General features: G+C 35.8%; 1 protein-coding gene across 1 annotated transcript; it reads right to left on the bottom strand.

Annotated features, from left to right (window-relative positions):
- Positions 1-929: 929 nt before the first annotated feature.
- On the bottom strand, positions 930-30986 carry LOC132273538 (uncharacterized). Its single transcript, XM_059774498.1, has 3 exons — positions 30523-30986; positions 15123-15277; positions 930-1840 (listed from the first exon to the last, which is right to left on the bottom strand). Exons 1-3 carry the CDS (start codon positions 30749-30751, stop codon positions 1163-1165), a joined length of 1062 nt encoding a protein of 353 aa, XP_059630481.1. The 5' UTR covers positions 30752-30986; the 3' UTR covers positions 930-1162.
- Positions 30987-55778: the final 24792 nt, after the last annotated feature.

Here is a 55778-nt window from a genome sequence, read left to right as displayed (position 1 = left end):
TAAAGCTTTTCTGTGATAACAAAGTTGCAATTAGCATTGTTTACAATTCAATTTAGCATGATCGTACTAAACATGTTGAAGTGGATAGACACTTTATTAAGGAGAAGATAGGTGGATTAATTTGCACTCCGTTTGTAAAAACAAAAACATCAGCTTACAAATTTTTTAACAAAGGGAGTGTCAAAAACGACTTTCAATTTGACACTTAACAAGTTGGGCATTCAAGACACTCTGCCCCAGCTTGATGAGGAGTATTGGAAAATATATTTTTCCCCTTGATTTTACAAATTTGATTGATTTCTGATTATTATAAATTAGAACAAGTTTGTAGGACACTTTGATTACAGTAAAATAGGATAATTTGATTACTTTAAATTGGGAACAGATTTGTAGGAACATTTTTTATTCTTTTTCTTGTATAGTTTTCCCTTTCCTATATATACGTGTACAAGATATTAATGTATTAAGAAGAATATTTTACAGAGAGTAATACCCTATACATTTTACTTGGATATGTCACAAATGCTAAATAGTTACAACTTGTCCAAATATTTTAGATATATATAAATCAAGAGATGGCAATGAAGGACAATAATAATAATAATAATAGACTTATTTTTCCTCTCATGAAGAAGTGGCCGTTGATATCGGACTGTTAAGCACAGAGACGACATAGTTACAACTTGTCCAAATATTATAGATAAGATATAAATCACCGAGACTACAATGAAGAAAAATAATAATAATAATAATAAACTAATTTTTCCTCTCATGAAGAAGTCGCTGTTGAAATCGGACTGTTAAGCATAATATATCAACTGCTAAAGCACTCAGCTTTCTGCTGCAACTATATATATATTTTTTTGTTTCAGTTTCAGTTTTTCTGTCATAGATAGCTATCTCTGAAATAAATCACGAGACATGTTAAATGCGAAGAATGGACTGAGGGATATGTAATATTTTCTTCAAACGGAAATTGGTGTACAAGTACTTACAATAACTAAAATACCGACTTTCTACAAAAAGGAACAAGATCGACTGACTAAAAATTAGCGCCAGTATTCTGTACATTTGAATTAACATAAAACTGCGATGAGTTTTCTTGCATTGATTTCCAGCTCAATTTTTTTCGTTCTTTGGGCGTTTCTAAGCTCATAAATGACTACATATCTTGCTTTGGTTTCCGGCTCAACTCCGAATAGTGACCACCCATCAGCTGCAAAATCTCTTCCCACAAGCCCTCTGATGAAGAATCTGATGAACTTCCCAATATCAAATCTGCACTGCATGCAGCAACATACCAATAATCCGATTCAATCTCATCTCTCAACTGATCCAGCTGCCACCCCGCATATCCAACAAAGAATCTGAAATCGTGCGGCTTAAGCAGCCCTTTCTTCACCAGCCCAGCAGCTTCATCCAAACTATTCCGAGCACCAAAAGACAGGCCAGGAATCACCTCTTCAAACCCAGGAAGTTTTGAATGTTCCCCAGTCTTCAACAAGAACATACTTGCCTCAAGGGGCCCACCAAAATGCAAAGAACAGTCAGGGAAAGTGGTTGCCAGATGAAGATTAGTGGGTTTCATGTGTCTAATTTTTTTGTGAAGTGGACGGTTTATAACCACTCCAAATGGCCCCTCCTGTGGGTGTCTAGTTCCAGATCTCAGGAGGAGAACCACGGTTCTTTCAAAGGTGCGAACCCCATCAAGCTTTTCAGTGGCAACGAGGACACAGCCAGTCTCAGGCGATGAAATAGGGTGGGCCCATTTCAGACCAAGAGGTTTGGACTCCAAGGATGCCCCATCTTTGTTGCAAATATCAGAGTCTGTAGTTTCAACCTGGTAAAAATGTTCAAATTCAATTACACTGTTCACAAGGATGTGTTTCAAATATTACCCCAGCCAACATCAAGCACGATTGATGCCGCCTTACCAAGAGGAGACAATCAAATCGTCATCACAACAATATTTAAACAAAACAAAGGAACCATGAAAGAGAAAGGAGAATTGAGCAGCAAACTGTAGTTGCTGTAAAAATTATCTCTTCAACTAATCATCAAAACCCTAGCAATTACAACAAGGCTCTATATAGAGTTCCTTCTTAGGCATATAGATTAGCTAACTATCAAACATAAATTAAAACCAAAATAAGAAAGTTGCTGAAAATGAGAAGCAAGTCAAAACTTGCTAAAAAAATTATGGTTCTCCTTGCCCTTCCTCCAATTCTTTCCTTTTTCGGGTGTTCCCAATGTTTTAGGAAATCTTTTACTGGGTCCACAACTACATCAATGATAGTCTACAGGCTTCATTGGATTTTCTCGAATATGAGCCGGTTGAAATTTATCATGTGGTACCATATCTCATATCAAGGAAGAAGGTGTCTTTCTACTAGTTCACGGAACAAAAGGATATATTTGAGGTGGACAATCTGGAGAGCATCCACCAAAATCCTCCCCAAACCATCACATATGGCAAAACCCTACCAGTACACAAATTGAATTACATTTAACTAAATACATTTTAAGGTACACGCACTAGGTTTTAAAGTTGTGTTTAGTTTTAGTTTTGGTAGTTTTCGTTTGCCATAATAAGTCAGTAAGTCGATTTGAGGCTGATCATCTCATAATGAATCAAATTTAGGGTTAAAACATTCTGTTAGTATATACAATAACCACGATTTATGAAATGATTTATCATATTAGCAGAGATTTGATTATGCAATAAAATATGCCGTAGAAAATATGCTTTACAGCATGTGCTCATTTTATCTATAAATACTAGAACTATGAATGAGTAATTTATCTCATTCAAGCCTTTACGTATTATTAATCTCATTCAAGCCTTTACACAATTCTCTCCTTTTTCTTTTTATATTTCTACTATCAGAGCCAACACCTTTCCGCACCTTTCAGCAGCTTGCTACTTGTGCAACAGCCACCGCTGTTTGTGACACTGTGTGACGTTGCCTACACATGTTTTTTTGTGTTGCCGTTTTGTGATTGAAAACAGGGATTTTTAAGTTTTACAATTTCTTTTTTACTCTTCTAGGGTTGGGTAAATTGGGATAGTTGGTCTCCAACACCTAAAAGGGCTTGGGTAAAAAAATAAAATAAAATTAGCCTACAAAGAGGTTCCGGATACTAAGGAGGTTGTCTAGCTATATGTAAGCGGGCATCGCTCCTTAAAAAAAGTATGTATTTGGATTTTTCGGGAATGGTCTGAGGAGACATTGTTATTGTTTATGGTCTGAGGAGACCCTTTGATTTATTAACAAAATTTGAGGTGTTTTTGAAGTTTTTTAATTGTCGTGTGACAGATTATGACAAATTCAAGGTCCTCGGGACCTCGACTGTTAATTCTATTGGCTCAAGTTCTGTGCGTGGTGGTGCTATTTTTCCCACCAACTCATCAGAAAATCCAAGACTTCAAACCACCACAGTGAAGTTGGATGGTTCCAACTATTTGATTTGGGTACAGTCTGCCAAGATGTTCATTGGTGGCAAAGGCAAGATTGACTATATTACTGGTTCTGAGAAAGAGTCAGCTGAGTCAGAGAAGGCATATCCACAGTGGTTTGACTATGGTTATGTCTTGGCTAGTCAATTTGATGCAACCAAACATAGTTGTTGGCTATATGTTTATGAAGATTGCTAAGCAGATTTGGGATTCAGTTCAACGAACTTATTCTCAGAGGTAGAATAATGCATGGATTTTCCAGCTGGGGCGAGATATCACCAGTATTTCTCAGGATAACGTGACAGTTTCAAGTTACATCGCTAAGCTTCATGCTATTTGGGAAGAAATGTCATATTATGATTCCTTCCACTCTTTGAAGGATCCAGATGATGCAGTTTTATATGCAGGAATTGTGGAGAAGAATCGAGTGTTTCAATTTCTTGCCGGGTTGAACGACGAGGTTAAGTATGCTCGTGTTCATTTATTGGGCTTATCTTCATTCCCTACTCTTAAGGATGCATACTCCTATGTGTTGTCAGATGAGAGCTGTCGGACTCATCCATTAGGTGTTGCTTTTGTTGATCATTCTGCTACGGCAGTTTGGGTTCCCAACCTTTCAGGAACTGCACCATCCCAATCAGTTTAGAGCTCTACCACCGATCCTCCTCTAGGATGACAACGTGGACGGTGTGACCATTGCGGAAAAATTGGTCACATCAAATCTCGTTGTTATGCTCTACATGGACGCCCAGCGCAACAGAAACAACAGCCTCGATCCTCTGCACATTCTGTTACACAACCAGTCTCGTTGTCAACTCCTGACAACTCTGCCTCTACATCTTCTACCACAGTTACCTTAACTCAAGTTGATTTGGACAAGTTCAAACAATTCTTCAACCAAATGGAGACATCATCTCAGCCAAACTCCACTTATGCCCACTCAGGTACTATTGCGTCTGCACATAGCGTACCTACATCTTCGACACCATAGATCATTGATTCTAATGCTTCAGATAATATAACTGGTATGTCCTCATCCGTCCAATCTTATAGTATCTTCTCTGACCAACAGGCCAGTGACCTAGCGGTACCAGGCCCCTACTTCTCAAAGAGAGGTCAGGGGTTCGAGCCTTAGTGGAGGCACGTGTGTGCGAATACCAACTAAGAAAATATATATATATATAGTTTCTACTCTGGCCATTGCAAGGTACGCCTTGCGAATGGCTCTCCATCTTCCATTCCTGGGAAGGGTCATATATCAATTACTCCTTCATTAACTTTGTTAGATACTCTTCATGTTGCACAGTTGACTACAAATCTTATTTCTGTTAGTAGCGTTACCAAACAATTAAATTGTAGTGTAACGTTCTTTCCCTCTCATTGTATTTTTCAGGCTTCTAGTGTCGAAACAGACGATTAGCCTCAGTGGACGGTTATACCTGTTGGATGCTCGTTTGTCACCTCAAGCACATTCAGCTTCATTTTCTAATTTTATTTCATCTAATAAAGCCCAGCTTCTGCGTTGGCATATGCGTTTAGGACATATTTATGTCGTTTATTTAATACATTTATTTCCTTACTTATTTTGTAACGTGACAGTGTTAGATTTATCCTGTTAGACATGTCATATGGCTAACCATGTTCGTTCCAATTACCCTGCTAGTAGTAATAAATCTGTTTTAGCACCTTTTGATCTTGTTCATTCAAATGTGTGGGGTCTTTGCTCAGTTTCTTCTAGTCTTAGATTTTGATATTTCGTGTTGTTCATTGATGATCATAGTCATGTTACATGGGTTTATCTTATGAAAACAAAAAATGAGGTGTACACCATTTTTAAAAAAATTTTGATAATGGTTCAGACTCAATATGGTCGTACTATTAAAAAATTCAAATCTGACCAAGGTACGCAGTACACTTATGGGGAGGTACAGCAGTTATGTCCAGAATTTGGGATTGAGCATCAGATGGCTAATGTTAAAACTCCTCAACAAAATGGTCATTCTGAGAGAAAGAATCGCCACATAGTCTTCGGGTGTGTGTGCTTTGTGCAGTAGTTGGGGCAGACTCGTACAAAGCTTGACTCCAAGGCTTTCAAGTGTGTATTTTTGGGCTATTTTCACTCTCAAAAAAGTTATAGGTGTTACCATCCTCCCAATCGTCGACGGTTTATATCCATAGATGTTTCTTTCTTTGAGCATACACCATGATATAGTAGTTCAGTTGGTTCTCAAAGCGATTGGTTTCCATTGAATATAATGGATGATCACCTTCTTCCGTGTTCAACTCCTCTACCGTTACCTGTTTTGTTTTCTATGATTCCTCCTTGTGATACCCCTCCAGCAGGGGAATTGTTTCTTTTCCACAAGTTTATAGTCAGAGACAACAGGTACAAGCTTCTACTCCCACAATCGACTGTCCTGTTCCTTCGGCACCAGCTCTGCCTTCTCAAGCTATTGTTTTACTTGATGATCGCCCCATTGCTCTTCGAAAGGGTAAACGTTCTTGTACATACCCTATTTCTAATTTTGTCTCTGATTGTCCTCTCTTACCCTCCTATCGGAGTTTTCTCAGTTCCTCTTCCTTCTAGTGTTGCAGATGCACTAGCACAACCTCAATGGCGTGATGCTATGACAGAAGAACTACAAGCACTTGAGAAAAATCAGACTTGGTACATGGTTCCACTTCTTATTGGACGAAAGGCTGTGGCTTATCGTTGGGTGTTTACAGTTAAGCATAATCCAGATGGGTCAGTTGCTAATTGCAAGGCCCAGTTGGTTGCCAAGTGTTATGCTCAGACTTATGGCATAGATTATCAGGAGACTTTTGCCCCTGTTGCCAAGATGAATACCATCCATGTATTATTTTCCGTTGCTGCGATTCGATCTTGGCCTCTATTTCAGTTAGATGTCAAAAATGCCTTTCTCAATGGTGATTTGTAGGAGGTGTACATGGTTTCTCCTCTGGGCATTCGTTCTCCTGCTCATTTTGGTATGGTCTGTCATCTTCATCGTTCTCTGTATGGCCTCAACCAATCTCCTCGAGCTTGGTCGGATCGCTTTGGCACTGCCATGCTCAAGTTTGGTTTCTATCAAAGTGCAGCTGATCATACCTTGTTTTTACGTCATTCAGGCGGTAAGACAGTTGCTCTCATTGTATATGTCGATGATATTGTTCTTACCGGAGATGATACTACCGAAATTGCTGAGGTTAACAGCTATCTTGGCCGTCACTTTGAGATTAAGTATCTTGGTCCCCTACGGTACTTCTTGGGCATTGAGGTGGCTCACTCTAAGGCTGATACTCCGATTGAGTAGAATCATCGGTTGGCTGATTCTGACGGTGAGTTGTTGTCGAATGTTGGTCAGTATCAACGACATGTGGGGAAGCTCATCTATTTATCAATGACTCGACCTGACATTGTTTATGCCGTGAGTGGCGTGAGTCAATTCATGCACTCTCCTCGTAGCCCTCACCTTGATGCAACTATTCAGATCCTTCGCTACTTAAAAAGGTGTCCGGGCCATGGTATTTTGTTTGTCAATCATGGTCACTTACGTGTTGAGGCTTGGACAGATGTTGATTATGCTGGATCAGTTTCAAATAGGAGGTCAACTTCGGGTCATTGTACCACTGTTGGTGTTAACTTGGTTACTTGGCGCAGTAAGAAGCAGGATGTTATCTCTCGATCTAGTGCAGAGGTAGAGTATAGGGCTATGGCTCTTGGGGTATGTGAGTTGCTATGGCTGAAAACCTTGATGACAGACTTGTGCCTTCCAGTGTCGCTTCCATTCTCACTCTATTGCGACAAGAAAGCTGCCATTAGCATAGCAACAAATCCCGTTCAGCATGACAGGATTAAGACCATCTCCAATGCAAAATGCCATTTTTGCTTGCCAAATCTATATTTTGAGAGGAGCTACAGTGTCAAAATGCTATATTTTAACAATTCTGCTCCAATGGTGCATTTCATCCAAAATACTATTTTTTGACATAACTACCATTTCCAACTACCAATTTTCAACAATCATTTTTTTTTTTTTTGGTGAGTGTTTGTATTTTATTTAGCTTATTTGCCTTATTAAAAATAAATAAATAATAATAATCATCAATCCAACTGAGTCTTGAAATTTAGACAACTTTTGGATTGACATATATATCTATATATATATATAAACACAGACATATATATATACACATATATACCAACACTGACATATATATACACAAGCACAACACCAAACTACAAAATCTACAAGAATCAAAAATTTAAAACCCATATATTTCAGTTTGGCAGAAGCAATAGCAATAGCTATAGTTTGTGCTATATTTGGCACAAGATTTGGCAAAGCTATATTTTGGCAGCCCATTTAACAGCTCATTGGAGAGCCCATGTTAAACCCACCTGCTATATTTTGAAATTGGCAGCACATTGGAGTTGCTCTAAGTATATAGAGGTGGACCGTCATTTCATTCAAGAGAAAATCATCTCTGGTCAAATTTGCACTCCATTTGTCACAAAGCTCTCAGCAGCTTACAGACATTCTTATAAAGGGCATCAGCAAGATTGTGTTTCAGAATGCATTGTCCAAGTTGGGCGTTTCAGATATCCACGCACCAACTTGAGGGGGAGTGTTAACATATATGATAGCCACGATTTATGGAATAACTTACCATATTAGCAGAGATTTAATTATGCTAAAGAATATGCCATAGAATATGCTTTAGAATATGCTGTGATTTGATTTTGTTTCCTTTCTTGTAATATGAGCATCTGCTCTTTTTATCTATAAACACTAGAGCTATGAATGAGTGATTCATCGCAGTCAAACCTTTACATAATATTAATCTCATTCAAGCCTTTATACAATTCTGTCCTTTTTATATTTCTACTCATTCCGATTAAATTGTAAGCAGGGTATATGGTTTCACCCAACTAAAAGTCACACAAAGCATAGCTAAGAGCACGAAAATGATAAACCACTATACAATGAGTAATGTACTTTAATAAATGGGTTTGAGTTTTCTAGGGTCCACTTCACTCTAGCATTATATAATGAGTAGTGTACTTCCTTTAAGTTAGAAAATACAATATAATAATGCTTTTGAATATATAAATGTTGTACGGCATTTTTATTTTCAGACAAACATAAACAAAGAAATATATACATTTACTTTAATTTATTTGAGTATTGTTAACCACTATCTAGTCTAAAAGCTTAAAACTGTTTGAGATGGTGTAACTTTAATATTTAAATCCTTCGACACACCCCCTCACGTGTGGCCTTCTTTTGGTCGAACACGTGTTTCAATTTAATTATCTGAGTGACGGTGAGGTTTGAACACAAGACCTTGCTACATGATACCATGTTAACCACCATCTACTCTAAAAGTTTAAGTTGTTAGAGAAGGGTGTAACTTTAATATTTAAATCCTTCGACAATTATTAAAATTTTAGGCAGGAAATGATTACTTTATGATGAAAGCTAAAGCTAAATCTTAGAGAGAAGAAGAGGGAGAAGAATTGATTGTATCTCTTATTTCATATTCCAAAAGGATGATTACAATAGGTATATATAATATTCTCCGGAACACAAAATAAGGAAGGCGGTAGGTGTAGGTGGTAGGTGAGTGCTGAGCAAGAAATGTGTCTAGACCTATTGTGTGTCTAGATAAATACATCATGTGGAAAGGGTCACGATTTTCTAAGATTTTATACAGCTGTGTAATGTACAGCTATGTATTTTATTTATTGTACAACTAGGTAGAATCAGATCTGCCACCATAATTTTAGGAGTAGATTACTATTTTATTAGCTGTAAAAAATCTTTAAATAGGCTTTAATCTCTTAGCATTTGAATATGAAAAAAGTATTCTTCTTCTTGTGTTGTGTTCATGGTATCAGAGCCGGTTCCCCACTGGAACCGATTTTTGTTTTCTGCATCATCCTGAAGTTTTTTTTTTTTTTTTTTCCTTTTGTTCTCGGCACTTACTGCCCTTTTTCCAGACCATTGATCTGTTCGTGACACTTATTGTCCCTTTTTTGTTCAGATTATAATAACACTTACTGTTGATTGTCAATATATTCGTTAATCTTCTTTAATGCCTCTCTTCTCTGAAGTTTTTTTCAGGTCTCTTTTTGGGCGTATCTCTATGTTTCGATCTCCCTGTTTTTTTGACCCGAATCCTAGTTTGTGCCGCACTTGCCTCTGAAAGTGTTATCCCATTTATTGAAGGTCTGGTCTGGCACCCCTAAGTGAAGAAAATGGCTGATGAGAAAATTCCAGACACCACAAGTGGCTCCAATAAACCTGTAGCTGCTAGTCTCAGTCCTTTACAAATTCCCTCAACTGACAACACGTCTCTGCAAATGTCTATACAGAAACTGAATGGGAAAAATTACCTACGGTGGTCTCAGTCCATTATGTTGTTCATTAGAGGGAAAGGAAAACTCGGCTACTTAACTGGTGAAACAAAAGCTCCGGATATGGGGGATCCAGTGTACAATACATGGGATACGGAGAATTCCATGATAATGCCTCTACTCATCAATTCAATGGAGCCTGAAATTGGAAATAATCACATGTTTTTTCCTACAGCAAAAGATATTTGGGATGGAGTGAAGGAGACTTTTCTGATGTAGAAGATTCAGCCCAAATGTTTGAGATCCAGACCAAGATACATGATTTTAAACAAGGAGATCATGATGTTACCAAGTACTACAGCATGCTACGGAGCTTATGGCAGGAGTAGGATTTGTTCAACGAATTTAAATGGCATTGTTCCATGGACAGTACTCAATATCAAAAAGGCCTGGAGAGAGATCGAGTATTTAAGTTCCTTAGGGGTCTGAACAAGGACTTGGATGAAGTAAGAGGTCGTATACTTGGATGAAGTAACTTCTGCCATCAATTGGAGAAGCTTTTGCAGAAGTTAGGAGGGAAGAAAGGCGACAGTCAGTCATGTTAACCGCTGCTACCCCAACAAATCTGGATACCTCAGCTTTGGTTTCTAAAGGACAAAACAATTACTCCTTTAGTAATCAAAATAACATACGAAGGGGAGAAAGAGTGGTGTGATCACTGTAATCGCCCTCGTCACACAAGGGAAACTTGCTGGCAGCTACATGGTAAACCAGCCAACTGGAAAATATGCAACCACAGAACCAAGACAATCAGGGTATGCAGGCCAATGTTGTTAACTCAGGAAGTGCACAACCAGCAAAAAGTTCAGAATCTGTTCCCCAATTCAGCAAGGAACAAATGGATCACCTGTGTAGACTTTTGAGTCAGTCCTCTAATTCCAATTCTGGTACCTCCTCTTGTTCTGTCGCTCACCAAGGTAATCTTTTGACTGCTTTTAGTGCTCCAGCTGAAAAAAACAGCCCCTGGATCATTGATTCAGGTGCCTCCAATCATATGACCAGCTTGTCAACCTTGTTTACAACATATAATCCTTATCCTGGTAACTCAAAAATTAAAATTGCTGATGGATCTTTCTCAGCTATTGTAGGAACGGGATCAATCCCTCTTTCACAAAATATTTTTTTACAGTCTGTTCTCCCTGTTCCAAAACTATCTTGCAATTTAATATCCATTAGTAAACTGACGAAGGATTTAAATTGTGTTGCTAAATTCTTGTCAACTCTAATGTGAATTTCAGGACTTGCATTCGGGGAAGACGATTGGCAGTGCTAATGAGAATGGAGGTTTATACTATTTTGAGGATGAATATACCTCAAGTGGACAAGCTCAAACAACAAGTTGTGACACTTCCTCTTCTGCTGATGGTGAAATAATGTTGTGGTACCGTAGGTTAGGCCACCATAGTTTTCCTTATTTAAAGACTTGGTTTCCACTGTTATTCAAAAATAAACATCTTTCAATTTTTCAGTGTGAAGTTTGTCAATTTTCTAAACATCAACGCTCTGTATTTCCTTCACAACCATAGAAAGAGTCTTCACCTTTTTTTATGATACATAGTGACATTTGGGGTTCATCTCGCACTCTTATCATTACGGGTGCTCGTTGGTTTATAAAATTTATTGATGATCACTCGCGTGTATGTTGGGTTTTTCTGTTAAAGGAAAAATCTGAAGCCGGGAAAATATTTCAAAATTTTTACTCCATGGTGCTTACACAATTTCAAAGAAAAATTCAAATTCTCTACACCGACAATGGCAAAGAGTATTTTCATTCCATTCTTGGCAACTCTCTGTTACAAAATGGGATCATTCATCAGTCTTCTTGTTCTAACACTCCTCAGCAAAATGGCATTGCCGAAAGGAAAAATAGACACCTATTGGAAGTAGCTCGATCTATAATGTTTACTTCTGGAGTTCCTAAACAATATTGGGGAGAGGGTGTCCTTACTGCCTCTTACTTAATCAATCACTTACCAACCCGTGTTTTTCAGTTTCAAACACCACTTTCTGTCTTTACCCAATCCTTTCCCAATGTTCCACTCTTTACCTCGTCACCCCTAAAAAATTTTGGGTGCATTGCCTTTGTCCATAACCACAGTCCAAACAGAAGCAAACTCGATCCCCGAGCCTTAAAATGTATCTTCCTTGGTTACTCCCCAACTCAGAAAGGTTACAAGTGTTGTGATCCTACCTCTCGCAGATTCTATGTCACTATGGATGTCACCTTTTTTGAAAATCAGTCTTTCTTTCCGACAACTTCTCTTTAGGGGGAGAGAATCATATGCTCGAAGATAAGTTCTGGAAAGTTTCATTACCCATGTCACTACAGCCTTCAGCTTCACCTCTGTCTTCGCCCGCAGCTGAACCAACAGTGACCACAACACCAAAGGAGGTGTCACCGCATGTTGCTCCACCAACTGAGCTCCGTGTTTACTCAAGATGACAACCAAATTCTAAAATAGTACACGACCTTATCTCTCAGTATGGCCAGGAGTCTGAACCAAATGCACATTCATCGGGTATCATTTCTCCCATTCCTATGTCTGATTTGGAGTCAGATAACCTTAATCTACCCATTGCTCTTAGAAAATGAATTAGAACCTGTACACAACACCCCATTTCCAAGTTTGTTTTGTTCCATAGACTGTCCTCCTCTTTTAAAGCTTTTGCCACTAATCTGTCATGTCTAGAAATTCTCAGGTCCTATACAGGAGGCTGTAAATGTTCCTGAGTGGAGGAAAACTATTTTGGAGGAAATGCAGGCCTTGGAAAAGAATAAGACTTGGGAGATGGTTGATCTTCCAAGAGATAAGAAGCCAGTGGGATGCAAATGGGTGTTTACAGTCAAGTACAAAGCAAGGCTGGTTGCAAAGGGCTTTACCCAAACATATGGTATTAATTATCAGGAGACATTTGCACCAGTGGCAAAGATGAATACAATCAGAGTTCTGTTGTCTCCAGCTACCATTTTTTTTTTTTTTTTTTTGATAAGTAAACAAGGTAAATGGTAATTTAATTTTTGTACAAAAGGTAAGACTCCAGCTACCAATTTTGATTGGCCTCTTCACCAACTTGACATAAAAAATACTTTCCTAAATGGGGAGTTAGAAGAAGAGGTGTACATGGATTTACCTCCTGGCTTTGAGAAGAAACGTGGAAATAATAAGGTGTGCAAGCTGAAGAGATCTCTCTATGGATTGAAACAATCTCCACGGGCATGGTTTGAGAGGTTTACCAACTCTATTATGCAACAAGGATACCTCCAGAGTCAAGCTGATCATACACTCTTCTTCAGACACATGGAAGATGGTAAAAGACACATGGAAAATGGTAAAATCACTATTCTTATAGTGTATGTTGATGATATAATTATGACTGGTAATGACAGTGTTGAGATGGAGAAATTGAAGCGGATTTTGGCCGGTGAATTTGAGATAAATGATCTAGGCCCTTTGAGATACTTTCTTGGTATGGAAATTGCGGGGTCCAAGAAGGGAATATTTGTCTGACAAAGAAAATATACCCGACTTACTCAAGGAAACTGGTTTGCTTGGTAGTAAACCTGCTGAGACACCTATTGATCATAATCACAGACTCGGCAGTGACACCAAGGGATGCCCTGGAGATAAAGAGCAATATCAAAGATTAGTAGGGAAGCTGATTTATCTCTCTCATACTAAACCAGACATTGCATTTTCAGTTAGTGTAATCAGTCAATTTATGCACTCTCCAGTTGAGAGACATTTTGAAGCAGCTTACAGAGTTCTTAAGTACTTGAAGAGAACTCCTGGGAAAGGCTTATTCTTTGAGAAGAATAATCATATGCAGGTTGAGGGGTTCACTGATGCTGACTGGGCCGGTTCAGTTAGTGATAGAAGATTAACTTCTGGGTATTGTACATTTGTTGGAGGAAATCTAGTGACTTGGAGAAGTAAAAAGCAGTCTATGGTCAAGAAGTAGCACTGAGGCTGAATTCAGAGCAGTTGCACAAGGAGTTTGTGAACTGTTATGGTTGAAAAGGCTACTTAAAGAATTGAAGGTTCCTGTGTCTAGTCCTATGAAACTGTACTGTGATAATAAGGCAGCTAAAAACATCTCTCATAATCCTGTTCAGCACAACCGTACCAAGCATGTTGAGGTGGACCGCCATTTTATTAAGGAAAATCTTGAAAGGGGTGTGATTTGTATGCCTTTCGTTCCAACCGAACAACAACTTGCTGACATTCTCACGAAAGGATTACAAAAAACATCTTTTGAATCAATAACTAGCAAGCTGGGAATGACTGATATCTTCGAACCAGCTTGAGGTGGAGTGTGGAAAGAGTCAACGATTTTCTAAGATTTTATACAGCTGTGTAATGTACAGCTATGTATTTTATTTATTGTACAACTAGGTAGGATCAGATCTGTTACCATAATTTTAGGAGTAGATTACTATCTTATTAGCTGTAAATTATCTTTAAATAGGCTTGTAATCTCTTGGCATTTGAATATGAAAAAAGTATTCTTCTTCCTGTGTTGAGTTCACTTCATGTGTAAAATATGAAAGCTGTAATAAGGAGTAGTTGACTACGACTTGTATTCACAACACTTATAAAAATTCTAAAAAAAGAGGAAGCATCTTAACTAAATAAAGTGAAAGTAACAAGTGACTGTACAATTTATCTTTAAATATGCATAATAAGCCTATATATTTAATTTTTTTAACTGGTATAACTCTTTTTTTTTTTTTATAAGTTGAACTGGTATAACTCTGTTTATAACTCACAAGGAAGGCTCTTGTAATTATGATGTTTCCCAAGTAGATAACAGGTGCAAAGATGTTCAATAAGAAGTGGTTGACAACATGTCAAGTATTTGTTGTTACTTTCTCAATGTTGTAGTGTTGATCCTATTTGTGCACCTTTATAGCAACTTTTATTTGATATTAGGTGCACCCTAGTTCATCAATTCAAGCTTGGAGCAGGGGAGCAGCACCTATTATAGAAGGATCATGTGACTGAGAACTGAACCCAATACAGTGCCAGCTCTAGGGATGTCTTAGTGAGCATATGGCAGCCAGTAGAATAGACCATCACTAAATCAGTAAACATCCTAAATCCTCTCATTAAATCTGTGCACTAGATTGACTTTCCGCATACTATAGAACATGCAGAGCTTCATTGGATCTGATAAGTAACAAGTTCTAAAGTTTCATAATTGGGCATAGTTTAGAAGAAACAAGTAATTTTACAAAAACAATACCTGCTCTCGAGCAAAGAGAGCCGCTCTAAACTCTCTCCAGTCCAAGGTTTTACGATGGGACTTAGGGGAAGCAGTGTCACCGGATTTGTTGGTCTCAGAGGAAGGATCGTTTCCTTTTACACCATCTCCCTCCGGAATGGACCGACCATCATTACCTGCATTTGTAAAAGCAGCCATTACAGAATATATATTAACCGCTTTACATTATAAGTAATGAAGTGTCTAAAAATCTAAAAAGTAGTAGGAAATCTCCAAGCTTGCAGAGTATGAGTATCATGTAAAAGATAACATTCCAACTAATTATAATTACTAAAATGGCATTTTAATTCTTATAAATGCAAAAGTTTAATCATTTTCCCTAAAAGGAAAGCTTCTGATATATCTCTTTTGTTCAATATGAGTCGATTCCAGGCTTCATTCTATTAAGAAGTAAAGTAGGTAGTATAAGGTTGAAATTGAAGACCAGGTACGAAACATTGCAGATTTTCGAAGGTTTATACATATATAAATTCTATTGATGCTTGTGCACCTGACAGAAATATCTACACACACTCATAATAGTGAAGCCATGCACCTCAGAAACACACATACACTCAACAAGACTTGCTCCAAACCAACAAGGGAAGATAATATGAATAGATCTGTTGACAAAACATATTTATTGAGATGAAGCTGATATGGAGATGTAAGAAATAGAGAAAATGCTCACTCTCTCTCTCTCTCTCTGGGGTGTTGTCATTCTTGATTGGATAGGATAAATGGGAGAAAAGGATTTGGGGATAGAAATGAGCAAGGTGATGAAACTTTCTGATGAGAAACACAGAGGATTCCTCATCGTTGCCCCTCTTGTATGGGTGGTGAAATTTTTAAGTAGAGACTACATACATCCTGTCTGTAGCTAACACATAATTCTATAAAAAGAATTGAAAACCTAGTAAAATCTATGAAGCAGGTCAGTTAGCATAAACAAAAATTTAAATCATAGCATGCCATCAACATGTGCATAAATGTAAAATTGAATTCTTATTCTGTTAGATCATGTTTTAATTCATGGAAAAGATGTATTGAATGCGTAAGTCACTTTTTGTGAAGTTTTCAAGTTGTGAAAATTGACATTTGTAGGGGTCGCCCTCGAGGAGAGTAGGTGGGTAGGAGCCCATGGTTGAGAGGTTTGAGAAAAGGCTTGTGGTAGAAGAAGCAATACCTTTCTAAGGGTGTGAGGGTCACCCTAATGAAAAGCACCTTGTCGAGCCTTCCTACTCTACTTACTTCCTTCGCTGCTAAAGTAGTTAAGAGATTAGAGGCGCTTGAGCGTAATTTCCTGTGGGGTGGTATGGGGGAAGAGTTTAAATACCATCTCGTTTGCTAGGAGTTGGTGGTCTCGAGATTCGATGACTGACACCGTTCAACAAGGCCTTCTTGGGGAAGTAGCGGTGGACATTTGGTGTGGGAAGGCAGACACTTTGGAGGAGGGTCATTACTAGCATATTTGGGAGGAGAGGGTGGTTGGTGCTCTCTCGAGGTGAGGATTCCTGGAGGGGTCGGTGTTTGGAATTTCATCCAAAAGGGTAGGACAAATTATCCAAACAGATCAGATTCTGGGTTAGGGATGGTAGGGGCATTCGCTTTTGGGAGGATATCTGGTGTGGTGACCGCTCGCTGGCATGTTCCTTTCCCAGACTTTCTATGAATAGGCATGCCTTTGTGGGCGACTGTTATTGACTTGATAGCGGAGGACAACCTGGGATGTGTGCTTTTCGGGACATTTCCAAGACTGGGTGCTGGACGATGCCATTAGGTTCTTGGAGATTCTGCATATAGCCAGGAGGTAGATGGTGGAGTGGCTGACTGCCAAGTGTTGGTTTATCTTATCAGGGGAGGATGGATGTCCGCTCTTCTATGCTTTCTCGTTGCCTTTTGGTGCATTTTAGACAACCCCCTTACATTTAGGCTTGATATTAGCTTGTATATTTGCATATCTTTTATTACATATGTTCAGGCTTAATTATAGACTATGTTAGATTTAGGCTTGATAATTTTTTTCCTAAAGATTTAGGCTTGATATTAGCTTGTATATTTGCATATCTTATGTTACATATGTTTAGGCTTAATTATAGGCTTAGCTTGCATTTAGATTTCGATTTGTGCTTGCCTTTTATGTATAAAATATAAAAATATCCCTATTGGGATGAATACACTTGAGTTGAATTTTCCCAATTCTTGCAACTTTCACATGGTTTTAGAGGGTCTTACGATCCTATAGTCTTTTTCGTTGCTTCTTTTTTTTCTTTCTTTTTTTCCTCTTCTATTTCCTTTTTAGTAGAGGCTCTGCCTCCTCTTCCATGAGATCCCTCTGGTGTGTCTATTTGTATTGAGGTGCCCCTTGTTTAACCATTGTCCGGCTTCACTATTATCACACCATGTCTTCCTTTTCTAGTACTCTGGCTTACAAACTCTGCAACATCTACTCCAAAAACCTCTATGGTATATTGTTCCTTGTTCTCAGTCCTTAACATCACCAATTTGGTGACTTTTAAATTGACTAACTCAAACTATCTCCTTTAGTGCTCTCAAGTCAAGCCCTTTTTGGTTGGGCAGAATTTTTGGTGCTTAGTTGATGCCTCTGTGGCAACCTTGTGAATAGGTTTGTGTGAGCGTATGCAGGTGGGACCAATAGACTACCACAGTGGGTAAGCTACAGGTGCACAATCCCACATCGCCTGAGTGTGGATGGGGCAAGTGCTATATGTATGACACAACGTGTTTCGAAAGCCGTGATGGTTGTGAACCCACCAAAACTCCAGAGTTAAGCGTATTTAACCTAGAGTAATACCAGGATAGGTGACTCCCTGAGAAGTCTCTGGTCTGGGGGAGCCAAAAGCGGACAATATTGTGCCTGGATAGGGTGAGGGTTGTTACAAATGGTATTGGAGCCTAACCTAACTGGAAGTGTGGCCAATGGAGACGTTAGGCCCCAAATGGGGGGTGATCGTGGCCACCTTGAGGGCGGGTGTGTGTGAGCATGTGCAGGTGGCACCAGTAGACTACCACACTGGACAAGCTACAGGTACACAATCCCACATCGCCTGGGTGTGGATGGGGCAAGTGCTATATGTAGATTCAACACCCTTCTATGACAAAACGCATTTTAAAGCCGTGATGGCTGTGAACCCACCAGAACTCCAAAGTTAAGCGTGCTTAACCTAGAGTAGTACCAGGATGGGTAACCCCTGGGAAGTCTCTGGTCTGTAGGAGCCAAAAACAGACAATATTGTGTCTAGATAGGGTGAGGGTTGTTACAGGCTCTTATCATGCGCCCTCGGAATTCCTCACGACGACTATTGGCCAACCCAGTGTACCAAACCTAGATTACTTAACTAGGCTCGCACTGATCAGACAATCCTTAATCTTCTCAATGCCATCTTCTCTGAGCCCATTCTGGGATTGGTTGTTGGCCTCCACACTTCACAAGATGTTTGGAGCTATCTTGAACGACACTTCACGAGATGTTTGGAGCTATCTTGAACGACACTTCTCTCAGCAATCTGTTGCTCATGCCTCTACACTTCGATTCCGCTTCTTGTCTCTCACCAACGAGAACCACTCCATCTCTGACTATTTCTTCATATACCAAGTCCGCCAAGTCGTTGGCTGATTCCTTAACTTCTATTTGTCAGCCTATATCCAATGATTATTTAGCTACTTGTGTTCTTCGGGGTTTGGATATGGGTTATGAGATGATTATGACAGCTACACCGCATTTTCAGCCGTTGTCATCATTTCTAAAACTTCGAGCTCCACTACTGTCCTTTGAGGCTCAAACTTCTACTCCTACTCCACATCCTCAGGCTACACTTCTAGCTCAGTAGTCTTCTGTTCCTCTTGGGTTTTATTCTACATCTTCTGCTATCAGACAGGGCAATAATTCTGTTAATCGAGGGGGCAACCATAGGAATCGGAACCACAACCGCGGGGTTGCAACAACAACAATCGTGGCTCGGGTCAGGGTTGTACTCGCATTTCCAGTTCGTTTTTTCAGTTGTGCAATGGTACCGGACATGTTCCCCACCAGCGTCGTTGTTGGTGTGCTCATCCTACAACTGACTGACTCAATCCTGCCTGTCACCATTCCCTGTGCATAGTTATCAGCAACAAGTTTTACCTAAGTCCTTTTAACCACCATGTCTGAATTATCAGCCAGCTACAGTTCATGACCTGAATTGGTACCCGATTCAGTTTATCTTGCCAATGGATTTCACCTCCCTATTCACTCATACGGGTAACATGTCTCTGTTGGTTCTTCTTCCTTTCAGCTTAACAATGTCTACCATGTTCCTGCTATGCATAAGAACCTACTTTCTGTTGCCCAATTCACTCAGGATAATAATGTCCATCTTTCCTGTTATGCACAAAGATTTTACATTCAAGGCCTAACCTCTGGTGCTCTTTTGTTTCAAGGCCTATGTAGGGATGGTCTTTATCCTTTGTCATCTATCTCCCCAGTTACCCAAGTCTTTATCTGAAATTGATGTTGCAGAAACAATTTCAACTTAACAATGACCATTGACCATAGAGTCATCATTGATGACAACAATGTCAACCGCAAATACTACAAGAAAAATGTAACCTGTTTCAATATGTTGAATTTTTTTTTTTCTTTTTTTTTTTTTTTGATAAGTACATAATGTATTAAAGAGCGTTTAAAAGGGGAACGTATCCCTCAAAAGCTACAAAAGGCCAAAAAGGGCCTCTAAACCCTCGAAGAACCCAAAAGATCAACAATCTGCTCTATGGATTTACAATTTCTCCCTAGAACCCAACAAAAAAGGGTGCTAATAATGGAGAACTTCAAAGATGCAATAGGATTTTCCTTTCCTTCGAAAGATCTCCTATTTCTCTCAAGCCAAATGCACCACCAAACGCATAAAGGTGTAACCCTCCAAAAATCACGGACTTGAACCCCCACTGTACAACCTTTCTAAGCGCCTCAATCAAACATCTGGAAGACCAAATACGGAATCCAACAATCCCGCGCCACCGGGTAATGAAAAAGAAGGTCATCAACCGTTTCCTCATCATTCTTGCACATAAAGCAGCAGTTAACCACAATTTGTCCCCTTCTCCTTAGTTGAAATATTGATTGGTCTATTTAGCATCTACGAAGACCAAATTCTAATGTTGCCTCAGAAAATTTTCCAAACCAAGCTCTTGGTGACTGTTTCAAACCATACAAGGCTTTCTTTAGATGATAGACACTGTGTCGACACACCCCCTGAGTAACAAACCCAGGTGGTTTCTTCATATAGACTTCTTCAAATAAGTCAGCATGTGAAAAAGCATTTTTAACATCTAACTAAAACAACAACCAGTTACGATTAGCAGCAATAGAAATTAAAAAACGAACAAAAGAAATCTTGGCAACAACAGAGAAGTTCTCATCATAATCAACACCATAGGTCTCTGTATAACCTTTAGCACGCTTTTAAACGCTCAATGGAACCATCAAAAAGATATTCACAATATATACCCCACTTATAACCAACAGGTCTGGTAACAAGAGATAGTGGAACAAGATTCAGTGTTCCATTACGATGTAAGACATCCATTTCATCTTCCATTGCTTTCCGCCAGCCCGGATGAAATAAAGTATACTGCACATTCTTAGGAGCAAAAATAGCGGCAACTTGGAGGAGAAATTGAAAAAAGGCGGTGACAAAGATTTATAGGAAACATAATTAGCAAGGGGTTGATTAGAGACACAGGACCGAGTACCTTTATGAAGGGCAATAGGCAGAGACTCACATGCAGTAGATGGTGTCAGATCCAAAGACTCTAAAGAAGGCTATTGACAAGGCAAGGCAGCAGACGACTTCAATCTCCAATAATACCAGAGTGACTAGATAAAGATGGGTGAGGAAGTGGAACAGAGGGTGAGGAAGTGGAACAGAGGGTGAGGACGTCTCAGGTGTAATATCAAGAAGAGGACTTTTGTTTGAAAAATACAGAATAGCCTCACAAAAGGAGACATCAGCACTAGTGAAGTATTGCTAAATGGTAGGAGTGTAACAACGGTATCCCTTCTGAGAAGGATAACCAAGAAATACAAACTTAGTGGCACGAGGATCAAGTTTATCAAAACCAGGTCCGATATTGAGGACATAACAAACACCCAAAAACTCTAGGAGTAATGGGAAACAAGGAGAATTAGGAAACAAAACAAAGTAAGGGGATTTCCCGTTCAGCATAAAAGATGGCAAACGGTTATAGGTACTGGGTTCTTTCAAGATAATAAATAGGTAATAAATAAGGGATATACCATAATACAATATGAGGAATCCAGAAAGAGATTCTGGTAGGAGAAGTAGGCCAACCAAAGGAATATGTGGTGAAGGTAGGAATGTTTGTGAAGAATAACAATGGTGAGGTTGTTGAGATTTCATGATCACTTGAGTTCTACCTTCAATGCCCAGAGCTTGCCCGTATTTATAGCCTCAGATCATTTCGTCAAACCCAATGGTTCGAGTTTGTTTAGCTGAATCATTAATTGCGATGTTAGGGGTCTGTCTGGCATGTGTTTCACCATTCCTTGATTGTGCCCACACATGGGCGTGTTCTAACTTCTTATCCTCCATTCCAAAATCCTTCTGCGTAATCCAAATGCGTTCTATATTGACCTATGAGGGAGAACTTCTACTTATATCCCTCTCATGCCAATACTTAAGCTTTTCTTTGTCCTGAACAGTTGTCGAGGCTCCGTGACTCAAGGCAGGGCCATCATGGTTTAGTGACTCGAGGGAAGGCCATACGAGGCTTTGTGATTGAAGCCAAGATTGTTGAGGTTTCAACCGTTCCATGACTTGAGGCAAGGTTTCATGACTCGCGACAAGGCCGTATAGGTTTTGTTTGACTCGAGGCAAGGCCGTCGAGGTTTTGTTAACTTGAGGCAAGGCTCTCGTGGTTTTAATTCAAAGTTCAAATAGGCTTCGAGGTTTGTTTTTCGAAGTTTGACTTCTGGCTTTAAGGTTTGAGTAGTCCCGACTTTATTTTGTCTTTGGATTCTTACGCAAACCTAGCATTTGACTTTTGTTGGCGTGGGGTCTTGTATGTTATATACGTGTATACCACACACACATTTAGTCCCCTTGTGCGCATGTGTTTTATTGTGAGAAAAAAGGTGCGTGCATATAGGTAGCCATTCCGTTGAAGCGACTGTGCTTTAAAGGGTCATCCTTGCCTATTTTATGAAGAGTTGTATCTATGGGGAAATGTTGCTAACGTTTTTGTTGAAATATCTATATTATTATTATTTTTATTTTTATTAGCTGTTTCCAGCCTTTTATTAGGTGTTTTATGTAAGATCCTTATTATCATAGGATCACATAGATAAGATCCCCATAATCACGGGATCACGTAGATTTTGGTATATTTCATGTTTTTCTTTGATTTGGTTTCCTTCCTTTGTACCCTATTCTTGTATATAAATATAGCTCTTGGCTCTTGGTTTGAATAAGCCAAAACCCAAAACCTCTTCTTTTTGGTATCAAAGCAAAACAAAAACCTTCGCCTCCCCAACGCCACCTCTTTCTCTCTCCCTCTCTCCATTTTCCCTCACCTCCGGCGCACCTCCATCTCCTCCTAGCCCTCACGCCGGACACCTCGGGTAACCCTCTGTTTTTGACTCATTTTTTAGGAGAATTCACTTAGGTTTTTTTATGACCAAAGTTGGTGGTTTTTTGTTTTTTGTTTTTTTTTTTTCCTTTGTGGGCTGCCGGTGTTTGTCTGGCAACATATTTGGAGGAAAGTGCCGATTTTTCCGGCCTTGTTTTTTTCTCTTTCCTCCTGCTTTGACGTGTGGACCAGCCTTATTTTGGTATTATGACTAATTCTTGTAGCCAAAGGGATACTTTATCCTCGGTCCAACATACTTTATCTTTGGCACATCATACTCCGGCAGAACGGGTGACTAGTGTGCTCTTGAATGGGCGCAACTTCATATCTTGGTCCCGTTCTCTTTAACTTTATATTGGAGGGGAAAGGAAAACTAGTTGGCTTTTGGGTCTAGTCAAGGAACCGGAAAAGACGGATACTAAATATATTGCATGGGACATGGACAGGTGCACCATTTTGGGTTGGATCTTCAACTCAATAGACAAGCATATCTATAATATGTTCATGTTTCACACTTCCGTTTTTCGTTTGTGGCAAGCCCTTAACAAAATGTATGCCCATTCCTGCAATGACGCTCGTATCTTTGAACTCTATCAGGAGATTGCTCATGCATCTCAGGAGACACTCAAGCTGTCAGTATCAGAGTATTTTGGATACCTCCATTCTAGGTGGGAAGAATTAGCACAGTATGAACCTCTCTCCGATTTCTCTAAAGAAGCTGCAACTCTTTTTGTCAAGAGACTGGACCGTCAGCATACCAACCAGTTTTTGATGGGTTTATGATCTAAGTATGATACTCTTAGAACTCAGATCATAAACACCTCTCCTATGCCTGATTTATATGATGTCTTCGCTATTGTTGACCATGAGGAGCATAAACGTCAGATCTCTCAGCCAGTAGCTTTACCAGAGACTTTTACTAGAGACTCCAGTTGATCAGATGGCTCTTGCTGCTAATTCTAGACTTTCAGAAGGAAAGGTTATTTGTCAACATTGTGGATCCACAGGTCATGTAAAGGATCGTTGCTTTAAGCTTCATCCCGAGCTAAAGCAGAAATTTTCTCGCAATCGTCCTTCTGGCCGTGGCCGCATTGTCGCAGTAGCCGATACTATCAATGGGTATACAACTCCACAGATTATTGTCTCTCCTGCTTCAACTCCTCTCACACCATCTTTTCAGGACTTCAATCAGTTACAGTCCCAGATTAGTCAGCTTCGAGAGCGCTGGTTCCTCTATTCCCACAGCTACAATAGCTACACGTACTCCTTCTGCTTTTCATGTTACAGCGGGAAAACTTACTTGGGTTCTGGATTCCAGAGCCAATGATCACATGACTGGTGAGTTGTCATTATTTTCTACTCCATGTTAATCAGGTTGTTAGTCTAGCCGATGGGTCAACCACTATTATTCGTAGTAAAGGAGATGTTCATCTATCCCCTAATATTATTTTGCCATCTGTTCTTCATGTTCCTAACTTTGCATTTAATCTTCTATTTGTTAGTAAACTTGCCAAATCACTAAACTGTGTAGTAATTTTCTTTCCTCATTACTGTGCTTTACAGGACCTATGTTCGAAGAGGATTTTTGGCAGCGGATATGAGCACGATGGCCTCTACTACTTTAGGGATCCTCGACCGACACCTCCTCCACTTGCTTCAAGCCTTCAAGCCTTTGTTCTTCCAGTTTCTAGGTCTTATGATTTTTTGTTTTCAGACTTCAAATTTATGCCATGCTCGTCTTGGGCATGTAAACTTTCAGTATTTATGTCTGTTTTTCCCTTCATTAATAACAGCTTGTAAGGATAATAAGTTTCAATGTGAGACTTGTGAGCTTTCTAAACATACTAGAACCAGTTATATTTCTCATATGCATCGTGCACCTAGTATGTTTGATCTTATACATTCTGATGTGTGGGGTCCTTCTCTTGTTACTGCTTTTTCGGGGCATTGTTATTATGTCACATTCATTGATGATCATTCCCGCTGCACATGGGTATATTTACTTTAAAAGAAATCTAAAGTTTTTCCCTTATTCACTCAATTCCTTCAAATGATCAAAACTCAATATAAAACTGTTGTTAGGAATATTAGGTCTGTCAATGGTCGTGAATATGTTTCCAATGAGTTTCGGTCTCAACTTAACCAACAAACTTGATTAATATCTTCACTCCAGCTTGAGGGGGAGTGTTGAAATATATGTATTATTATTATTATTATTATTATTTTGTTAGCTGTTTTCAGCCTTTTATTAAGTGTTTTATGTAAGATCCCTATTATCATGAGACCAAGTAGATAAGATCCCCATAATCATGGGATCACGTAGATTTTGGCATATTTCATATTTTTCTTTGATTTGGTTTCCTTTCTTTATACCCTATTCTTGTATATAAATATAGCTCTTGGCTTTCAGTTTGAGTAAGCCAAAACCCAAAACCTCTTCTTTTGTTTTGGGTTTTTTTTTTTTTTTTTAATCAATTTCAAAACAAAAAAAAAAAAAAAAAAAAAAAAAAAAAAAAAAAAAAAAACTTTGAAAAGGCTCTAAATTCTTTTCATTTGCTCTATTTATAAAATTGTCACTTTTCTCTTGATTTCTCTTTCTTTCATTCTCTTCTTTTCTTGTCAGAGTTTTGTTTGTGCAATAGGGCAAGAAAAAGAACTTCGTAAAAGAGGAAAACCTCATCCAACAACAGAGCTCTTTTGGGTAAGTGGTTGTGGAGATTTCGCAAGGAACGTCATCGCCAGTGGAGAAGGATTGTTGCTTGCCGCTTTGGTGAGGAAAGTGGTGATTGGTCTTCCCTCCCAGTTTCTATAGCGGGAGGTGTTGGTTTGTGGAAGTTTATCCGGAATGGATGGGTTGTCTTCTCTTCACATATTAAATTCAAGGCGCGCGATGGTCGGTACATCCGTTTTTGGGAGGATTTATGGTGTGGAGATCAGCTGCTGTCTTGCTCCTTTCCCAAACTTTATCATATAGCTGTCTATAGACACGCCTATGTAGCTGATTGCTATCGGCTTGATAGCAGTGGGGTTACTTGGGACGTGCGTTTTAGACGTTCTTTTCAGGATTGGGAGCTGAAAGAGATCTATGCCTTTATGGATTTGTTGTATCAGCAGGAGGCAGTCGGACGAGGTACTGACGACATTTTGTGGGTTCCTTCTTCCAATGGAAGATTCAATGTTCGGTCCATGTTTCTATGCCTTTCTAACTTCGTTGGTCCTATCTTTCCATGGAATACTATTTGGCGCTCCAAGGCACCACCTAGAGTGGCTTTCTTTGTTTGGACCGCCGTTTGGGGTAACATTTTGACGCTAGACAATTTGCGGAAGAGAGGCAATCTAATTGTCAATTGGTGTTGTCTTTGCAAACGTGACGGCGAGTCTATGGATCACATCCTTATACACTGTCCGATGGCAAACGATTGCTGGAACCTTATCTTAGGCTTATTTGGCATGTATTGGGTCATGCCACAGTCCACCAAATGCCTGATTAATGCATGGAGAGGGTGCCAAGTCAAATGTCACGCTCGTGATTATTGGAGGATTGTTCCACACTGTGTATGGTAGTGTATATGGAAAGAAAGGAATAACAGAATTTTTGAAGGGAAGGAAGCGCCCTTGGCGACTCTGAAACTCCATATTCTACGTTCTATTTTTTGCCATGTAAAAGGAAGCTATTGCTCCTCTTCTGTAGATTTAATTGATCTTTTGGACTCCATGGGTCCTTAGGTCCTTCTTTTGATTCTGTTTCTGAACCCGTTCCCCTTTTGAACACTCTTTTAATTGATTATTACTTATCAAAGAAAAAAAAAACAGTTCCTCCTGGGTCCAAGTGGCGTCATGCACCATTTTTCGGTCCCATGATTTCTTTTGCGCTCATACGAACAACTATGGTGGAGACGTTATCGCACTAACAGGGGCTGATTTGATAGAACCTGAAGTGGATTTAGGAAACTCAAAGAGTTTTGGCATAATCTGTTTTTTGGTTTGCCATTTGATTTATACGGCAATACCTCCCCAATGCAGTCTCCAAAATGTGGTTTCCTAAAATCAAATAATAATAAAAAAAATATAGAAGGCATTGGATAAACATAGTAGGATCCAAGGTGGACTGATAGAGGTGGAAGCCCAAACAAACTAGAGAGAAAGAGAAGATGGCAGCATGTTACACCATTGAATCCATTGGTGAAGGTTTAGAGGATGTGGAGAGAGCATGGGTGTAAGAGAGTATAAGAGCTCTCAATGTTTAGGAGGTTCTTTCCTCCCTCTTTGCTCTATCTTTGTTGGCCTTGGATCATCTTCTTTTATAGGCGAAGTGAGAAAGTGGGTGATATCATACTTTGACCAAACATATGGGTTTATTGACATAATAATTAAAATAGATAAATTTCTCAAAAAAATATAAAACAATGTTAACTAAAACGGGAATAAGTTGTATGGAGTCAATATGGTATTTCTCTCTCTACAAGTCAAGTCGAGGATTGACTTGATGGACCCTAGACTTCAGCCACCAAACCAAGCACCTCCTCAGATCCAAGGTATTCCTGAGTCCTACTCTCAACTCAGGTCTTCAAGTCTTCCGTTTGATGATGTGGCATGTGCCACATAACTTGCCCGTTGACTATTTGACCAAGCTATGTGAATCATTGTTGATGATGTGCCACTTAAATACCTTTCTCACGAAGATATGTATCAAAAGGAACTGACACATATTCTTTGGCATTATCTAAACGCGAGACATGAATTGAACATCCAAATTAGGCTTAATTTCTTACGAAATATTTAAAAGATTGAAAATAACTCAAATCAATCTTTCATTAAAACAACCAAGTCATCCATGAAAGTCACAAAATAATGAAATCCGTTAAGAGAAGTATGTTTATTCGACCCCATACATCTGAAAGAATCAGCTGAAAAGGAATGGACACACGATTATCAATCCTAGATTTGCAGAACACGCAATAATGCTTACTAAGTTGACAAGCTTCACATGACACATAAGACGTACAACTAAGACTTGGGACTTGTCGTTGCAAAACTGGAAGTGGCGGGTGGCCAAGATGGCAATGCCACAGAAATGGAGAAAGAAAAGAATCACAAATCATGGGATGAGGTTCAAAATCAAAATAGTATAAGCCACCAGTTTCATGTCCCATACCAATCTTTTTCTTTGTCTTGAAATATCCTTGAAAACACAGTAAGTGGGATAAAATGTACCAGAACTCAAGTGTCTTAGTAAGCTTAGTAATAGACATCAACTTAAAGGGAAATTGAGGAACATATAAAACATATGATAAAGATAGGGAAGAACTAAGTTGTCATTCCAAAACCTAAAACCTTCGATGATGAACCATTGGCAAAAGTGACGCTCTGAGAAGGAGTGACAGAATGAAGGATAATAATTGAGAGCAACCAGGCATATGGCTTGATGCTCCAGAATCAATAATCCAGGCCCAGTGAGTGGCAGGCAATAAACATGAGGATGCAATACCTAATTGAGCAGAGATAGCCATAGAAGATGATGATGACACCCGTTGTTGCGATAAAATTTGAGCATATTTAGCATGTAGGATACTGATCACATCAGATTCAACAGATTGGACATCTGATTGGGCATGTGAATGTGAACATCCTCCTTATAAGAAACCTTATTTGCATAAGCAGACTGTTTTGCATGATTCCAACAGTGATTGACAGTATAAACAGCCCAACCACAGTAAGTACATCCCCATGGTTCTCTATCTTGATCTTGTCCTCCCCTGATCTGAGCACAAATTGGCACGTTCTTGTACACATCTCTAGATGTCATAATCAAACTAGATGAAGAGAACAGACCAGAAGGAAGAAATCTGAAATGAATGAAGAAAACAAAATAAACCAGAGAATGAGGATGGCAGGAAAAAGAGACTGGCCGGAATAACGTAAATGAACCGGAAAAGAAAAAGAAATGACCAGAAAAAAAAAAAAAATTAAAAAGAAAAAAAAAAAAAAAAGAAAAAGAAAAAAGAAGTAGAGGCAGAATATAATAGAAATCTGAACTAGTCAGACAAAATGAAACAGTCCAGAAAACAAAGAAGTGGTCAGAAACTGAACTGGTTGAAACTCAATGGCCGGAAACTGAACTGGCCGGGAAGAGAGAAGGAAAGAATAGAGAAGAAAAAACAATAATAATAAATAAGTTGTGTGAGGACCGGGTTTAATTTCCATTTTGCCCACATTTTTCGATTTACACGCATTGCATATCTTTATGTGTGGGGATGCGTGCCACAGGATTCAATTCCTTTTGGACATTTCTTCGAGTCACGGACTCTTAGAAATACATTTAGAGTCATCTTATTCATTTCAGGTTTGTGGGCTAGGGAGGTCCCCGTGCGAGCCCGGGTTGATTTTTGTGTTCGGGAATATTCCCGACATCATTTCTTATATTTTATCATATGTTTGGATACTTAGTTTTATTTATATAGCCTCTTGTTATACATTTATGCTTGTGCAGGGAAAAAGGGGACATTAATGTTCGTACTAGACCTATCCAACCTCCCTCTGAAACCTATGCTTTCTATAGCCAAATCAAATTCTTTCAAACATCTAAGTAACTGATAGATAAAGTAACTCTTGGAGAGGATCACATAACACCAAGCCCAACTAAAGAGGATCACATAACACCAAGCCCAAATAAAAGTTGATATAGACTGTAATAGCTCCTTTGAGAATCATGATTGGTAATGTGTAAGAGCAGGCTTTTGAATGCCTTTTTAATTCAATTATTAATTATCAAAAAATAAAAATAAAAATAAATAAAAAAAGAGCACGCTTGCTCCTCAAAATTACTGGTATTGCAAATCCTATTTATTACATGAATATGTGATCTCTCTCTCTCTCTCTCTCTCTCTCAACTCATTTGTTTCAAAAACTTTCTACTTCTGCATACCTTCTGTTTTTTATTGGCACACCTATTCCTTCTTTTCATTGTTCTTGCCTGAATCTCAACCAAACCAAACTCTTCTCTCCTGCATCTGTTGGGTAAACTTTCTAATTGGCAATCTAAACACCACATTTCAACCAAATTCTAATAAGCCCAAAATGCAAAAAAGGATTCAATCACTTGTGGACCCATTAGTTAATTTGACAATCCAGGAACTTTCTGCTAATTATTGTCACTAAGATCCAGTTCCTAGTCACCATCATGAGGTATTCCAGACCAGGGATATCATAAAGGGTACTTTTTTGGTTATATAACTTATATTAGTTTTACATCGAGCAGATCATCCATGCAATGAGTATTTGAGAAGTCAGAAATGTAATTGGTTTGTGCCCACAACACTATATTGCAAAAAGATTAAAACTTGTGAAACCAGTAAAGTATAGAACCTATAGATTGCAATTAAAAGTAGAAAGGTCATTATTATGCCCCGTCTGGCTGTTGAAAAACTAGTGGAAAACTAAATGAAAAGTGAAAATTTAATTTTCATACCAAAAAAAAAGTCAACTGAACAGTATTGCACAATATCTGACGAAGTGTATTGAACTCACTCAAGAACTAAAACATCTCAATATGTAATTGTTCCTTAAAGAAATAAAATTCTTCTCTCCTATCAGTTCTCTCAGCAACAAACAGGACCTCACATTGATAAAATCATCAACACTGATGCAGAACAACAGAATCCCAAAATTGAACAACATCCAAAAATTAAACTTGGAATCCAAAATCGTTGAAAATATGTATGTACGTACGTACCCGAAGAAGAAGAGGAATTAGAATTATTTTGATTCTTCTTTCCCATTGCTCTGACGACGAGCGATTGACGATATCCATATGGAACACTCCTCCACCTCAAAACCCTGATCTCAAAAGCAGCCATCTTTCTCAGATTCCATGAAATGGGTTTCTCAGGAGTCGAGCTACTTCTCGGCAAAAAGGGACTTCTACTGGTGGTGTTCTTCATATGTACGGCCCAGAGATCCATATCAATTCACAAATTGTGAGGATAATTTTTAGGATTTATTTGGTTCTCGCCAACGTTACGATCCCAACGATGAATATGGAAATATGAAGAAGGTAGGAGTAGACTTTTTCTTCCGGAAAATCTCTACTAATAAAAAAATTAAAATTAAAAATTAAAAATACAAAAGGAAGAAAGGCAAAGAGAGAGGAATATGCTTATTTTAAGCGAATGATGCATGCAGTTCTAGCACTGCAAGATGCGTGCAGGATACAAATCATCTGCTGTGTGATTTTCATAGTGGTTTTTTTTACAGTGAGCAATAAATGATTTTAGTTTGGTCACATTTTACTCTACTTAATTAGATTATAAGATTGTATTTGGCGATTATATCATTATTTATAATTAACATTTCACCACTATTTATAAGTAACATTACAAAAGTTTAAAAGTAATATCACATAGTCTAAAACGTAACATCACCATCATTTATAAATATCTTAACCCTCAAAAACAGTAATATTACTTTTAGATTTCTGTGATGTAACTTACAAATGACGGTAAAATGTAAAAATAATCTAAAAAGTAACATCATCACTATTTATAAATTTCAAAATCAAGGAATTGTATATTGTCATTAATTCTTTTTGTTAAAACAAGTAGTACTCCATTATTGAATTATTGTAGTTAATGCCTCTAAAAAAATTGTATTTTTTGAAAATGCAAGCACTATAAGTAATTTCATAAGTTGTTGAATATATGCTTAACTTGATTAATTTATTTATAGAAATGCTAAAAATTATTCTAAACCTGGTTGATTTCTTAATTTTATTTGAATTTTCTTAGTTGAGTGCTCAAAATAATGTCCAGTGTTAAAATTGCACAATTAGATCGATTTTTTCAATTGGGTGTCTAAAATTTAGGCAAAAACTTGAATTTGCTGAATTGGGTGTTACATATTTAGATGTATATATATTTTTACATTTCACTACTATTTATAAGTAATATCACAGAAGTCTAAAAGTAATATCACATAATCTAAAAAGTAATATTACCACGTTTTGACTTATGTGATGTTACTTATAAATGGTAGTGATGTTACTTTTTAGACTATGTGATATTACTTTTAGGCTTCTGTGATATTAATGGTGGTGATGTTACTTTTTAAATTTTGTGATATTACTTTTAAACTTCTGTTATGTTACTTATAAATGGTGGTGAAATATTACTTATAAATAGTGGTGCAATTGCCAAATACAGTCTTAGTGTCTATTAAGTGGAGTAAAAAATGACCAAACCAAGGCCACTTACCGCTCACTGTAAGAAATAGTATGGGAATCGCACAGCAGGTGATTTGCGCTCTTTCAAAATAGCCAAGTTTACTCCCGTTGCCGAATTTGACCGTAGACTAGAGCACGCAAGTTTTTTAGGTTTTTTGTTTTTTTTTTGGGCAAAATTGTAATATACTCCTGTGAGGTTTCACTAAATGAGCACAATACCTCATCTGATATAAAAAGGAGCAAATTAGTCTTTTCGACTATATTGTGATGCACATGATTCATATTTTTTTTATTAATCTCAAAAAATACTTTTGCATTCCTTTGAAAATGTTTTCTTTTTTTTCTTTCATTCTATTTCCTTTTTCCTTTCTTAATTAAATTAGCTAATCAAACTTAATTCATTCATTCAATCCCTAGACATGATGTTAATTCAATATTTCACATATTATACTTGTTAAATTTATTACAACTTTTAACTTATGCACAGCTCATTGCACATTTGGGTAATTAATTTATTCATTATTTTTTTTTAGGAAATTATAAATACAAAATAAAGTAAAGGACAAAGTCAATTACTATGAAAATTAGCAAAAATAGATGAAACAAAACTAAAATGAACTAATTAACCAAAAATAAGTAAAGAAAAGAAAAAGAAATAGAAAAACTGGAAAATCATTGCCACTTTCACCCTCTCTGTTAAGTTAATGTGCCCAGCGAGTAACAAAAATAAAGTGAAATTATACAATATGAGAAATAGGTTTTCATTTCATGATGATTTTTATTTCATGATAATTATCAATTTGAATATAATTCACTGGAAAATGTCATTTTACAAGAGAAAAACAAAATCTCATAAAAAATGATTATTTGCAGAGTACTTAATGACATATGTTTACAATATTCCCAACTAGATCTTTGATCTATCCTCATCTGTATGGTATAAAATTTGCAAAGGAATAGACCTTTTAGAGAAAGATGAGGCATAATATAAAACATAAGAAAAAGAAAAATAGGTACTCTTTTGAGAGTAGTGTCCAGCTTCATTTACAACCCAGATGAACAATTACACACTTAGTCAATTTATGACCATATAATGCATCAATTTATTTAGAGGGCTTTTAAGGTATTTTTTGTATTTTTACCTTTTCTAAAAAAGTTAATTATATGGGGTTGTTTGGTAAATGCACAATGATATTAGACGAAAAGTGGTCGAAAGTGAAATGCAGGGGGCAAGTTGCTTACTTTTGACACTGCAAGGACTGACTTGCTCACTTTCATACCACATAAGGGTATTATGCTCATTTGGTGAAACCTTACGGTTTTTTTTTTTGACGCTTTTGTCTTTTATTTTTCTTCTTTTATTGTGTTCAAGTAAATTGCATTACCCTAGCATTTTTTATCTAGTGTTTTCAATTCTCATCCACAAATATTTTTTTTAAAATAATTGTGGTTAGTTTTAGTAAAAATATACATATATGATCTATTTAGTTAATGAAGTAACTTCTATCCAAATGCACAAGTAGACTTTCCATTTTATCCTTCATTTTTCAATTATTACGAAAAATCAAATTTTCAACTTAAGCAATAGTAATTACTCACCCAAGATCCCCCAACCCATCGGTCTTCCTCGGGTTAATTGCACTAACACCCCCTTGAAATTTTGGTCAATATCATATAGATGCAAGTCAATGAAATTTGGAAAATAGTGCCCCCTAAAGTTTGGAAATCTTACAAAAACACCCACTCTTGACCATTGTATATATCGGAAGCACAAAAAAATAAAATTGACCTAAATGCTCTATGACTTATCAACAACCACATTTGAATCATTAAATTATAAATTTAATCACCTAAATAATTTTAATGGACTAATCTCTTTACACAGAATACCCATATTCTCTCTCTACTTACACACACACACACACACATATATACATATAAATTAATCCAAGCACCATCTCTCCTCCTCTATTAAATCCATTTACATTCAATCTCAAACCTAAATCAGTATGAGTGTGTGTGTGTGTGTGTGTGTGTATATATATTGTGAGGACCAATTTTCTTTTATTTTCCCAATTTTCTTTTTTCGACTTTTTCGGGTTTCGGGTCATGTGGGGCCGGGCTGGGTCAAGTGTTTGAGAAATTTTTTTCAACACTTTGAATTTATTATTTTGGGATATATTGAATATATATATTTCATTTAGGACACATTGGACGTCATATTTTATTTTGGGTCGATTGCGTTATTATTTTCTGAAATATTTTGATTTTGGGCCTTTTTGTGATTTTTGGAAATTAGCTAGGCTCACGGCAAATATTTATGTATGTATATATGTTGGAGGAGAGAGAAACATAAGATTTTCTCTCCCCCTTTTTCCTTTCCTTTTTCTGTTTTTTTTTTTTTTTTTTCCTTTTCTTTTTGGATCTTGGCTTCAAGAACCGGTTTCATCTCCTTCATGTTGGATTTTGCCAACACTGTAGAAGAGAGATACAATGGGGCCACTAAGGGCTCCAAAACCCTTATCTTTATTTTGAGTTCATAGCATTTTCAGGATTTTGGGGTGAGTTCGGATTTAGATTTTGAAGCGGCTGTAGGAGACTTTATTGTTCCACTCATCATCCTCTTCAGCCCTCCAAAGTTGTGGCTTAATTGGAGCATTTCGGTATTTTTGGGATTTTCATCTCAAATGAGGTAGGGGGTGTGTTGTAATGTGTGTTTTCTCAATGATAAAAACCACTCGTAATAGAATGAATCCTTGTAGGATAGGACTATGTTGAGGGTGTCGAATCTCAAGGACTGTGATGGATTGTCAAGTATAAAATTAATCCTAATTTAATTCAAGAGAAATATGATTTTGTTGTTTTCTATTTATAAATTGTAATAGAACTGAAAATAAACTAAATTAACAAAGGGTGAGATCAAAGTGAGAAGAACTTAGGGATTGACTTCACCGCTAGCCTCATAACATGGTCAATTGCTTCAGCTTATGGGGAAATTCAAACTTATGTATATTCGGGATCAAGTGGCTACAATCACACTTTAATTCAATTAAGAAGACATTTATGAATAAACACTAAACCATAACTCATCTTCGGTTGGCACGAATTGTCTACCTAACTATTCTAATCTAGGGTGCAATACAATTCATCTTCCCTAGATATGAATTATCAAAACATTCATCCATACATATTCAATTAAGCACCATTGCATAATCACTACTTAAACTGTTAAGAGAAGCCCTTAGCCACCAATCTCCCATAATAAAAATAGTTTGAATTTGATTAAAGCAAAATTAATTCTAAGACGAGATCAATTTCATCAAAAACCAATTATTTTCATTAAAACTCAATTGTTTAGTACAACTAAGTCAATTGCTCAAAACTATGCAATCAATATACATATAAAAATCTTTAAAGTTAAGAACAATCATATCATACTACTTGGACTAGGGTTACATCAATTCCCTAAGGAATGCTTTAGCTACTTATGGAGAGGAAGGATATCATCATTGTTGGTGTAAAAGCTATCTCCATGGACCGCCAATTGGAATATTCAATCTTCAAAACCTTAAAAGCCGTCACAAGGGAAGAGAACCAAGAGAGAGAAGAGAGTTGGGGGCGGGGGGGAGGAGAGAGATCGTCAATGTGTTTTCTTATCTTCTTTTATAATGGAGAACAAGTTATAATCCCATTTGGATGAGTTTTGCAGCTTTTGGGAACAATTGGGCCAAGAAAGAAATAAAGAAAAATGATTTTGCATAATTCCCGCAGCTTTTGGAAACTTTCAGGAGGTTTGTGCTCGAGCATAAAACTTTGTGCTCCAGCACAGTCTCAACACTTAGTTTTCTTTAAAAAAAAAAATTCTGAAGTTGTAATGCTATTTTGACACATTTAGAGTACGAATCTTGAAATTGCTATTAGAGATAAAAACATTGGGCTTCGAGTCTTCTTCCATAGCCCCCACTAAGTTTTCCCAATTTAGAGTTTTGAGTGAAAAGTTATGCACAAAATATTAAAGCAGGTCCAGAATTTCCCTCAGTGCTTAAGCTATGAGGGGTTGTGCTCAAGTTTTGGGAGCTGAATTTTTCGGAAGCGTCTTTTTCTTCAGCACTTAGTTTTTTTTCTTGAATTTTATGATTTGCGCTCGAGAACAAAAAGTTATGCTTGAGCTCTGGGAGCTGAATTTCATCAAATCTTCTCGATTGAGTCCTGAATCGATGTAAAAGGTCTGGAGCTTCTCCCAAAGCATCGGGAACATCGCCATAAGCTCTAAATACATGGAATTGTTCACATCTTTGGCTAAAGACCTACAAAATGTAAATAAACAAAAATAAACATAAGAACCAAGATAAAAGTAACACTAAGGCATTAACATATGCACATTTAAGGGCTCGAATATACAATATTCAGCGCTTATCATGTTGCGTATGTAAGATTATATTTATTTGACTTTTGTGGGGTTGAATGTGTTAAACATGCATATACGTGTGTGTGTATTTAGAATTTCATACATGGATTAAAAATACTAAAAAATAGGTTAATATAATGATTTGGGATATTAATTTATTTTCCTAATATATTATTTAATAGCATTGCTTAAAATTAATTTATAGTCAATATATTGAATTGATTTATTGTGATTACATATGCATGTTTTTATGAGTATTTCTTACATTGAGTAGAAATTCATAGGTGGTGTTTGGTTGTGGCTAAGTGATTGTTTTTTCAAACTTGGTTTCGAAAGCATTCTGTTATAATTACTTATGTTGCCTGGTAAGTCTTGTTTTTAAAAAATTACTTAAATGAGGAACTTGACATTATTATGATCGTATATTACCCTAATTGTTGTCATTGCATTATTGAGTATGTCATGATAACTTTGGACTTTAGGACATGATTTGTGTGTACAACATGAGCTTATGTGCGCTTGTGAAGTGTAATTTGATTATATATTGGTATATGCTTACCTTATGGAATTGGATGATGATTTTGGAATATTCTCGGAGATTGTTGTACCGTTTGATCTGTGATAACTAGGGCTTCGTACTAGCAGACGAGCTCAGGCTTTCCAACTTTATAATGGTCATTAGGTTTGTTCCCTGCGGTTTAGTTAACCAAAAATAAACATTATAGACGGTAGGTTATCGGCGATTTTATTCCGGAAAACCCACTTTTACCGATTTATGCAATGCGCATGATTAGGGGTGCGTGTGTATCGAGATATCCCTATCTCTTATTGATTTTGAATTTATTTTTAAATTAGCATCCATGTATAGTTGCAACTTGGCTTATTGTTGTTATTTTTAATTCTCGGTTTTGTTTCAAGTTAGCATCCATGTGTAGTTGTGACTTGAGTACTTATTTTATTTCATTTGTTATGTACATGCTTACTAGAAATGAAATGGATGTTGTATATTTGTTAAGGTTCACATATTAATTATGATGATGCCTTTAGGATTTTTCCCAGAATTAGACGTTACGGAGCGAGTCCCTTTGCATTGTTGACAGGGACTACTCTTGTGAGTCCAAAGGAACATATTTTGTGTATGTACCTAGCATATTTCCTACTGAGCATTGTAAACTCACCCCTCGTTGATTCCCCTTTCAAGTTGAAGCAAGACTATTGAGGATGATGCATCTTTTATTTGTTTTTGAGGGTGTAATTTGATGTAAATATATATTTGTTGCCATATTGTATGGTTTAATTTGAGCAATTAATGTAAAGAGACCACAAGGCCATTTTTATGTCAAAGTATATATTTTTCATCATCAATTTTACACTTGAATGTATTTCCATGCACATTCTTGTTCATGATCTCTATGCCATGATTTGTGTTTCCATGAGGGTTAGGGTGATCTTCACATTTAGTTCATTTTATTTTTAGCTACCAAGGAGGTGTCAATAACCTTTGGCACTTTTCTTTTTGGGTTGTTGCATTTTCTAGGGTTTTGAGCTTGAGCATTTTTCTCAATGTTCGAGCATTTTTTCTTAGGAGCTTGAGCACTGGCTCTATCAGCTTGAGCTCTCATTTTTCAAGAAATCCATCATTGTATCTTCATTTATGCTTGAGCATTTTTCTTAGAACTCGAGCATGTTTTGTAGAGCTCGAGCTTTCATCAAAATACTTCACATATTGTTTCTCTTTCTTCAAATGGTTATATCTCTTTCATTTTAAATCCAAAGTAGGTCATTCTTGATCCTAAATTAAAGGGTTTTGAGCTAGATTTCCAATGGTGCATACCCCATACACCATATTTTTCATGAAATGACCATTTTGCCCTTGGTTTTCGCATTATGACCGTTTGACATTAGCTTCCATATTGTAGCCCCGGTTCTCGGGTACGGTTCGGATCTACTTGGTTAATACACCGGATTATGGGATTTGGGGAGTTAAACATATATACATACCACTCATAAGTATCTATGTATACACACACCCACACACACACACACACAATTAACCCATGTTCCCCAAATGGGAGTTAAGAGTTTGTGTTCTGCTAAGAATATATTGTTGGTATCTTTCCTCCCGAAATGGAAGGTTGAGAGTTCAGGTTCCATTAAGAATATATTATTGGTAATGTAAGTGTTTGCTTTAAATCCCAAAAATAAAAATAAAAAATAAATAAATTATAACACTTGTGCTGGGTACGTAGCCCATAGCATAAGAAAATAATAATATAGTGGAAGCAATTTTGTAATTTAATAACAATAATTTTCTTGAGCCAAACAGGATCGTCTCAATTAGTTTTAACAAATCATTATTTATCATCAATTACCGAAGAAGGTTCGATCAACATATTTTTATGACAATTGAATAATTGCTTACCACTGATAATCGATTGATTGCTAGATTTGAAGTCCACAATCTCCTTAATCTCCAATGACCTGTGGTACTTTTCGGATATTCAATTCTATTTTTGGTTTAGAATCCTCAAGTGGTGAGAAGTGTGGGCTTCAGATCTCCCTCTAAATTGTGTGTAGAGAATTTAATATGTTAATAACATATCTCTCTTTTAATTGATTAATCTTCTTAATTGTATAAAGGATTTGATGTATTTCTTTTTCTAGAATATAATTATGAGCATATGGAATTATGCTACCACCTCCTTTTATATAAGGTAGAGTCCCAAAAAATTACAGCTCCTTTTCTAATACAAATTCACCTTTGGAATTACCATTTGCATTCCAGGTTGAACTAGGAGTGGGATTTGATAGGCTTATCCTTATTCAAGGCTTCAATAGAGTATTATAATAGCCTGTTAACTCCTTAGCCTAATAGAATAGCTTTTATTAATTATTTCTTATTTCACTAAAAGGAAATAACTGCACTTAAGGATACAATTGATTATTATTAATTATAATCTAGCCCCAATAGTTAGTTAATGCCATAAATCAACCCCTTCACAATAATTAGTTATTTGGATAAATATTACCATAAATTAAATGTACTAATTAATTCATATTTGGTCACCTGCATTTATCTGTTTCATTTCATATATTTAATAAATTAATATTAAAAAGATAATTGGCCAGATTTTTGTAATCAAATAAACCTAGCCAAAATAATTTTTCACATGGATTCCATTTTGATAAAATACGTTATGACTTGAATGTCAAAGTAAATACTTGATTAATTATTTACTTAAAAATAGTTGATTTGTCTGACCTGAATGTCACTCCAAGTATATGAAAGTAAATAATTAATATAACCCTAATCATTATAGTTCTTAGGAGTTAACTTACAGTAGTAAGTGATAAGGAAAACTACTCATGGTGGTGCAAGTAGTTTTCTACTTATCATCGACTTGTTCTGCCATGACAAGCATGACGATATACTAGTAGTAGTCTACTAGGTTTTCAACATAGTCAACTAGTAGTAGTCTACTTGGTTCTTAACCCAGCCAACTACTTCCTCCTGGATACATCTTTTTCCTCTAAACCCCTCTATAAATCATTCCAACCTTCATCATTTAGGGTCCTAATCATGCATACTAAGTCCCAATTGATCCCAATTAATTATTTAAAACTTTTAGGCATAATTACCACAAATAAAAAAATCATACATTAAATCACAAGTTCATACAAAACATATACACATATATTCTTCTTCTTTTTATTATTTTTATTTATTTTTATCCGTTTTAACATGCAAACAGATTCATTAATCTTGTTTAATCATCCTAAAGCCATCCTAGGCATGTACTGAACACTGGATAAAAGGAGAGGAGTAGAATATTGAACTTGCCTTATGGGTTTCAGATCAAAACCCAATCTCCTTCCTTCTCCGGCTTCCTTACTTAGCCACCATTGAAGGACCTTGAAACCCTAGCCTCCATTTCTTCTTTTCAATCCTTTATGTTTGAGCTTTTGGCCTTCCACCTTGAAGACAAAAGCTCCATCTCTACAACACCTTTGCCCAGTTTCCCTCTTTGCTTCCATTTGCTTTGGATTCTAGAGGAACAATCCTCTAGTGAGGTAGGGGTTGTCCTATGTTTATCCTCTTGTAGTATCTTACATTATTTGTTGATAATATACTGTTACCTAAGTATAGACTCTAGAGGGGGGTGAATAGAGTCTATGGCAAACAATAGCCGATTTTTTATTTTGCAAATTTTACTAAAAACCTTATAACAATTATGCAATAATTAATATATAGACATAAGCAATTAATAGCATATATGTAAAGGAGATAAGGTAAGAGAGATTTGCAAACATTCACACGGCGATTTTAGCGAGGTTCAGAAACTCCTACTCCACGGCTCGAGACCCCTCTTGAGACATCCTAGTCCACTAGTGCACCTCCTTATGAGTGGAGAACAAACCTTGGCTTGAAGCAACACCTTGCTTCTCCTTACTAAGTGACAACCTCTCTTAGTCTTCCTTTGGGCCAAACTAGCCTTTATAATATCCTTGTTAAGAGACAAACTCTCTTAGTCTTCCTTTGGGTCACACCAACCCTTACAAATTAAAACTAGCTTGCTTCTTCTTCCTTAGGCCACACCAGCCCTTATAAATGATTGAAAATCAGAATTTCAGTGCACAATAATCTCTCATAAATTTGAAATACAAAGTTTAGCTCACAACTAGAGTATATATGAATGTATTGAAGCTCAATACTCTATGAATGATATGGGATGTATGAATACAAGAACAAAAGCTCTTTGGATGCTAGATGATGTTCCTCTTGGGTAGCAATAGTAAATCCCGAAGTCTTTAGCTTTATTTATAGAGTTCTGATGCAACTATTCAAAAATATAGCTGTTGTGCATGGAGCTCGAGGAAAAATAGCCGTTCAAATTCAAATTGGACTTATATTGATCGGCTGAAATGAAATAAGGTCTGCCAAAGGCCTCATTTCGGTCGTCTGAAATGGCAAACCGATCTGCCGGTTGTGCCTCTCGAATTGTCATGGCTACTGCCTAGTAACCGGTCGTCCGGTTCAATTTACCTATATATTTCGGTCTGCTGAAATGAAACTGCTGCTTCAGAAGTTAATACAGTTTTTCTACAGGACATCTGCACATACCTTATGTGATACCCCTCGGATCCAAGACACGGGTTGATCAGGCCCATGCCCAAACCCGAGGGAATATCAAACAATTAATATTTTAAAACGAACACAGATACAAAAAGAAATTTAAATAATGAAACCAAAAGAAATATTAAAAATAAAATCCTCCAAATGATAATGAATAATAGAATCCAATTCTCCAAAACCTCCAAGAGTACAACTCGGGAATCCATCTAGTGGACCCCTAAATCAAATCCCAACTGAACATAGAATAATTGGAAATAAAACCAAATCTAAAATATGGAATGAAACCCTACGTCGTCGGTAGAGTGAATGATAGTCGCTGCTCAGCACGATCAAGCCTAAGACTGGAACCGTCCGATACCTAAAAAATATAAGAGTGGGTCAGGCCCACGAACAAGTTCTAATCTAACTACAATCTATACAGTGACCCGATACACAGATACACCCTAGATATCTCACAATCTCTATTTAGTCCATAAATACATATATATCCACACTAAAGGACATTCACTAGACTACGAAGGGGTCTCAACCTGAATAGAAGGTAACATGCGAAAACACATCCAAAGGTGGGCGTGAATACTTAGACCTAACAGGGTACACCTCAACCTATCATAGCCAGCTACACATCCACTGCATATACGCACCCTAACCAATGAGCCTGAGACTCAAGCTCATCTTGTGGTACCATAACCATATATCTAAAATCCGTCCAAAACCAGAGTATGTCATTCAATTATTCATTGAGCTGACATATAATTCATAATCCAGTCAGTTACTCAACTTATTCAGTTGATATGACTTAACTATAACTAACTAATCCATGAAGTCATTCAACTTAGTCAGTTGATCTGACTTAAATTCAATTAAGATTCAATATTTTACAATCCATTCATTTAACCCGATAGGTTAGGTCTTAGCGTTTTGAGCTAAACCATCCTTGGTTGCCACCGTTCTATACCGGTGCATACAATCCTCAATATCCATATAAATTTCAATACATAAATAATAGTTTAGCAATTTACAATCCAAAACCATTATCTAAGTAATTGCAGAAGAGTGTTTAATATTTCAGCAATTAAAATCCAAGCGTTAATCCATGTAATTGCAGAAAAAGGTTTAACATTTCAATAATTCGCATCAAGAGCATGCATAGATTAATTCTAATAAATAAATGACCCTATCATGCATTTAAAATAAGTTTTATAATCATACTATATCCCATTAAATTGCTAAAATTAAACCAAGCAATTTATTTCCTTCCATCTGTTAACAGCATAACAAATAGTTTAATTTTATACTGTTCGTCCCATTAACTTAGAGGTAAATCTCAATCAATTAGAGGTCTTAATAACACCCAAAATTAACTACTTAACCCCTCTGTGAAGTCCCAGAATTAATCAAAATAGTTCAACCCTCAAACAGTCTTAATACAACGCGTCAAAAAATTTTAGAAAAGGCAAAATTGAGAGAGCCTGCTGCATAAACCTGGGAGCAGCCTCTTTTGTGCTTGGAGCTGGCTCCATGCATCTTGGAGCCAGCTCTAAGAGTGTGGGAGCTAGCTCCCACTTCCAGGGAGCCGGCTCTCTCTTCCTCTGAGAGCCTCCAGTTCAGTTTCGCTTTGTTTCAGCCCATCTGCTCCGTCTCCGGCCATTCCAACCTTACTGTTCTTCCTCTAAATTGGACTTAAGGGTCTTAAATCTCATCCAGTATTAGTCCAGACCTTGGTTTATAACAGTAAGACTTAATACAAAGATTAAAACTGTGGTGACTTTTTATGCTAAAAACAGATGATGAAACCATACATGCAAGAATTGCTTTAGATAAATTTCCATAGACTACAGATAATCAATTTAACACATAATAATCATGTATGGTTCAATTAATGTCCAATTAATCTCCCAGCGACTATCTAGGTGCACAGAACACAAGCCAACGGAAAAGAGGAAGAAAAGAACTTACCTGTGATTTCAGTAACGATATCTCGGTGTTGTCTCTAAGTTTCTGGCAATACTGAACACCGTTAAGCCTCCTACTACTCCAGCTCTTCCCTTCTCCTAGGTCCGACCTTTAAGCAGTAGCCAAAACTCTCACCGAACGTGCTCTGTTTTCTCAAAACCTCTCTCTGTTTCTCTCTGTAGCTTTGGTTCGTGAATAGGGTTTTGTTTTTAACCCTAGCAGACGTACTGTTCTATAAATAAAGGTTAAACAAACCCTAATCCATGTATAATTAGAGACAAAACCCTAACTAAATCCTAGTCGGCCCATAAAACAACCTAAGTTATAATATATGCCAGATACATATACGTGACGTCTCAAAGAAAACCCTAAATAATTAACGTATTTAAAATACCCATTTAACTTATTTACATAATTAAACCATTATAATAAAACAATTAAGGACACATAATAAATAAAAATAATTTACCAATTAAATCAAATAATTCAATTAAATCAAATAATGCAATTAAATCAAATAATCCAAATAATTCAAATAACCAAGCAACAAAACAATTAAATAATTAAAAATACAATAAAATACTTAATTAAAATACCAGGACTATCCTTTTAAAATTAGGGGTATTACACCTTATTTCCATTTTAAACATTTAAGTAAATGTCTTTACAGTATTTATATGTCCATTTACTTTAAGTTTACAAAGTAAATAAGGAAGTATCTCCTATTTGGATTTAATAAAAAATATAAAAAAATTGAAATTACACTAAATCAAAATGTAAAAATTCAATTTTAGTACAAATTTGGATTTCCAACAGTTTTGGTAAAAATGAATCCGTATATAGACCAATGTAGACTTGGTCATAAATTCTGATAAAATCAGTTTAGGCTATTTGAAATGTAAGGAGTTATTACCGGAAAAAATTATTTTGAAATAATCATTATTTCAAAAATCCATTTTTCACACTTAGTCAAAAACACAGTTTTTCATAATGCGTATTCTGGGGTCTTAATCCGTTACTAACTCATGGTAATGAAGGTTTCATATGCCTTAATCATTGACCAATATGAATCATGTGATTGATGTGCATGGTCTTAGTATTTCTAGCACAAGTGATGAGTTCTTTCAAAGCTTAAACAAGTTTGAATTAACTCATTCTTTAGTAATGACTTTATGTGAAAATATATATGTGATTGATGTGTATAGTCTATTGCTAATAGATATAGAAACATATGAATGATGATATGATATGCATGGTCCTATAGAGATAAGCTTCAAATGGATTAATAAATACTTTGACATTGAATCCTAAACACTCACCATCCTATCTACCCTTTTCTTCAAGATTTGTCCGTGATCTTTAGGATTTTAGGTAGTCTTGCTTTCTTCCTTACTTTGAGTTGCTTTCTTGCTCATTGTAGTCCAAACTATCGTTGGATGGACTTTTCATTTCGTTCTTTGCAACTTCATGTCTTCTTTGTATCCATTATTTTTCTTAGTTTTGATCTTGAGTAATGGAATACTTGGAATGGTCTTTATGATCTTTATTGAGGTTCTTCTTTGAATATAAATCATTTATAACACTCAATGTAAACATTAGTCCTTAAACACCATTAATGGTTTGTTATCATCAAAATCTCTAGATTGTCCTTAGATGGAGTCCTTATGGTCAACAATCTCCCCCTTTTTGATGATGACAAAACATTAATGTGTTCATAAGCAAGTAGAGTAGCATTTGAAAAATGCTCCCCCTATCAAAGTGCATTCAATGAACATAATGTTATAAAATAGCATGTTTGTACATTTTTCATGAATTTTAGACATTAACATGCATATAAGATCATTTTTCTTTTCAAGAGATTTCTACAAATCTCCCCATATCAATATGCTTCTATCAAAAGATATATATATATCGTTCATTTGACATGTAAGAAAAAGTATGATAACATAATGATATATAACATGAAGTATTTAATCCCAATAACTAAAGGCATATTTCTTCCTTTATTAATTCTTTTATCCTATGATATGAAACAACATATCATTTCACACATCACACTTTTCTCCCCTTTTGTCGTCCCAAAAAGGTGGAAGACCTATATAACTTCATTTAGCATAGATCATTTAGCATAGTGAAGTAATGGTTATCATGAAATGGTAATATATAAGCAATTATATCATAAGATACCAATTTCATTGATAGCATGAGTTCAATAGATCATTAAGATATAAACTATATATGAAACTTAAACTCAATTAGACAAAAAGTATACATAATAAGGCATAACAAAAATAAAAATGAAGCATGGATTAGAATAAGCCAAAAGGCAAAAACCTTTGTAGAGGCAAATTTAAGAACTTAAGTATGCTTCAATCCTAATTTATTTTCCCATTTGATGTCTTCAAGAATGAGGAAAAATTTTCAAAGTCATGATCGCTCATAAGAAATGAATATAATGACCAAAAAGTCATTTTAAGGCATGTTTGACAATATACAAGATAAGTCTATTAAGCTACGCAAATCATGCAATATTCCTTCATAAGAGATTACCAATAATCTCCCCCTATGAGAGTGTTTTCATTTACATCATATATCGTTTAATGGATACACCTCATTAAAAGCAATAATATATAAATTAAGTCTTTTATACCAAAAGATCCTCTTTTACAAGCATATGGTTAAATGATAAAAATCACATGTGGCATACAAAACATAAAACATATGCAAGTAGTGTCACTATTCTAATTATATGCAATGAATTTTCAATTATGCAAAATTATATTTTCTTGGACATGTATGATTAGAAATAATTGGCTACATGATTGTACATGTGAATAAGCTCAATATTTCTCTTATACATATTTCTCAAGAGATGATGTCAAGATATCTCATGAAGTGTATAGAATGAGGTTTTGATATCAAAATGTCTTTTATAAGAGATGTGGTGAGATTGGCTACATGATTCTTCATGTCAATGAACTCAATATCTCTTTTAAACACATTCTTTAAAAAATGATGTAGAAACATCACATGAAATTTTAAAGTGCTGAAAATGGATATATTAAATAAATTAGCACTTGTGATATCTCATTAGTCATCTAGGCTAGAACAAAGTGTTCTTTGAATAATATAATCCCAAGACTAAAGTATTAAATAGATATATGAAATTTAATTTTCATTACACTTGGGGGGTTTTAAACCTTAGAAGAATTCAAGTTTGTTCATCATGCTAATTTCAATTCATTTTGCATGCTAATGGTAAACTTATTTGCACAAATCATAAATGTTGATTCAAGGATAGTATATAAGTGCAATCAACATATTTTTATTAATGGTTTTGAAAACACATATATATCAATTTTTATCAAAAACCATTAATCTTGAGAAAATCACTAAGCCTTTTAAAGAGAGCTCTATGAGCTTATTTTAATCACATAAGGTCATAGATCATTTTAAACATATTGTTCAAAATTTTATACATTTCAAATCTGGGTGATTTTTCTTCATAGTCTTTTAGATATAAAGTCAATAAGTCAGGCATTTGATAAAAATTATTTCATGCAAAAACATGTAGCATTCTTATTGCTTTAATTCAAAGTTATATATGCACAAAGACATATACACAAGGCATTTTATTGGTTGAACTCTTGGAAATATATTCTAGCTTAATTACTAATAGTGACCCATAATGCATATCATGATGCCCTTTTTTTTTAAAAAAAATTTGACCCTTTAAAAAAATTGGTGCTTCACACGCATCCCTAAAGCAACTTCTTTTTGCTTATTACGGTAGACCAGATTAGTTTTTAGAACTACTGAAATAGTTATTTCGGTCGTCCGAATCTAGTATCAGTCGACCAATTTATGCAAGAATGTAAAACCAGTAAAGTTTCCTCATTGAAATAGAACTTTACTTTCCATATTTGATCCAATTATCTTCAAGTTCAAATAATTTCATTTTATGTGCAAGTGATGCCAAAAGAATGTAAATGAAGCATTGAAAATCACAAAGGCACATAAATGACTTTCTAGATATAGCTACTGTAAAATAAATCCAAATGAAGTAGCTTTTGGATTTTATTTGATGGCATGCAATTTCCAAATACCTTTCATAAATTTAGTCTTAGAAGTTCCTTAACTAAAATTTATAAAACGATTGATAACAAGTTCATGCCAGCATGTCTAAGTCATCTAATCCAAGACAAGCTACTTTAACAAAGATATTTTTGCAATAAGTAGCATTCATGTCAAGATCACCAACCATAGTAATTATAACATGACTAGATATATAAATGATAATATAGTCCTTATCACATAACATAATTAAGTCACATTTAAGAATAACAAATAAAAAACACATTTGTGACGAGGAGGGTATATTTACCGAAGCAATTGATTTCATTAGCTTTGGCACGGTTTCTCTATGTAGTGCATACTTCATTCTTTTGTGAGATAGAAGTAGTCTTGGTTTGATTCTCCTTATGTGCTTGAACCTTCCATAGTTGAATTCACTTGTTCTTGATTGAAGGGGTCTTTAACCTACAAACTATACTCAAGAGGAATTCTTTGGTACCCCATTCTTTTAGGGTCCTTGTGAGTTAGTACACATTGTGAAGGTTCCTTTGGGACATAATCAATACAAGGCATAAATGTAGTACTCTCTTTAATTAACATGCTTCAAACAAAAATATAATTTTAAATGTGTTTAGCATGCTAGTGCATTTGTCATTTCAATAAGTATATATGCTTATGGCTATATATAACCCAATGAACTAATATGAAATGAGTAATAATTGAATGGAAAACATAATTTCATATATGGATCATAATGTAATTCCATGTGCATTATATAATTAAATTTAAGAGATAACAATGAGATTCTTTCTAGGTGGGCAGAAATGAATAAAGTGCCAATTTTAGAGATCCTTAAGAATTCAATAATTTGGAGTAAGAACTTTTCTTTTCAAAATTAAAATTTCATTTTCGAAGAGTGTTAGCTTGTTGGAAAGTAGTGCTTCTCTTGAGAACTACATTTTTCAAACCAATTTTATCTAATTCTAAGTGTAGCATGCCAAATGCAATTCCAAGATTGTAATGCATAGATAAAATTATTTAAATCAATAAAACATGCATTAAAAATAATTTTCATAAACGATGAGTACTTGTAGAATGAATATAAGAATTCCATAATGAATAATATATTATTATTGTCTTTATTTCTCTAGTGTAATTCATTCAAGGACTCCTCAAATGTGATAATCAAAGGCTTGAGGATTTATTTTGGTTTAGCAACAATTTATTGATCATACATGATTCTAACATGCTAAAAGAGTCAAGCAATAAAAAGTTCCTATGAAGTATAATAATTACCATACTTTTGTAGTTTTTCCCAATAGTAATGCTCCTTTGCTTTAAAAATGAAGAATGTGGAAAATTTCTTACATCATATGTTGAACAACTATTATCAAGAAGCCATTTCTCCTTAGATGATGAAGATTCCTTCAAGCAACCCTACAAGGTAAGCTTAGGAAATCTTTGTTTGGTACCCAAATTTTCTTGGGTCCATAAGAGTTAGGCAATAGCACAAAAGTTCATTTTGGAACCCAAATCTTCTTGATCATAGTCTTCTTTCTAAATGGACAATTGTGAATTTTGTGTCCTAACTTTTTACAATAATCGCATTTAGAGTGATGAAAAGAACTTTTGACAAAGGAATCATTTGAACACTTTTTCTTTTTCATTAAATATGCATCTTTAATATTATGATCATATCCTATCTCATTTTTGAAAGAGACATTTCTTTGATCACCAAGCATAGTATTCAAGTTCTTTTTTCCTTTGGTGAAATTTGCTAAAAGTCATTTTGATCATCAATGACTTCCTTTGAAAAAATATTTCCGGAAACACAATCCATTGATGGTAATTCTTTAGATAGTTTATTATCATTTTCCTTTTTCAAAGACTCATTTTCAATTTGAATATTTTCTAATTCTTGCACAAGATAATGATTTTCCTTTTTAAGAGAAGCACATTTCACAAGCATTTTTTCTAGCAGACCATGTAATTGTTTAAATGCTTTATGTAAGTCATTATGCTCATCAACTAACTCATTATAGGAAGTATTTAAATCAAAAGAATCATGGTTGGAATTTACCTCATCTTTGCTGGCAATGAGACAAAGAGCAAAATCTTTATGATAATCAACTAAATATTTGATGTCATTTACTTCTTTGCTAGAAGCTTGGAGAGTTTCATTCTTCCTTTGAATTGCTTCAATTTCTTTACTATAAGAAGATGAGTAAGTTTTAGCAAGATCATTCACATGATTAGTAATGTTAATAGAACTAAAATTTATCTCATTATTTGAACCATTGTCATTCATGCTACAAGATTATTTTCATTGATAAACATGCATAAATTTGATTCCTTAATAGTACAAGTACTGACATGGAACATCTCAAGTGAGTCCCAAATTTCTTTTGCCGTTTTACAATTAGCAATTCTATTGAACTCATTTTTGTTCAATGCACAATAAAGATTATTTATGGCTTTAGCATTGCATTGAATTAATCTATGGTCATTTTTACTTCTTTCATGGGAATGAATGGTCCACTAACTATGACAAGCCAAATTCGATGGTTTATGGATTGAAGAAAGTCTATCATTATACTTTTCCAATAGTTATAGTTGGTTCCATAAAAATTTGGATATCTATCAATACATTGTCCTTCTAGGTGTGTGAATATGCCATTGTTGGTCATGATCATACTCTAAGACAATTAAGTTTTTTTAATTAGAGTTAGACTCTGATACCAATTTTTGCCAAACTATAGACTCTAGAGGGGGGTGAATAGAGTCTATGACAAACAATGACCAATTTTTCATTTTGCAAATTTTACTAAAAACCTTCTAACAATTATGCAATAATTAATATATAGACATAAGCAATTAATAGCATAAATGTAAAGGAGATAAGGGAAGAGAGATTTGCAAACATTCACATGGTGATTTTAGCAAGGTTCGAAAACTCTTACTCTTTGGCTCAAGACCCTTTTTGAGACTTCCCAATCCACTAGTGCACCTCCTTACAGGTGGAGAGCAAAGCTTGGCTTGAAGCAACACCTTGCTTCTCCTTATTAAGAGACAACCTTTCTTAGTCTTCCTTTGGGCCAAACCAGCCCTTATAATATCCTTGCTAAGAGGTAACCTCTCTTAGTCTTCCTTTGGGTCATACCAACCCTTACAAATTGAAGCTAACTTGTTTCTTCTTCCTTGGGCCATACTAGCCCTTACATATGATTGAAGATCAAAATTCCAGTACACAATAATCTCTCACAGATTTGAAGTACAAAGTTTAGCTCACAACTAGAGTACATTTGAATATATTGAAGCTTAATTATTTGTGAATGATATAGGATGTATGAATACAAGAAAAAAAGCTCTTTGGATGCTAGATGATGTTCCTCTTGGGTAGCAACCCTAAATCTCGAAGTCCCCAGCTTTATTTATAGAGTTCTAATGCAATGTTCAAAAATATAGTTGTTTGTATGGAGCTCGAGGAAAAATAGCCGTTCAAATTCAAACTGGACTTACATCGATCGACCAAAATGAAATAAGGTCTGCCAAATGCCTCATTTCGGTCATCCAAAATGGCAAACTGGTCTGCCAGTTGTGCCTTTCGAATTGTCATGGCTACTGCCCAGTAACCGGTCATCCGGTTCAATTTGCCTATGCATTTTGGTCTGTCGAAATGAAACTGCTGCTTCAGAAGTTGATACAGTTTTTCTACAGGACATCTACACATACCTTAGTTTCATTTTAAACATTTAAGTAAATGTTTTATATGTCCATTTATTTTAAGTTTATAATGTAAATAAGGAAGTATCCCTCATTTGGATTTAATAAAAAATATAAGAAAATTAAAATCCTATTAAATCAAAATGTAAAAATTCAATTTTAGTACAAATTTGGATTTCCGACAGTTTTGGTAAAAATGAATTCGCATGTAAACCAATGTAGACTTGGTCATAAATTCGGATAAAATTAGTTTAGGTTATATGAAGTGTAAGGAGTTATTAGCGGGAAAAATTATTATTTCAAAAATCCATTTTTCACATTTAGCCTAAAAAACATTTTTTTATGACGCGCATTCTGGGGTCTTAAAGTCCGTTACTAACTCATGGTAATGAAGGCTTCATATGCCTTAATCGTTGATTAATATGAATCATGTAATTGATATGCATGGTTTTAGCATTTCTAGCACAAGTGATGAGTTCTTTCAAAGTTGAAGCAAGCTTGAACTAACTCATTCTTTAACAATAACTTTATGTGAAAATATATATGTGATGAGGTGCATAGTCTATTGCTAATGATATAGGAACATATGAATGATGATATGATATGCATGGTCCTATAGAGATGAACTTCAAATGGATTCATAAAAACTTTGACATTGAATCCTAAACACTCACCATCCTATCTATCCCTTTCTTCAAGCTTTGTCCATGATCTTTAGGATTTTAGGTAGTTTTGCTTTCTTCCTTCCTTTGAGTTATTTTCTTACTCATTGTAGTTCAAGCTATCTTTGGGTAGACTTTGTATTTCGTTCTTTGCAACTTCATGTCTTCTTTGTATCCATTATTTTTCTTAGATGTGATCTTGAGTAATGGAATTCTTAGAATTGTCTTTATGATCTTTATTGAGGTTCTTCTTTGAATGTAAATCATCTATAACACTCAATGTAAACATTAGTCCTTAAACACCATTAATGGTTTGTTATCATAAAAAACTCTAGAATGTCCTTAGATGGAGTCCTTAAGGTCAACATATACATTGTATGAATGTTTTTCTTAATTTCTAGGGTTGTATCTAGATGTGTATGACATGAAATTGACTTAGGGTTTTACATTATTTAAGGATTGTGGATGACCTTTGCATTATACTAATCTTGTTTCATTTAATGATGATTTGAAATCTTGTGATTTAGTTAGTGTAACTTTTGAGATTTTATTTAATTATTGCCAATGAATTAATTGAGTAATTAACACTATATTATTATTAAATTCATGGATTTGAAATTCATTTCATACTAGCTTGAATGGATTTCATATATTGATAATGTTATAGTAACTTGACATTGTGTATGCCATTATAGCTTGAGGACTTAGGGCATATCTTGTGTGTAGTTCAAAAATTAAATGTATATGTAAGGTGACTGCATGCATTATATAACTATTTGATAGTTGTAACTTACTTAATTGATTTTGGAAATACTTGGGGCAAAGAAAACGTGACATGGCCCTAGTATGGGAGGTACGAGTTCTCCCAAAAATATAGTGCGCACTTAGGTGGTTCCTTATGGGTTAAAAGCCTCAAATAGCTAATTGTCTTGCATTATGAGTTTATGGCCGGACACTGCTCCTAAGTTTTCCACATTATTGATTTTGCGTTCAATTTACAAGTTGAAATAACCTAGGATTGTAACTTGTTGTATCTTATGGATTATTACCATTGTAATTGATTGTTTTACCATTGTGGATTGCTTTTAATTTGCTTCAAATATAGCTTAGGTTGATCCTTTAGCTTCCCCATTGAAACTAGACATTAGGAGGCATGATCCACATGTGTTTGATTTATATTACGTTGCAAAGAGCTGTTGAAACTTTAGGGTACGCATACGCTTCATCCAACGAAGTAACTTGTTTACTCACCCTAGTTGAATTTGGTTTTTCAGGAAATGAGACCTTGTTTTTGGATGCTCACCATCCTTAACTTGGCTTGGTTGCATTTAGATAACTTTTTTGTACATTTGACATGCAAGTGTTAACATGTTTTAACTAGTTTTGTTGTTGTAATTGTCTAACTTGTTTAGAAGTATAACTTTCTTCCTTTTGGGCATGTAATGTAAACTTAAATGTCTTATTTTGATTATACTTCAACATGTATGTAATGAGCCCAAGTGTCAATCTCTTTTGATGAATTGAAAGCATGTTTAATTTCAGCCAGTTTTTGTTTCCACGACCTATTTAATCTCAGGGGCATTTTGGGCATTTTAGGTTGCATATTATTTTTTGGTTCGGACCATGGTTGGTTAGAAAAACTCATTTTTGGTGGGGTTTTTTTCATAAACTTTTTCCAAAAAATTTTGTTTTCGCTTCGATAAACAAGTGTTTTCCAAAACTTCACAGTCGTAGCCAGCCCCATCATGATCGGTCGCAAATTCTGCGATCGGTCGCAGATGGTTGTGATCGATCGTGGGGTACCTTTTTGGTCACTTTTCATTGTTCGTAAACTTTGCGATCGGTCATAAAGGTTGCGATCGATCGCATTGGGCACTTATTCCTTTTAAAATTTGAGATTTGGCTATTGCCCATTAATCGTAGACTTCTGCGATTGGTCGCACCATCTGCAATCGATCGCAACTGTACACTCCTTTATTATTATTTTTTGTTATTTTTTTCAAAACTTCGAAAATTTATAACTTATTCGTTTCAACTCCAAATCAAGTGATTTTTGAGTCTAAATTTATTAATTTTTCGTTGTCTATCCAATGGTATACACGGCAGTATCCATTTCAGTTTAAAAAGACCATTTTATCCCTAGTAGTTCACTTTGTCCGTTTTAAAAACATAGCTTCTGCAATTATTTCCTTTGAGTTCCGTGACTTCTCGGGAAGTCACATTGTCGTCTTAGGGATGGTGTCCATCCCTAGAGACTCCATTTCTTTCATTGTTTCCGTATTGGGATTCGTTATCAGATTAGTTTCGAGTTACTCGTTAACGCACCAGATTCTTCGAAATTCAAGCCATCACATATGCATGGTATTTATTGGATATAATTGTCAATTAGTTTGATGGGTGGTTATGGATTAGTCTTGATAGGTTGTTATACACCTTAGTTTACTTGTAGTTAGGTAGACAATTTATACTTGATTTTGATAGTCTATGCTTATTATTGCAATTTGCATTATCCTTTTGATTCATGTGTGCTTGTAGCCACAATTTGAGTATAATAAGTTTTCTTCATTAATTGAAGACTCTTGGTTTAGTTGCATGTACTTAGTGGTGAATTCCATGCTCTAAGCCCCCCCTTCCTACCTTTAAACCTTATTTACTTTGTGTCAATTTAATTTTCATGTTCATATAAGTATAATCAATCAATCAAACTTGCTTTCAATCTTGCATCCATTAATGTCAAGTTAGATTCCATCCCATAATCCCTGAGGATGATCCCTTCTCACTTTATACTCACGTATAAGCGTTTTGTGGCTTTTATAAATGTAAAAGTTGATGCCCACTTTGCACTTTTAATTCTTAATTCTAAATATTTAAACACATTTTTGTGGTATGCACTCTAGTTGCATTAGATATGATATGATTATAATCAATTGCATATCTGTATTTTATAATCTTGATACATGATATATATATATATATATATATATATGTTGGGATTTGTTTGAGGACCAATGTCAGGATTTGGTTTTATATATGCCGTTGTTAGGGTATAGATTTATTTTGGTTATATGGATGGGTTGGCTAATAAGTTCAGTCTCATCTCTTCATGTCAGGTCACGGAACCATGTGGATGACATATCATTGAAAGATTATGGCGGATAGTTTATTTTATTATTATGGATATGATATGGATATGTGTATATATATATATATATATATGCCACGATATGAGCTTGAGATCTTAGGATCAGTGGTTAGGACGGAGGTGTATATTCCCAATTAAGATGGGTAGCTGGATTAGGGATGTGTGTGCCCTGGTAGAAGGAGGACTCGTGACCACCTTTGTGTGCGATTTGCATGAGATTCCAACTAGACAGTTGATTCTGCCTTAATTTAGTGAGAGTCTTTAGTGTGTATATTTATATATACTTATCGACTATGTAGTTATTGCATGAGTTAGTTATAGATTTGTAATTTTTATAGTCTCTGTTTGGGTTGTCGTAGAAAGGACTTGTTGCGGGTTTTAACCTACCATTGTTATAATTTTTAGGTCCTCGTCAGTAGCAGGATTAGCAGCCGTTTGTGTAGATCAAAGACATGGCATCTTCAATCCTCTAGTGTCATCGACGTAGGAGTTTATCTTCTGTTTAGTTATTCCATATTTTAAACATTTATTTATTTATTATTAGTTATGGGATTTATTATGTGACGGCCCTGGTTTTTAGGCCAGTGCGTCAGTGATGAACCAAAAGCGAAAACAGAAAACAAGACTCTAAGAAGTCAAAGTGACCTTTCATGAGGTCATGGAACTCAACAA

This window comes from Cornus florida, unplaced genomic scaffold (genome assembly GCF_030987335.1).
Source record: "Cornus florida cultivar Cherokee Brave unplaced genomic scaffold, ASM3098733v1 CherokeeBrave_3.0.0_Hap2_Chr09, whole genome shotgun sequence".
In the NCBI taxonomy this organism is placed as follows: domain Eukaryota; kingdom Viridiplantae; phylum Streptophyta; class Magnoliopsida; order Cornales; family Cornaceae; genus Cornus; species Cornus florida.
The sequence above is the reverse complement of the archived record's forward strand: the minus strand, read 5'-3'. Positions and strand labels throughout refer to the sequence as shown.

Excerpts from the sequence above, each read along its gene's own strand:
- LOC132273538 (XM_059774498.1), bottom strand. The coding sequence starts at position 30,751 with ATGGATCTCTGGGCCGTACATATGAAGAACACCACCAGTAGAAGTCCC. Across the intron at positions 15,278-30,522 it reads TAATTCCTCTTCTTCTTCGG|GTAATGATGGTCGGTCCATT; the intron begins GTACGTACGTAC and ends TTACAAATGCAG. Across the intron at positions 1,841-15,122 it reads CTCTCTTTGCTCGAGAGCAG|GTTGAAACTACAGACTCTGA; the intron begins GTATTGTTTTTG and ends CATTTTTACCAG.